Genomic DNA, 72,089 nt, shown 5'->3' with positions numbered 1-72,089 from the left:
ATTCCCTATCAGTAGGGTTTAGTTACTCACACAGTATGAACTTACTTATTCCCTCTCAGTAGGGTTTAGTTACTCACACAGTATGAACTTACTTATTCCCTCTCAGTAGGTTTTAGTTACTTACACAGTATGAACTTACTTATTCCCTCTCAGTAGGGTTTAGTTACTCACACAGTATGAACTTATTCCCTCTCAGTAGGGTTTAGTTACTCACACAGTATGGACTTGCTTATTCCCTTTCAGTAGGGTTTAGTTATTTGCACACTATGAACTTGCTTATTCCCTCTCAGTAGGGTTTAGTTACTTACACAGTATGAACTTACTTATTCCCTCTCAGTAGGGTTTAGTTACTCACACAGTATGAACTTATTCCCTATCAGTAGGGTTTAGTTACTCACACAGTATGGACTTGCTTATTCCCTTTCAGTAGGGTTTAGTTATTTGCACACTATGAACTTGCTTATTCCCTCTCAGTAGGGTTTAGTTACTTACACAGTATGAACTTATTCCCTATCAGTAGGGTTTAGTTACTCACACAGTATGAACTTACTTATTCCCTCTCAGTAGGTTTTAATTACTTACACAGTATGAACTTACTTATTCCCTCTCAGTAGGGTTTAGTTACTCACACAGTATGAACTTATTCCCTCTCAGTAGGGTTTAGTTACTCACACAGTATGGACTTGCTTATTCCCTTTCAGTAGGGTTTAGTTATTTGCACACTATGAACTTGCTTATTCCCTCTCAGTAGGGTTTAGTTACTTACACAGTATGAACTTACTTATTCCCTCTCAGTAGGGTTTAGTTACTCACACAGTATGAACTTATTCCCTATCAGTAGGGTTTAGTTACTCACACAGTATGGACTTGCTTATTCCCTTTCAGTAGGGTTTAGTTATTTGCACACTATGAACTTGCTTATTCCCTCTCAGTAGGGTTTAGTTACTCACACAGTATGAACTTATTCCCTATCAGTAGGGTTTAGTTACTTACACAGTATGAACTTACTTATTCCCTCTCAGTAGGGTTTAGTTACTCACACAGTATGAACTTATTCCCTCTCAGTAGGGTTTAGTTACTTACACAGTATGAACTTACTTATTCCCTCTCAGTAGGGTTTAGTCATTTGCACACTATGAACTTGCTTATTCCCTCTCAGTAGGGTTTAGTTACTCACACAGTATGAACTTAGTTATTCCCTCTCAGTAGGTTTTAGTTACTTACACAGTATGAACTTACTTATTCCCTCTCAGTAGGGTTTAGTTACTCACACAGTATGAACTTATTCCCTATCAGTAGGGTTTAGTTACCCACACAGTATGAACTTGCTTATTCCCTTTCAGTAGGGTTTAGTTATTTGCACACTATGAACTTGCTTATTCCCTCTCAGTAGGGTTTAGTTACTTACACAATATGAACTTACTTATTCCATATCAGTAGGGTTTAGTTACTCACACAGTATGAACTTACTTATTCCCTCTCAGTAGGGTTTAGTTACTCACACAGTATGAACTTACTTATTCCCTATCAGTAGGGTTTAGTTACTCACACAGTATGAACTTACTTATTCCCTATCAGTAGGGTTTAGTTACTCACACAGTATGAACTTACTTATTCCCTCTCAGTAGGGTTTAGTTACTCACACAGTATGAACTTACTTATTCCCTCTCAGTAGGGTTTAGTTACTCACACAGTATGAACTTACTTATTCCCTCTCAGTAGGGTTTAGTTACTCACACAGTATGAACTTACTTATTCCCTCTCAGTAGGGTTTAGTTACTCACACAGCATTAACTTACTTATTCCCTCTCAGTAGGGTTTAGTTACTTACACAGTATGAACTTACTTATTCCCTATCAGTAGGGTTTAGTTACTCACACAGTATAAACTTACTTATTCCCTCTCAATAGGGTTTAGTCATTTGCACACTATGAACTTGCTTATTCCCTCTCAGTAGGGTTTAGTTACTCACACAGTATGAACTTACTTATTCCCTCTCAGTAGGTTTTAGTTACTCACACAGTATGAACTTACTTATTCCCTCTCAGTAGGGTTTAGTTACTCACACAGTATGAACTTATTCCCTATCAGTAGGGTTTAGTTACTCACACAGTATGAACTTGCTTATTCCCTTTCAGTAGGGTTTAGTTATTTGCACACTATGAACTTGCTTATTCCCTCTCAGTAGGGTTTAGTTACTTACACAGTATGAACTTACTTATTCCCTATCAGTAGGGTTTAGTTACTCACACAGTATGAACTTACTTATTCCCTCTCAGTAGGGTTTAGTTACTTACACAGTATGAACTTACTTATTCCCTCTCAGTAGGGTTTAGTTACTTACACAGTATGAACTTACTTATTCCCTATCAGTAGGGTATAGTTACTCACACAGTATAAACTTACTTATTCCCTCTCAGTAGGGTTTAGTTATTTGCCCACTATGAACTTGCTTATTCCATCTCAGTAGGGTTTAGTTACTCACACAGTATGAACTTACTTATTCCCTCTCAGTAGGGTTTAGTTATTTGCCCACTATGAACTTGCTTATTCCATCTCAGTAGGGTTTAGTTACTCACACAGTATGAACTTGCTTATTCCATCTCAGTAGGGTTTAGTTACTCACACAGTATGAACTTACTTATTCCCTCTCAGTAGGGTTTAGTTACTTACACAGTATGAACTTACTTATTCCCTCTCAGTAGGGTTTAGTTATTTGCCCACTATGAACTTGCTTATTCCCTCTCAGTAGGGTTTAGTTACTTACACAGTATGAACTTACTTATTCCCTCTCAGTAGGGTTTAGTTACTCACACATTATGAACTTATTCCCTATCAGTAGGGTTTAGTTACTTACACATTATGAACTTACTCTACGGCTTTGGTGATTGCCTCAAAGAAGTCGATCAGGTTCAGGAGGCATGATCTGCCTTTCACAAACCCGAACTGGGTGGGATCCAGAGTTTGGAGGTTACCAATGTCTTTGTTTATTAGTTCCATGGTGATATGTTCCATGGCCTTGCAGACCAGGCTCATCAGGCTAATAGTTAGATAGTTCCTGGGATCAGTGGTGGCTCCCCCTTTGTGGAGTGGGATAACTGTTGCTGTGCACCATTCAGTAGGTGCAAAGCCTGATGCAAGGTTATTATTGAACATGGTGCTTAAGTGGGGAGCCAGTTCATTCTGAAGTTAATGTAAAATGCAGCCTGGAATGTTGTCCAGTCCCATGGATGCTGTGTTTTTGGCTTTAGGGAGTGCAGCTTTTACCGTCATAGTTGTGATTACAGGGACTCCGCATTCTTCCTGTATAGATATGGGCCCTTTAGGGAATGAGAGGGGGGTACAGTTAGCACGGAACCTATCTGCCAGGATGTTGGCAATATCAGTTGGTTCTGTAATTTTTGTGCCTTTGTGCTGTAACTCAGAACAGATCTGGGTGTTGCCTTTGAGATTCTTGACATAGCTATAGAATGCTTTGTGGTTGTCCTTGGAATTAGTGGTGATTTTGTTTTTGTAGCTAGCTTTGGAGGATCTTATAAGGGATCTCAGCTTCTTACTGAGGCTGACCAGGGAGCTCCTTCACTCATGGGATTTTACTCTCTTTTGCAGCAGTTTCTTCCTTTTGTTGTACAGTTTGTTTATGGCAGAAGACCGCCAGATTGGCTTCCTTTTTTTGGAGTATAGCGTCTTGGTTCTGTTTGGGATAGCACGATCCATGCACTTGTGTAAGTGCTTATAGAGTGCATTTGTGTAGGATTCAGCAGTTGTAACTGTATTGTCCATCTGCATGGGTGTCATGAAGTTCACCACTTCTGTCTTAAGAAGCATGAAATTAGCATTGGAGAAATTTTTTACTGTGGTTTCCTTAATGGGGGGTGGGGGTGGGATGTGGATGTCAAGGGTGATTAGCTTATGGTTGGATCGGACCAATGAGAAGTTGACTTCAGGTGTGGAACACCGGTCACTCATGTTGGTAATGACTAGGTCTAGGATATTGTTGCCCCTGGTGGGGGTGTGGATAAGTTGATCCAGGGCATTGGAGTTTATGAATTCCAGAAAGCGTTGAGCTAAGGAGTTGGTTAACGAGTAGTTTTCCCAGTTAATGGTGGGGTAGTTGAAGTCCCCCATTATTAGGGTGTTTGGTTGAGCCCTAATATTTTAAAGTACATCAAGAAAAGAGGAGTGGGAATCCTGGGGCATGGTGGGTGATCTGTAACAAGCTACAATTTGGATTACAGTTTTGTCAAGAGTTAGTTGCACTTGGATAACCTCGGATACATTATACTGAGCAACTAGCCTGGAAGTGTGGATATCCTTAATGAATATGGACACACCTCCACCTTTGGTGTTTAGGTCCAGGTTACATGGCCAAAAAGTGTGGTATGAGTTATAGCCTGGTAGTGCAGGGGTGCTCTCTGGAGCCTTGAACCAGGTCTCAGTCACTGCACAAATATCGATGTTCTCCATTTTAAGGAGTGCCTCGAGTGAGTGCATTTTGAGATTTAGACTTCTAGCATTGAGTAGCATTACCCTCAGTTTTTGCTTGCCTGCTCCTGTTATGGTGGTGAATTTGTTATTTGAACCTTGCCTAAAAAAGGCACTATAGGGGCAGCAAGAGCCTTAGCCAGTATCCGGAATCCCAGGGGTGATAGGTGCAGGCCATCTGTGGCAAAGCATCGTGGTCTGTCGACCATATCATCCCAAGCAGACAGATTCTGGATCCCCTTAGAATGACACCAGAAGCTTAGCCAATTGTTGAAGTCAATCATTTTGTCCTTGTACTGTGGTATCATTCTGGGTGATTGCAGAATGCTACTCAGGGCTAGGGTCATACCTGCCTGGGTTACAAGATCAGAGAGCTCTTCCATGTCTCTTTTCATGTAGTCTAGGGAGGTACGTCTCAGGTCATTCACACCAACATGGACAATGAAAGAGTCATATTTGTACTTGTTGTTATGTGGTGGATCCTGGCAGCTGACAGACAGCTGACAGTAACCTTCTCCTTGTTTAGCCTGGTGAGTGGGACATCAGTGTGCCTGACTATAGAGTCACCTATGACTAGTGTGTTAGGTACGTTGTTTTGCCTGTTGGCTGTGGTTGAGTGCACACTGAGACTGTGGGCTATGTGTCATTTGGGTTGTGTTGGGGGATGGAGGTTGCTTGCATTTCTGCTTTGGAGGTCTCTGTTACTTAGACTGATTATTACTGAGAGCGTCCGCAAATGTTTTTGTGTTACTGTGTGTGGATTTTGGTGGTGTAGATTTAGTGAGACTATGTGATGAATGTGGTGTGGTGCAAAAGTTTACCTTCTCCTCATGACTGTCAAGTTCAGTCAACTTATTTTATTATGAATTCCAAATGGAAGATGTCTAGACTTAGGTTCATAGATTTTTACTAGGCTAATGACCACAAGGGCCTTTGTAAGCCTAGCCATGCATTCCACATCTCTGACAAGTTCTATTACCCTTGATAAGTGTAAACATGGGCTTGGGAGATGAATCATTTACAGGCTGCCTGTATCCATCACAGACATAGGTGCCAAACCAGGGACAGATTTCCTAATTCCCATCCAATTGTCCAAGTTACTCTTGAATTCAGTTAGGGAGGAACTCTGCTTCACATGGAGCCTGTTCCAGAGAAGGAGTAGTCTCTGGGATACATACCTGTCTGTCCAGCAGGTCCTATTTGTATCACAAGCAAGGTTTAAGTCTTTAGAAGGGGTAATTCTGGTGCTGTTTGTTTTACAGATATGCAGGATGTCCATCAGAATGGGTTTTGATAATGCCTCGTATGCCAGTCCTAGACCACCCCTCAAAAGCCTGTAGGAGACAGAATACATGGATAGGGCCTTGAGGTGGTCTGCATAGGACATTTTACTTATGCCCTGTATTCCTTTAGTTAGGAACCTCTGTGGGAATTCCAGTTGTTGGATATGCCTGGTTATGCCCAAAGGGGGCATTGTACTCAGTGATAGGTCTGATGAATGCTGAGTCCAGTGGAAGTATGACTTCTTTGGACATAGATGCCATACCTTTGTTTATAAGTTGCATAACACAGAATGATTTCCTGATTACTGTACACATGTGATGGTCGAAGGTTAAATTATTATCTATGTATGTCTCCAAGTCCCTGACTACTAGGTCAACTCTTAGAGGTGTCTTGTCAACATGGTAGTTACCGGGGATGAATGACTTCACAAAGGATGCTGTTTTGCATTTCTTGGCATTTAGTTTTAGTCCATAGCTCTGGCATCAGTTGTTTGTCTGCGTCAGCACTTCCTGGAGAACATTTGTGTTGGTGGGTGATTCAATGCCAGCTCCTAATTTGCAATCATCTGCAAATTTAGTCAGCCAGAGGCCACTGACATTGGCCTTGACTTCAGTGAAGTAAATGCCAAAACGGAGTGGTCCCAGGACTGATCCCTGAGAGACTCTGCTTGTGACTGGCCTGTTTGTAGAGGTGAACTCCTCAATTCTAACTTCCTGGGTCCTGTCTGTGAGACAGTTGGTTATCCACAGGGTGACATAAGTGATTATGCCTAACCTTTTAAGTTTGTCAACAATACCTGAGTTGGGAATTGTGTCAAATGCCTTGGCCAGGTCAAGGTATGCAGTGTGAACCATTTTGCCTTTTGTGACCCTCTGAAAGAAGTCCACCAGGATAAGTAGGCATGACCTGTACTTGATATATCTAAATGTGGTTGTTTCCAGTGTCTGCAGATTTCCTATGTCATTATTGATCATTTTTATAATAATTCTTTCCATGACTTTGTATACGAGACCAGTGAGACTTATGGGTCTGTAGTTTCCAGGGTCTGTAGATGGCCCAGCATTGCACAGAGGGATGACTGCTGCTGTTCCCCATTCATGAGGCATGAAGTCTGTTTGGAGGCTACAATTAAATAGCAATTCCAGAGGGCCTGATATATCATGTTTAATGCTATTTAGAAGGCATCCTGAGATATTATCTAGGCCCATTGATGCAGTGTCTTTGGCCTTAGGCAGAGCATTAAGAACCTTTTCACTAATAATAGCAGGGAGAGTTATATTTGATGGTATTTCCTGAGCAAAGATTGATGAGGAGAGAGGGGTAAAGTTGGAGCTGATTTTGCTGGCCAGTAGGTTTGCTACATATCTGTCATAGTATAGGCCAATCCAATTACAATGAGCTCTGCACACAATTGTGTATTGCCTTTGAGGTTGTGGACATAGCTAAAGAATGCCTTATGGTTGTCCTTGGCCTCACATTTGACTTTGATAGACGTTATTTGTCTTTTGAGTTGTTTTGTTCAGTTTGATGAGAGTGCTTTTATCGTGTTGTACCTCCTAATTTTTGCCATGATTTTCCTCCTTCTGTTATACAACCTACTGATGTTGTCATTCCACTAAGGTGGCATATTTATTTAGTTAGTTCTGTACTTTCTCCTGATTGGTACAACTGCCTCTATGCAGCTATTAGCATGCTTGTATAGGGTTTCTGCATAGGCAGCAGTGTTCTCAGGGTTTATGGAGGCTTGACATTTTGCCAGGTTATCTCTTAATAGCAAGGGGAGTCACAAGGCAAACAGCTAGCCTAAAATGCAAAATGAAACAGGCAGATAGATGTATGAAGAATAAGGGGAGGAGGAGATGGAGAATATTTAGAAAAGGGCAATATACTCAGGGAAAGATTCAAGAAATACTTCATGGAGATTTACAATCAACAGGAAGGGACATAAATACTGGAATGGAACTGGGAAAATAATGTAGAGGGACAAGCAAAGAAAAATACTGAATGCTGAGGTGACAAAAAGTGCTATAATAAAAGCAATATACAAGATGAAAGAGGAAAACAAACAGCAGGCCAGATGGATTTCCCCTAGAGTTCTACAAATGGGGAGGGGAGGAAGTGTGGAAGGTTCAACAGGAATAATACTAGAGAATACAGGTCTTGGGCAAAATATCTAAAAGTATGAGGAGAGCCAGGGCAACCATGATGCCTAAAGGGGGAGAAAGGGAGACATGGGACATTTTAGGCCTATGTCTTTGATTAATATGAATAACAAGATTTTGGCAAAGGAAACAGGAATATTGGAAGAATTATTGCTAAAAATAATGCAAACAGGAGAAAATACTATGGGAAATAGAATGGTGCGGGGCAAAAATAGAGAAGAAAAATAAAATCTGGTGGAAAGAAGGAACAGCCAAAGGGGAAATTTTGCTGTGTAGAGAAAGAAATATTTAAAACAGTGGAGGAGTTAATATAGAATAGCAGAGGCCTAATGGAAGAGCCACTTGGTGCTCAGGGAGACATGAAAAAGAATACAGAGAGGACAACAGGAGAAAGGAAGAGGCAGGAAGGGTGGGCAAAACAAGACTAGAGGGCACCCTTTAGGAAATGTAAAAGCTAGGAAGACAAAGGACCAATAGATCTATGAAGAGGGACATGATTAAAAGAAGAAAGAATGATGAAGAATTGGACAAGGGTGTAGCTATGGAATGAATTTGCAGGCAGGATACTGTCAGAAGACAATTCAGATGGTGGTTTCTAACTCAAATGAGCTGGTACAGGATGGCAGAAGTGAGGACAGTAGAGGCTGGAGGTGTCAGGAGGAAGATGCAGGAATGATGCACATGTACTGGGACTGTGGGAGGAAGATGAAGTCTAAAAGTGGGTACAAAATATTTAGAGAAATATATCTCAAAAGGAAGCAGAGCATACTTGGGAATTCTGTATATCAGGCATAAATAAATAGGACAGCATCTGAAATGAAAGAGAGATGCACATTATCATACTGCTAAATACTGAGGGTAGAACCATTATCACTCAAAATTGGAAGGGGCAAAATCAGTACAGGAGCATAACTTACACAAGATTGTCCTAGGTACAAGGAGAAGATGGCAAAGAATGAGGAAAGGAGGAGTGGAAAAATGCAAAGGCAATGAAGAGAGATATTAGAATACTACAACAGTAAAGTTCATACTAGTAAAAAGGAGAGGGATAATGCAGAGAGAAAATAAGGGGGTTGGGAAAATAGGGATAGGGTAGGAAATGAAGCAGCCAACAGCTGAAGAGAGAAGTTACACCATGCAGGAGGATTACATATGAATCTAATACAATGTATGGAGTTAAAGTCAAAATACTGTATTTTACAACAGTTGCTATTATTTGTTTTTTTATTTCAGTTTTACAACATTTTGTCACAATACTGTGCAAGAACCACCACAGTATGTTACATTCAATCCCCCAGCTTGAAAGCCCTGCTTTAAGAGCCTCTAGAGTGGCTGTGAGACCCAGACAGGCCATCTAAATTGTGATGTAGGCCGGGCCTGATTAATCTTTTAGAGTGAAAATGACCAATTGTAAGAAATGTACCCATCTACAAAGTGTGATATTTGCGTTCTGCTCCTTACTTATCCACATGTATTGTTTGTTTGTTTCATGGGGTAAAGCTCTGATCTGAGAAGACCACTCTGAGATACAGCCCAGGTGAATACGGTCACAATCACAAAGAAAGAAACATCACAGTCAGAATAAAATAACCATGTAACAATAACTCCATGAAAATATACAAGTCAGCCAATGATAAATAGTTAAATGTAAAGAGAACTATAAACTAACTTTATGTACAATATTCACAATGATTTCACTTACCAGCCCAGTGATATAACAAATACTGAAGAGAGTGCAAATATATTTTGGTATAAATTAATGCAACAAAGACTACCAGTCCGTAAATAATGTATTTTTATTTTACTTAAGATAAAATTCTTGTGCACTCTCTTCACATATAAACAGGTGAAGCAAAGAAAAAAATAAAGAAAGGTTTCTTTTAGTTTCACACACACACACACACACACACACACACACACACACACACACACACACACACACACACACACACACACACACACACGTATCCAATTTAACACAATCCAAAGATACCTCAGATCCCATTAAGTCAGTCAACAAGAAACTTGGGACCTCAAGAAAATTAAAGCCTTCCCAGTCACAAAGCCAGCACACCTGCCACCCGCTCATATGCTCAGCCCTCTACCACCCTCACCTCCTCTCTCCACCTCACTCCACCTCTCCTGTCCTACTCTCCCCTCATCCAAATCCTGCTACAGGGTTCTCCCAGGTGCAGGTTACAGGCATTGCCAGGTAAGTTACAGGCCTACCCTACAGAACACACCACTGTAACACACCTCAAAAAACTTAAATAGAATGGGCTCCTAGAGGCCCTCAAAAATCCTTAAACAACCTGAGAAGCCTTAAACAACCTGAAAAAACCTAAAAACTCCCCCACTTCCCCAATCTAAAACAGACTCAGCAAACAAACAACCTTTGTCCAAACAACTAAATTCAACCAATCTGTCACTGGTGGTAATCTCTAGGCACCACACTGTAAAATATGGAAAAATATGGAACTCTCTCCTCTCCCTTTGCAACTTCAAAAAGTCAATTAAAAAAACAAAAAAAACCACAAAAGTCACACCACTGTCCAAGTCACACTAGCTTGCTCTTACTCTTGTGCCATAAACTAAATTATAAAAAACTAGCAAAGATGATATAGATGATAAATACTGTGATAAAGAAATATGTATCCTGTTTAATTTATGTCATTATATGTCATTACTGCCTATATAATATTAATATGTTATTAATGTTACATTTGTAGTAATCTCAGAAATAGTCAGTGCAGTCTTGTCTTTGTATGTAAATAGCCTATGTTATGTTTTAAGTTCTTTCAGCTCATTTACTGTACCTAATTATCAATGTACTCTGTTGGAGCTTTTTCTCCCAGGACTCGCTGAAAAAAAAACATGTATCCAGTTGGACCATCCCGGTTAACAAATGTAAAATAAATAAATAAATAAATACCTACTGGTAACTTCCTCCTTTCTAGTGAAAAATGTCCAGTCTTATTCAGGTTGTTATGGAATGTTTTCTTCTTTGCCTCAGCACACTACCCAAAACAACTGCCCCATGCACAAACTACCCTGCCTCAAAATGCCAATATATCTCTGTAGCCTTCCTTTTATACACATCTTCATGTGGAAGTCTCTCTAGCTAATACAGCAATGTTAACAGAACAGAAGTCTTAAAGTAACAATACTATTCACTCTATTCACAACAATACTCTATTTATATGAATATATATGTTATTGTGATTATTTATCTTCAGTTTTACAGCATTTTTAGACATCATATAAAATCTAAACTATTAGGCATCACCATAGACAATAAACTAACATTCAAGCAACATACACATAATGTCATAAGAAAGACGCATCAAATTAGGAACATTATATAGACATAACCATTTTATGGATACCCACACCAAATGAGCACTTGCTAATGCCTTCTTGCTCCCCTCTCTTTTATCCAGTGCACCCATTTTCACCAATCTGCACACATCACTAAAGAACAAGCTTCATTTCAAAATTTGCCACAGATTCACCATAACATTCACACCACTGTTATGCCCTTAATAAACTCAACAGACCTTGACTTTCTACAGTTATTTATAGTGTTGCTCGTTGGGTCAGGATAAAACAGATGAACATTCATGGGTTCAGTTCAAGCAGCTTTATTACACACAAACACATCAGAAATGAGACTTTGTAACAAACTTAAACTTATAAACAGACTGACTACTGCACTCATACATGTTAACACTCTGGCTGTTCTCTCAGAATGACACTGCTGCCTGCACATGCTCAGTATTTGTATGCATGTGCTACATCTGTAAATGCTTCTTAAAGGCACATACACACACTCTGATTGATGTCCTCCCTCTTTGAGAAATGGTCCTTATATGAAATGAGAGTACTTAATGACATGCGATTTACAGAAATTATCTTTTGCCATCCAGTTAAACAGAACTAATTCTTTGGCATGTAATCATACAAAATTAGACTTATATGAAACAATCATGTCCAGGTTGTTGTGTATTTTGCACTAGGTCTAGAAATACAACCTGACCATGTAACATAAAAGTCAGAATTGGATCTAGCAACGGGGACTGTCTTCAAGAAAAATTCAACTTTGGGGACATCTGGTACGTCATGAAGAATGGGAATGGATGCTGAGACATGTTCTTTAGTGCGAACATTATCAGGGTTGCTCTGAGATCTAGAGTCTGTATCATAGGTATAATGCTGCGATACTGTTTCTGTTACAGGAAGATGATGTCTGCAGTTTCTCCTGTATTCTACACCCTGAGATTCCATTAAGTAGGATCTTGACTTGGCACATGTACCTCTCACTTGACCAATTTGAGCAAAGCCATTCGCCGTTTGCATTCTCACTGTCTCTCCTTCTTTTAATGGATGAAGAAAGCTGCTCATTTTATTATAGCTGGTCTTCTGAGAAGAACACTTCTTCAAAAGTTTGGCTTTGATTGCTCTGTTGTTTTTAGCATTAGGCACCAACAAACTAGAACTGATAAGCAAGGTTGTTCTAGTTTGCCTAGATAGACGTCTCCGAGCAGGCAAGCCATGTAGGTTGTCATGGGGTATATTTCTGAGACTGAGTAAATTCAAGAAGATATCGGTATTGTCACACTTTGACCTCTCTAGTAATTGCTTTGCACTCTGCACTGCATGTTCAGCAAGGCTGTCTGACTGAGAACATTCAGGACTGCTAGTAACATGGATAAAGTCCCACCCTTTAGCAAATCTCTGAAACAACTGGCTGGTAAACTGAGAACTGCTGTCAGAAATAACTTTGTATGGACTACCATGGACTGAGAAATGACATTTCATCTTGCTAATAATAGCACTGGGTGTTAGATTAGGTAGCAAATTGATCTCACATCAGTTGAAATAAGAGTCTAACAACACGAAGTAATGCTGACTGCTCCACTCAAATATGTAATTTGCTACTGTTGACAAAGGTAGTTCAGGAATTTGCTTAGCTGAATTGGCTCTTTTTACAAATGTGACTCAGTACTATTGCATGTTGAAGAAAAAGAAAGCACTCTATCAATGTGTTTTACTAGAGACGGCCAAATTACTTGTCTTCTCACCCTTCGTTTGGTAGAATCGGAACCTGGGTGGCCACAATGCAAAATCCGAATGTATTCACATTGTATGGAAGTAGGAACAATAACTTTTGGACCTTAGAAAATGATACCATCTTCCGTCAGCATCTCATCTCTGTATGAAAAATAAGGTTATACTTTTGGTGGTACAAGGGATTACCCTGACGGCCATCCTACATTGATGAAGTGGTTGAGGTTTAGCAAAATTGGATCAGTCTTTGTATGATCTCTCAGCTCATCAATTCTCGTGGTTATAAAATTATGCAATTCCATGACATCAAAGTCAAAATTCTCTCCATCAAGATGTTCTGGGGTACTTCTGGGTGATCTGGATAAAATATCAGCCAGATAAAGACGTTTACACTTTGTATAGACACTTTTGAAATTATACATTTGCAATTTGAGCATCATTCTTTGTAGTCTTACTGGAGCAGAATGCATAGGCTTCTTGAAAATAGTGACTAGAGGCTGATGGTCAGTGTCTATATCTGGATAGATTGGCCATAAATATACTCATGGAATATCAAACATGCAAACACAATTATCAAAAGTTCCTTCTCAATTTGAGCATACTGCATCTCAGTTTGGGTAAGAGTTCTAGATGCATAGGCAACAGGTTTGCCTTCTTGAAGTATAACTGCACCAAGACTAAACTTTTAAACATCACAGGAAAGGACTACTGGTTTGTGGACATCATAGTATCTTAATGTAGGCAGGTTAGCAGTTTGCTATTTGAGGTTATCAAATGCTCTCTGGTGTTGTTCTAACCAAGACAATGCAACATTTTTGTGTATCACCTCTCTCAAAGGTGCTGACAACTCACTAAAGTCAGGGATTAATTTGCTCAAACAGTGAACCATACCAAGAAAATGCTGGTAGTGCTCTGACATTGCTTGGAGCTGGCATCTCAAGAATGGCTGCTTGTTTAGAAGGATCTGGTCATAAGCCTGTACTGTAAATAAATGATCTACATAAGTAACTTTGGGTAGTCTGAATTTGCATTTCAGAGGATTGATCTTTAAGTTCACTTCACACACTCTGTCCAGAACTTTCCTGAGGTTTCTGTCATGCTCTGCTTCACCATTGCCTCCAACCAGTAAATCGCCAAATATTATTGCACATGAGTAGCCTGAAAAAATGTGCTTCATTGCATGCTGAAAGACTTCAGTGGCAGAATTTATTCCAAAAGGCATCCTGAGGAATCTGTATCCACTAAATGGGGTACTGAATGTAGTCAATAGTGAAGATTAGTGATCAAGCATTACTTGCCAAAATGAACTCTTTGCATCTAAGACAGAAAAAACAGTGGCAGCTGGCATGAGGGCAGCAATCTCCTCGACTGTATGCATAAGATGATGAGGTATCTCTAATGCCTTGTACAAATCTCTTGGGTCAATGCATATTCTGATTTCATCTGAATTTTTTTTATGAGCAGCTACCATGGAAGACAGCCACTTAGTTGGTTCTATGCCTGGACAAATCACACCTTACTACACAATTTTGTCTGAATGGACCTTGACTTTGTTCTGCATAACTATTAGAACTCTGGTCTGACCAGTGGAATGACCCATACCTGGCCTTAGGCATAGACCATCTAGATGGCTGCCTAGGGCACCGCTCTAGCAGGGGCGCTTTTCCAGTAAGTATACTGGATGGTGTAACTAGACCAGGATGGGGGCACCAGGTGGTGTGGAGGGGTGCTGTGGAGCCCTTTTTGCATAGGGCACCACTTGACCTAAGACTGACCCTGGACTGACCTCAGGGTCTATTCTCATGGAAGACACAACTGGAAGTTTGCCTAGCTTGCTGTTGAAAATGAAAAAAACTCTGAGAAAATAGCAATGGTAAAACTGGAACTGGGACATGTGCTTACATGATCAACTTATTTGTTAAAAGAAAGCAGCTTCATTCTTAAACTGTCTCTGAGACCTAATAATGACTGCGCAGGTCTTCGGACTACATAAAATTGCAAACTGTAACTGTTCCCAGCCAAGCAGCATGAAAGTATTACCTGAGCCTTGGGTCTGAATCTCTTCACCTCCATAAGCAACAAGCTTCGCTCAATTGACCAAATTAAGTTGCTCACCAGCCCTCACATTAGCAAATGTTTCTGCTGACATCACATTACACTTTGAACCACTGTCTACTTTGAGCTCGGTGGGTTTACCATTGATCAGGACAGTACAAAACTCTTCATTCTTTGCCAACAAATCTACTGCATCAACCTTTTCACCAACCACTGATGCACCATCTACATAGAAAGTAGGGTTGCAGCTTTCTACATGGTCAGCTTGCTTTTTTGAGTGACCTTTCTTAATAACTGAATGAGGCTTGCTTGATTTACAAAACTTTTGAAAATGGTTCCATTTTTTACACTTGTAGCATTGTTGACCAAATGCTAAGCACTTCTCTCTTTTAGACTCATGGTTGGCTCCACAATTATGACAGTTAACAATAAGAATTGACTTGGGTTTTGCTGACTCTCTCTTATACTGTACTGAGCATGCTTATTTTACTGAGGTAGTCTTGGAACTTGCTAGAAAGCTATGGGTTTTCCTTGCCAAACCTGCAGGGGTTGCTGCTGCCATGTGCTTAGGCCTGGTTCTGCTTGCCACATTTTGCATGCTGTCTATGTTTGCTCTAGGTGCTGCTGAAAACATGCTTTTATCACTTGAAAGTATATTTGTGTGTCTTTATGTGAGCTAATGGATTTGACAAATCTCCATGGCATTGCTTAACGTTAAATCACTGTCACAAAGCAAAATCTTTCTCACTGCAGCAATATTAACACCACACATATGCCTGCCCTTTATTAGCTCATCTTTCAAGTCACCAAATCTTCAACTTTTGGCTTTATTTCTCAAGTCAGTGATATAAGTTGCAAAAGTTTCACCTGGCTTTTGGTCTTTTGTATAATATAAATGCCTCTCTAATGTAACATTTGTCTGGGATTGCACATTTCTTTAAATTTACGTTTTAAACACTCAGGGTTCTCACATGATTCAGCTGGTACCAGAATATGATGATTGTCCTCTCTTCTGTATATACTGTTGGTGCATGCACAAATAAACGCTCTCCTTCAATGGCTTCTGACCCAGCTAAGTTAAGCACAATTAATGCCCTTGTATGTGCGTCTTTGTTAGAAAAAGCTGCTTGTATGAAAATATTGTATTCCTGCTCAAATACTCTCCAATTCTCTGCTATATTAAGATCAAACACAAGTGGATTGCGAAATGCCTCTGCCATATCAACACACAGTAGTGAAGGTGCTTGAAATTATGTAAAAACACACAAATATATATATATATATATATATATATATATATATATATATATATATATATATATATATATACCAGAACTTTATGTCAGTACTTTATGCCCAATAGCACAACACACTCTTGGAAATTACTGCACTTTGCCAAATAAGTCTCTGTTGCACAAGAAAATACTGAAATCAATATACTTTGTGAAACCACTCCTCATCAGTTATGAAATACTTCAAAATGACTGTACTCAGTGAATAAACTGTACACGGCAGAAAAATGTCAGAGTAAGAAACACTTCAAGATGAATGCACTTTTCAAATAAACTGTAGACAGCACAATAACCTTTCAAAACTGCTGTACTTTGCAAAATAACTCTGTACAGTGCAAAAAAAAACTTTGAAATTGTGGCACTGAATAAATGCACACAGCACAAGAAACTACAAAATAGCTGTACTTTGACTGCACTTTGCAATATAACTGTACTTTGCACACAACAATCTCTTTGAAATAATTGTTCCACAATAAAGCACATACTCTGCAAACACTTTGCACATCTCCATTTATGCTTTGAATGGCTTCAGTCAAGGTGAAAAATTAGTTTGTGCCCAAATATGGTCTTTTACTAAAAACATGCAATCGCCTTGCTTTTTAAGCTTAATTTGCCCTTTTATTGTACTCAGTATGCCCTTTTAATCTCTTATTATGCTTATTATACTTTTCTTGTGCCCATTTTACTATAAACATGCTTGTTATGCAAACCAAATGTAATTTTGAGCCCCATATGAATATCTCTGGTAGTTTTATCAAATATGGTTTCAAACATTTAATTTAATTAATAATGCAGTTTGTGCCTTTCGTTTAATTAATAATACATTTTGTGCTACTTGTTTAATTAATAATGCATTTTGTGTCTTATAGATGTGCTGTTTTATTTTCTGTGACAAATAAATCATCTGTGCAGTTTTCTTTATCTTCAGCTTGTTTCTGGCTATTTTTTGTTTGTCTCAACTTTGTTTCAATCCACCAGCTTAATCTGCCTTCACCTTCAACTCTGCATCTCATGGCTTGTAGAAGTTGTTCTTTTAATCCCAGTTCTGACACCATGCCACTTGTCTGGTCAGGATAAAACAGACGAACATTTGTGGGTTCAGTTCGACCAGCTTTATTGCACACAAACACATCAGAAATGAGGCTTTGTAACTTAAACTTAAATAAACTTACAAACAGACTGACTACCACACTTATACATGTTAACACTCTGGCTGTTCTCTCAAAATGGCACTGCTGCCTGCAAGGGCTCACTATTTATATGCACATGCTACATCTGGAAATGCTTCTTAAAGGTACATATACATGCTCTGATCTACATATAGCACACAAAATATTATATAAGCGGGAAAGCCGCTCTGCCTTAAAGCCTATTCTTCACTCGTCCATCAGTATCAGAAGTCTCTGTTCTGAAAATAAACAACTAACAACAGTACACAGACCAAACACTAGAGCTGGCCATAATCCCTACTCCTATGCTACTGTTAAACTATGGAATGTCTTACCTACAAATATCACTATAATTGACTGAAAATTTCAAGATCACACTAAAAAAATACCTTCTTAACTCTCATATGCAACTGTTCCTTGACCAGTAGATGAATCCCTCCTTCTACTTCTAATCTGCCCCATTGCTACTTAGGTTCATAGGTTCATAGGTTAGTACTAGGCTATCAGCCCTAGGGCCTATACAAGCCTAGCCATAACAATTCCCTGAATATTTCTTCCCACATTATTTACTTTCCTGGACCCCTGTCTAGCAGGGCGACTGACGTGATCCCTGGGGTGAATTTCCTTTCTCCCATCCAATCGTCAAGGTTCCTCTTGAAGAGGTCCAAAGAGGCACTCTGCTTGACATGTATGGGCAATCTATTCCAGAGTCTGGGGAGTCTCTGGGTCAGGAACCTATCCCTCCAACATGTTTTGTTTATTGTGATGACAAGGTTTAGATCCCTGGCGTGTAGCTCTGAGGGATTGGGATTTCTTTAAGTGTAGCATGTCCAACAGCTCTGGGTTTGACATGGCCTTGTATGTTAAGCAGAGGTTGCCTCTGAGTAGACAATATGCGACAGAGTATAGCTGGAGTTTAAGGCGGTCAGCATAGGTCATCTGCTTTAGGCCTGTGATTCTTTTAGTGAGGTATTTCTGAGGCCTTTCCAGTTGTTGCAGATGTCTTGAGAGGTACATACCAAATGGGGCATTGTATTCTATAATGGGTCTAATGAGGGATGAGTACAGTGGGACAATGACCTCCTTTTTTCTGGATGAAAAGCCCTTCGTGATGAGGTGTGCCACATAGAAGGATTTCCTGACTGTTGTGGCGATGTGGTTATCGAAGGTGAGACCACTGTCCACCTGTGTCCCTAAGTCTCTTATCACACTTTCTATGTTTAGTGTACTGCCACCTATATGGTATTTCATGGATACATGTTTTTCCCAAAGGGATAACAATACATTTCTTGGCATTGAGCTTGAGCCCATGGCTCTGGCACCAAGCATCTGTTTCTGTAAGGCCCTTTTGTAGAGTATCCACATCATTTGGGGATTCAATAATGGCTCCCAGTTTGCAGTCATCTGCAAACTTTGTTAGCCACAGTCCCTTAGTGTTGACCTGTACTTCAGAGAAGTAGATGCCAAACAAGAGACGCCCCAGGACTGAACCCTGAGGTACTCCACTTGTCACTTGTCTGGAGCTGGATTTGGAGTCGGCTACTTTTACAGTGTGGGTTCTATCAGTAAGCCATTTAGCAACCCATTGGGTGACATAGGGATTAATGCCCAACTTAGTAAGTTTATCTATGATTCCAGAGTGGGGGATGGTGTCAAAGGCCTTGGCAAGGTCTAGATAGGCTGTGTGGACCACCTTACCCTTGTCCATGGCTCTGGAGACTGATTCAAAGAAGTCAATCAGGTTCAGGAGACAAGATCGGCCCTTCACAAACCCAAACTGGGTGGGGTCCAGTGTTTGAAGGTTGCCAATGTCTTTGTTTATAAGTTCCATGATAATACGCTCCATGGCCTTGCAGATAAGGCTTGTTAGACTGATGGGACAGTAGTTTCCGGGATCCAAGGTGGATCCCCCCTTGTGGATTGGGATAACTATAGCTCTGCGCCACTCAGTGGGCATGAAACCTGAGGTGAGGCTATGATTAAACATGACACTTAGGTGAGGTGCCAGTTCATATTGTAGTTCATGTAGTACACAGCCTGGGATGTCATCTGGTCCCATGGATGCTGTATTCTTGGCTTTAGAGAGTTCGTTTTGTACCTGTGTGGCCGTTATTACTGGAATTTGGCAATCTTCTGGTATTGAGATGGGCCATTTAGGGGGTGAGAGTGCGGTGAAGTTGGCACTGAATCGATCTGCCAGGATATTGGCAATATCCTTCGGATCAGTATATTTAATGCCATTCTGTTTTAGCTCAGAGCAGATCTGAGCATTGCCATTTAGATTCTTGACATAATTATAGAATGCTTTGTGGTTGTCTTTGGAATCTTTGGCAATTTTATTTTCGTAACTAGCTTTGGAGGATTTTATGAGGCATCTCAGTTTCTTACTGAGGCTAGTAAGGGAGTTTTTTGCATCCTGGGATTTTCCTCTTTTCTGCAAAAGTTTCTTCCTTTTGTTGTAAAGTTTGTTTATGGCAGGGGACCACCAGATTGGCTTCCTTTTTTTGGATGAGAGCATTTTGGTTCTATTTAGGATGGCACGATTCATGCATGAGTGGATGTGCTCGTACAGTGCCGCAGTGTAGGATTCAGCAGTTGAACTTTCAGTTCCCATCTGCATGGGTGTCATGAAGTTTGTCACTTCTGACTTGAGTAGCATGAAGTTGTCTTTAGAAGTTTTTATGGTGGTTTCTTTACTGGGGGTGGGGTGGGATGTGGATGTTAAGGGTGATTAGCTTATGGTATGACCTGACTAACGAGGGGGTGACCATAGGTATGGAGCATTGATTTCCCATGTTGGTAATGACCAGGTCTAGGATATTGGAGCCCTGGTGGGACTATGGATTAGTTGATCCAGGGCGTTGGAATTTATGAATTCCAAGAACCGCTAAAAGGTGTTGGGACATGAGTAGTTTTCCCAGTTAATGGCAGGGTAGTTAAAATCACCCAGTATTAGGGTGTTTGGTTCTATCTTAATATTTTCCAGTATGTTTAGAAAGGTGTAGTGAGAATCTTGGGGTATGGTGGGGATCTGTAGCAAGCTACAATTTGGATTGCAGTCTTACCTAGTGTTAGTTGCACTTGGAGAATTTCAGACACATTGTGTTGGCCAACTAGCCTGGTGGTGTGAATATCCTTGGTGAATATTGACACTCCTCCACCTTTAGTGTTTCGGTCCTGGTTTGGTGGCGAAAGTGTGGTAAGAGTTGTAGCCTGGTATTGCAGGGTGCTCTCTGGAGCCTTGAACCAGGTCTCAGTTACTGCACAGATATCGATGTTCTCCATTTTAGGAGTGCCTCGAGAGTGCATTTTGAGGTTTAGACTTCTAGCATTGAGTAGCATTGCCTTCAGATTTTGCATGCTTGTACCTGTTATGGTGGTGGTTTTGTCCTTTGAAGTTTGCCTAAAAAGGCACTATAGGGGTGGCAAGAACCTTAGCCAGTAACCTGAATCTAGGGGCGACAGGTGCAGACCATCTCTGGCAAAGCATCGTGGTCTGTCAATCATGTCATCCCAGGCAGACAGATACTGGATCCCCTTTGAATGACACCATACTAGCCAATTGTTGAAGTCATTCATTTTATCCTTATATTGTGGTATCATTCTGGGCGAAGGCAGGATGCTACTTAGGGCTAGGGTCATACCTGCCTGGGCCACATGATCCGAGAGCTCTTCCATGTCTCTTTTCATGTAGTCCAGGGAGGTACGTCTCAAGTCATTCACTCCAACATGGACAATGACAGAGTCATATTTGTACTTGTTGTGGAGTGACTTGAGTGCATGCGTTATGTGGCGGATCCTGGCACCCGACAGGCAGCTGACTGTAACTTTCTCCTTATTCAACTTGGTGAGAGGGACATCAGTGTGCCGGACTATAGAGTCACCTCTGACTAAAGTGTTAGGTACATTGTCTTGCCTTAGGGGCTGTTGCTGGGTGGCACACTTAATTCACTACTTGACTATGTACTCCCTCCTACCATCACAGTCACCATACTTTCATCACCCCCACTTTATATTTATCCCTTATAGGTTCTTACTGTCTGCCTTTCCCCCATATTTTTCCCTTCTTTTCCCGTACCCTATTGTCATCTACCGACTAGTTCTTCATAACACATGACCCTATTGTCTTACCCTAGTACTACCTGATAACTTTTCCTACTATCTTCTCCACTAACTATTCCACTACACAGGCACCTGAGACACCAACCATCCTACCAAATCCTATTTCCTTCTACTTAATTTACTCTATGAACTATAATAACACTTACTACCTCCCTAAAATCATTTTCCAACTTGACCTACTTACTCTTTATTCCCTATTAATTATATTATTGTCACTGTAACTCATGTGCTGATTTTTTTCCTTTTTAAACAATTAGAAATCTGATGTACTTGTAAATTTACTCATAACTTAGATTTGTCTTTCTGCAGTTTTTTTTCTGTATTATACTGCATCGGCTTTTTCCTGATTAGGGGTCACCACATTGGATCACCTGCCTGCTCATGATTGGCAGTGGAGTTTTACAGTATTGAGTTGCCAGATCGGCACCCAACCTTCCACAGAAGGTACACACTCACACCTAGGGCCAATTTAGAGTGTCCAATCCACCTACAGCAGCTCTTTGGGATGTGGGAGGAAACCGGAGCACCCGGAGAAAACCCACACGACCACAGGGAGGACATGCAGACTATACACAGAAGGCACCCCAGCCAAGAATTGAACCAGAGAACCTCTTGCTGTGAGGCAGCAATGCTAACCGCTGCACCACCATGGCCGCCCATACTGTATAATGTATAAATTCTGTTAAATCATTCTGTGGAGTTTTTCTCCCCAGGCCTCTCCTGAAAATGGGCTTTTCCGCTCAGTCAGACTTTCCCAGTAAACAGATGTCAATACATAATTAATTACTTAAATAACAACAAAGGAACTCAAGCTGTGGTAGACAGCAGTTCCCTAACATTAGATAACTAATTTTTAATTAATTTACATTAAGGATTGAGTCCTTTCTCAAAGTGTCTGTAATGTATCAGTTCACCAGGTTAAAAAAAATCTGTTATTTATTTAGTAGTGTAACAATTCTTTCAGGTTTTAGCATCCTTAAAGCTATGTGGGACAGCCTTTCATGAGACAGCTATTGTAACAGAATTTAGGTTAATTCTTTCATTGTTGTATCAAACAATATCTCTCAGGGAGCTTCTGCAGCTTAAGCCAAAGTAAGAAAACAAACATTTCTGAATGCTTTTATGTCTGTGTTTATGTTTTTATAATTATTTTGGCAGAGCAGTTCTAAAGCATTAATCTGCCCTGGTGAGTCATACATTTTAGAATATTCAATATTTCATGGCACTCCGATTTTGTCTTTCAAAGAATTACAATGATCTTTATTTTAAAGAGTTCATGTCTTTACACTTGATTTTCATTCAGATCATACGCACCATTAATATAACTGAACAGTATCATCTTGGATCTTCAAGACTTAAAATCAAAACTCATTTTGCAGCTTTGGGTTTAGAGGTTTTATTAATATGTGCCTGAAAGGTCAGACTGGCTTCAGATATTATTCCTAAAGCTTTATAGTCTGTGGTAATCTGTAGATTTTTTTCCTTTCAAGGTGTATTATTTTAGCTATTTAAATCCTGACAGACTTCATATCGCTTGCATTTTTGCTATCTGAGGAACAGCAGTAAAGGGTAATTCTCTCTGCTTGCCATTTCTCCTAATTTACGTCAAAGTACATAATTAGAAATGCAAAAATGAAATTCAATAAAATTTAACGTGACGCCATACATGTACATATTTTACAAAATAAATCATACTAGTGAAGAGCTGTTTTACTTAGCATGAAGGGATTATAACCTAATGCATGTGACAAGCCAGTGATATTGCAAGCTAAACATGCACAAGCTGTGCATGTGTGTGTGTGTACGTGCATGTGAGTGCATGCATGTGTGTGGGTGTGTGCTTGTGTACATATGTGTGTATAACAGTGTGTGTTGCTATGTTTGGCTGGGCTATAACTTCTCACAGATGACAATGATGCTGGGCTTGAAAACAGGTGCTTATAGGTTCATAGGTGTGTACTAGGCTAATGGCCCAAGCCTAGACCATAGTACTACCCTGGCATCATGTCACCCGACCTTAGTTCCCAGTGCCTTTGTCAAGTAGAGCTTTAATTTTCTATTTCCCATCCACTCATTAAGATTTCTCTTGAAGAAGGCCAGAGAGGTACTATGCTTGAAATATATGGGAAGTCTATTCCATAGCATGGTCAGTCTCTGGGTTATGAACCTGTCCCTCCAGCATGTTCTGTTGATTGTGGTAATGAGGTTGAGGTCAATGGAGCATGTTGTACGGAGGGATTGGGATTTCTTTAAATGCAGCATTTCTAACAAAGCTGGGTCAGACATGGCTATGTAAGTCAAGCAGAGATTGCCTCTAAGAAGGCTACATGAGACAGAGAATAGTTGGAGTTTTTTTTTTAATCTGTCTATATAGGACAAATATTTAAGACCTAGGATCCTCTTTGTAAGCTACTTTTGTGGCATCTCTAGTTGTTGCATGTGTTTAGTGAGGTATATGCCAAGTGGAGCATTGAACTCAATGATTGGCCTAATGAGGGAAGAGTAGAGGGAGACAATGACCTCTTTCTTCCTGGATGCAAAACCATTAGTAATGAGATGTGTGATGACTGTGCCCTGGCTCAGGAATCAAGGAGCCTCAATCCTCACCACTAACACCAGGGGCAGGCATCTCATATAAGAGGAAAGGATAACAAATACACACAGTAAAGTACAATTTCCCTTAAGTGCCCACAGAGATCACAGTCAGTCTGGGGCTGGTTGCTCCCTTGCTCTCCAGGTCCCCAATAAGACACCCCACTGGCACAGCTATAGGGTCCAGATCTCAGCCTAGCTGGCAAGCTAACCTCCAGTGCCCTTTCTGTCCCACCAGTGCTTTGTGTTCCTGCCCAGGTAGCTGGCACACCACACACACTTTGAGATAAGTATTTATACAACTTTACAGACATTCCTGGGAAAGGCTGACACAGATTCTCCAGCTGTGCCCCTTTACCCAGAATATACGGTAGTAATTTCTGCCACTACCAGCTAATACTTATCAGCTGCCCAAAGTACCCTTAAAAGGGTGTTCAATTATTACTGTGCAGTATTATTATCCAATTGGTTATGTGACTATTCAGTCTAAGCCTTATTAGAGTCGCTTATTACAATAAACTCTATAAATATGCAATGTACTCTAGAGCTTACTTAACTCTATACAAACCAGCCACAGGTAAAGGTTTTAAACATATTTAATAATAAATAATTAAAATGCAAGACAATACTACTACACCACAGTGATATCTAAAAGTTCAGAGATCACACAGAAACTTAAAACAATACAGTAGGAAAGTTCTGATATAACAGAAATAACAGAAAAACACTTGTCTAACTTTCTTCTAAGTGCCTAGCTATTACTACAAGAAAACATATTTACATATTTCTAAGACACTACTTACATAAGACAACAGGCAGAGTGCTAATAAGTGAGATATCAAGATCAAAATGCTCTCAGTCTCTCTCTGAACAATAGTTTTTAAACTCAATAACAAACCCTTTCTTAAACCCTCCCAAATTACATCATTTGACACTTAGGTTTTCCCAGTATACACATTACATCATTTTGACACTTAGTCTGGAGTTCCCAGGCCAACAAACTGCATTATTTAGCAATCTAACACCTGTTCAGGAAACTACAACAATAAAAGACATTTCACATGTACACTGTAGCAATTATTCCTTAAGTTAAGACAATAGAAAGAATGTGTTCAGCCAGATGCTTCGGCACCACTATTTAGATAAATTTACTTCAAAGAACATTTGAAATGCTTGGTATAGTTTTCCTTACAGCAGATGGCAATGTTGCTACAATCTTGAAGTTTACATTTTGCAGTGTGTTCTTTCATTTAAGAACACAAACCTGTATTTTACATTTATATTTACAAATGATAGAATTATGTATCAAATTATATTTGACTAGGCTGGCAGCCTTTGCCCATCTTCCCCCAATCTTCACAAGATGTGCCACATAGAAGGACTTTCTGACCACAATGGCAATGTGGTGGTCAAAAGAGAGGTTGCTGTCTGTGATCCCAGATCTCTTATAACGCCTTCTGTGGTCAGTGGACTACCACCAATGTGGTAATTCATAGAAGGTTCATAGTTTCATAGGTTAGTTCCCCTTTGGGAACCAAGTTTTCCCCAAAGGGGATGACAACACATTTTTTGGCATTAAGCTTAAGGCCATGGTTCTATACTTGGGGAGTTAATAATAGCTCCCAACTTGCAATCATCTGCGGACTTTGTCAGCCAGAGTCCTCTTGTGTTGGCCTGGACTTCAGAGAAGTAGATACCAAAGAGGAAAGGACTCAGGACCGAACTCTGTGGGATTCCATTCGTGACTGGTCAGCAGTCTGACTTGGAATCAGCAACTTTCACACTGTGGGTTCTACCTGTGAGCCAGTTTGCAACCCACCTAGTAATATATGGGTTTATACCTAGTTAAGTGAGTTTTTCTATGATTCCTGAGTGGGAAATGATATCAAAGGCCTTGGCCAGATCAAGATAGGCTGTATGAACCACCTTGCCTTCATCCACAGCTCTGGCGACTGACTCAAAGAAGTTGACCAAGTTGAGCAGGCATGATCTACCCTTCACAAAACCAAACTGTGAGGGATCCAGAGTTTGGAGATTCCCTATATCCTTGTTTATTAGGTCCATGATGATGTGTTCCATAGCTTTGCATATCATACTCATCAGGCTAATGGGGTGATAGTTCCCATGGTCTGTAGTCACTCCTCCTTTGTGGAGAGGGATGACAGGAGCAGTGTGCTATTTGGTAGGGATAAAGCCTGAGGTGAGGCTGTGATTGAACAGGGCATACAGATGAGGTGCCAGTTCACTCCGTAGTTCATGTAGAACACAGCCAGGGATATTGTCAGGCCCCATAGAAGCTGTATTCTTGGCCTTGGACAGCGCTGTTTCAACCTGTGCAGCAGTAATACTGAGTGTCTGGCAATCTACTAGTATTGTGACTGGTCCTTTGTGGGGAGGGTAATGTTGGTACTGAACTGTTGGCCAGTATATTGGCAATATCCGTTGGCTTATTTGATATCATAATGCATCTCAAAGCAGTTTGCTTTCATCTGTATAGGGTTTTATGGAAATGTTATCTTTTCAAATTAGACTGCATTGTGTTAAAGGTCTTTTTGTCTTGGGATTGACTAAAAAAATCCATTGGCAAGTTTTGTGAATCTGAGTGAGTCACTTACCTAAACAGTACTCCCGGATTACTTCTGAAAAAAGCAGTAGCATTTTGTAACCTTATTCAATTAACAAATAAGTAAAAATAAAAATAAACTTTTGTATCCCATGGTGCTTTTAGAGTGCAAAGTGCACATGCAGCATTAGAAATTCTGACACATATAAAACTTTGCTAATTCATTGGTTTTACAGGGCACATAAATGTCCTATTTTCAATAGATACTCCAGTATGCATTCTTATTACAGTATGCTGCAGTACTAGGCAATACACACACAGACACACACACACACACACACACACACACACACACACACACACACACATACACACACACACACGCACGCACGTGTGCACACACTCATGCACACACACACACACACACACACACACACACACACACACACACACACACACATGCATACACACACACAGGCACACACATGCATGCACAAACAAAATCTTATTCATTCCCCCCACACACACAAAGATAGTGAAGTACATTTAATACACTTATGCACACATGTATGTATGCACAAAAATGGGTTAGACACTCACATACACACACACAACTGCTGTAATACAAACAACACATATGTAAATGCCTTCAAATTCAAACCATTAGATTACATTTATAAATGTTACAGAAATTATTCCCTGTATTCACTTACAGTGGTAAACATTGACTTCCAAATTACAAGAATTATTTTAGGGACATGGAGACATAGCCCAAAATGTCTGTGTTAGAGTAATCATGAGAGTGCACGCACGTGTGTGTGTATGTGTGTGTGTGTGTGTGTGTGTGTGTGTGTGTGTGTGTGTGTGTGCACGTTTATATTATTAAACATGGCCTCTTAAACCTGGTTGATTTCTTTGAAACAGTCACCAAGGCCATTGACGAGGGGAAGGTGGTCCACACAGCCTACCTGGACCTCGCAAAAGCCTTCGATACAATACCCCACTCGGGCATTATAGATAAGCTCACCAGCTTAAATATAAACCCCTATGTCACTAGATGGATTGCAAACTGGCTCAAGGACAGAATCCACATGGTTAGAATTGCTGGAGCCATGTCAGACTCCAAACCAGTTACAAATGGTGTCCCACAAGGCTCAGTCCTGGGACCTCTCTTGTTCGGTATATATTTCTCGGAGGTACAGGCCAACACGGAAGGACTGTGGCTGACCAAGTTCGCAGATGATTGCAAACTGGGCGCCATAATCGACTCTACAGCCAACACAAGCATCCTCCAAAAGGGCCTCATAGAAACAGACAACTGGTGCCAGAGCCATGGCCTCAAGCTAAATGCCAAAAAGTGTATAGTCATCCCCTTTAGCAAAAACAAAGTGCCCACAAATTACCACATTGGTGGTAATCCATTAAGTACAGAAGAAGTAATTAGGGACCCAAGTTGATAGCAATCTCTCATTTGACAACCATGTGGCCAAAGTTGTTAGAAAAACATTTTATATAGCCCACCTAATCATGAAGGGATTCACATCTAGAACAGGGGAGGTCATCGTGCCTCTTTACTCATCCCTCATCAGGCCCATAATTGAGTACAATGCCCCTTTTGGGATGTACCTTACCAGACACCTGCAGCAACTGGAAAGACCCCAAAAGTACCTCACCAAGAGGATCAAAGGGCTCAAACAGATGCCATATGCTGCCCGGATAAAGAAACTCCAGCTCTACTCAGTGGCATACTGCCTGTTCAGAGGCGATCTGTGCCTGACATATAAAGCCATGTCCAACCCGGAATTAATGGACATGCTGCACCTCAGAAAATCCAAATCCCATCGAGCTATGCTCAGAGACTTGAACCTCAGCACTGAAATAAATAGGACATGCTGGAGGGACAGATTCATAATCCAGAGGCTCCCTTCACTCTGGAATAAAATCCCAGTCCAGGTTAGGCAGAGTCTCTCATTGACTCTCTTCAAGAGGATTCTTGATGAGTGGATGGGAGATCGTAGGTTTACCCCGGGTATCACTTCTGTGTCACTGTTAGACAGAGGCACAGTATACTAACCTCGAAAAAGGGCATAGCAAAATAAATTTAAAATGGGTGGCGAAAGCCAAACACATTCTGGCTAGGTTTATAAATGCCCTAGGGCAGATAGCCTAGTATGAACCTATGAACCTATGAACCTATTATGAATGCATATGTATGCATATATGTGACGCATGTGTGTTTATGCATGAACATGCATGAGTGAGTATTTGTATGTGTATACATCATTTTTTCTGTCTATATGTTGCGTGTGTACTTATGAGTGTGTGTGCATGTATATCTGTGTGTGTATGTTTATGTTTATGTGTGCATGCACATGTGCACTTACTTTTATGTATATACTCAGTGACTGCATGTTGTTTCATATTTATGTGTAATTTAAGTGCGTGGCTTCAATATATGGACTGACAAACTGTTGAGCTCGTCAGACATGATTTTTCCCAGAATGCCTGATTTATTGTTCTGAGGAAGCAGAACTGTATTAGTCAGAATGCTTGTGTGCTAGAAGAAAAAAAGAAAAATGAAATGTCAGGCTGGTCCACTAATAGAAAACACAATAACACTATATTGCTTTAACTCCCAAGGAAACTTGCCTGCTAGCCCAAAAACGTGAATAATTGTAAAACCTATGTTGGACCAAACGTATTACATTACAAATGTGTTCCAGATTCTGTATGCTATATCTCTACTTAGGGCCACATTCACTGAATTGTTATACTCCTACAGGGTCCTTCATAATGAAGAGGCTTGAGCCAAGTCAAAGTGCAAGATTATGGATAAGATGGAAGAAGAAACTATATCAGGTTGCAAGGCAAAGACAGAAAGATAAAGAAGATAGTCAGACACCCTTTATAAGGGATGCTATCAAAAACCTACTCACCAGTCCAAGGGACATCAAAGGCAGATAGAAGGAGTATTTCCAGCAGCTTCTGAATTAAGAAAACCCCACAGAAGTTGTACTGCCCCAGAAACAGCCTACGATGAGAGAAGAAGAGGAGCCCACCCTAGAAGAAGTAAGAACAGCACTAAGGAAAATGAAGTCAGGGAAAGCAGCAGGCTCAGATGAAGTCACAGCAGATATGATAAAGATGCTGGATGAGATGGGGAGAAATGGCTCCTGAGAGTACTCATGGAAGTGTAGAGAGAAAGGCGTATTCCAGATGACTGGAGAGTAAGCATACTCATGCCAGTGTACAAGAAAAAAGGGGACATCCACAACTGTAGGCAGTACAGAGGCATCAAACTCATATCGCATTGCATGAAAGTTCTGGAGAGGATGATTGATAAATGGATATGCAGAATAGTAGAATGTAAGATGGGAGATGACCAGTTCTGATTCAGATCAGGATGTAGTACAATTGACCCGATGTTTGCAGTAAGACAGTTGAGAAGAAGCTAGAGATGAGGAAAGAGTCCAACTGAGCATTCTTAGACTTGGAGAAAGCATATAACAAGGTCCCAAGAAAGCTGATCTGGGCAGTACTGTGGTGGTTTGAAGTCTCAGAAACATTGGTAGAATTAGTGCAGGCTATGTACAAGGACCCAGTGACTCAAGTACGAACAGTGTTCGGCCTCACAAAGGGGTTCCCAGTTGGAGTGGGGGTACACTCTGAGCCCACTGCTGTTCATACTGGTGATGGACTACATTAGCACACAGGTCAGAGGGGAAAGATCAACAAAGTCACTGTATGCAGACAATGTGGTATTACAGGCAGACTCTGAGCAAGAACTTCAGCAAAGTATAGGAGAATGGAATGAAAAACTCAAGGCACATGAGATGAAAGTAAGCACAGATAAGACAGTGGTAATGGCAGCAAATGGGGGAAATCAGAAGAAGCTGAAAATAGAGATAGAAGGGAAGATAGTGGAACAGGTAAACAGCTTCAAGTATCTGGGAGTGGTGGTTGATGAGAAGGGGAGTCTGAATGAAGAGGCCAAAGATAGAATCAGAGGTCTGCAGCCAACTGGCATAGAGTGTTGGGTGTAGTCTATGACAGAAGAATGTCAAAGAAGCTGAAATTAAGGTGTACAGGACAGTGGTGTGACCAGTACTACTGTGTGGTACAGAAACCTGGGCAGCAAAGACAGCACAGATGAAGAAGCTAGAGGTGATGGAAATGAAGTGCCTGAGAGGGGTGGTAGGATGCACACCATGGGACAGTCAAAGAAATGAGGACATAAGAGCAGAAGCCAATGTAGCTCCAATTGCAGAAAAGATCAAAGAGAACAGATTACTGTGGTTTGGGCACATGTGCTGAAAAGCAGAAGACAATCTGGTGAGGAAGACTTGGGACAGAAAGGAAGAAGGTAAGAGGAAGTGAAGATATCCAGCAAAGAGGTGGACGGATTGTGTGCAAGAAGATCTGTGACAGTCAGGCAAGAGTGTTGAGGAAGTCAGGGGTGTGGTACTGAATCGAGAGAGTTGGTGGCAGTTAACACGATACCTCGACCCCATGTAGAAAAATGGGAAAAAGGTTGCTGCTGCTGATGATGATGATGATGGGAGAAGCTCTTAGGATCTCATCACAGTTGAAGGATGCAGGCTGCAGCTGCACATTTCCACTCATCTTAATATATCCTGTCTATTACTAGTATCTAGATTTATCTGGTTACATACTATTATTAATAAGTATTAGTACTGTTATTAGCTATTATTTTACTATTTTATTGCTATTTTTACTATTATTTGTTACTATTAGTACTATTAGTAGTTACCATTTGTACTATTATTAGTTGCTATTTGTATGATTATTAGTTACTATTTGTTCTATTATTAGTTAATAGTTGTACTATTACTAGTTGTTATTTGTGCTATTATTAATTGCTATTAGTATTTTTAGTTGCTGTTAGTACTATTATTAGTTACTATTTGTACTATTATTACTTACTATTAGTATTATTATTAGTTACTATTTGTTCTATTATTAGTTAATAGTTGTACTATTATTAGTTATTTGTGCTATTATTAATTGCTATTAGTATTTTTAGTTGCTGTTAGTACTATTATTAGTTACTATTTGTACTATTATTACTTACTATTAGTATTATTATTAGTTACTATCAGGTGTGCCAGACGCTGCTGAAGGCTGTGAGAGTGGAAGGCAAAAGGTGCACTTAGTAATCTAAAAGGGTAGTTTTCTAATTGTCTGCTACCATAACAGAAGCAGACCCATGAAACAAAATGTATAGTAAAAACATGACTTGCATTTGGAATGGCTGCACAGAAATTTCACAGAAAAATACAAATGTAGCTAAAGTTCCACCTGCATGGTATGTGATCCAGCAGCCATAGATTCAAAAGTTATAGAATAAGTGGTGTTTTAAGACACTTACAGTTGTCACAGAGAGAGTAACCACTACAGAAGAGGGGAGGGAAGCTGTTAAACACACCATTCAGACTGTTAAACACTTCAGCAGGGCTTTAGAAAAAAAGTAATTATCAACTTTTTAACAGCTTCCCACTGCTCTTTTGTGGTGGCTGCTGATTGCTGTTAATGCTCTAGTGTGTGACCAGAGCTTAATAGTAGTAAGAGGTATTTAATAAAAGCTTGTTAAGAACCTTTCCAATGTCAGAATGGTGCTTAGCAAACATGCTTTTTCCCCAAATTCAGAGCATAATCACAGTGATCTATGCACTGCAAGTCATTCAGCAGGATTCACGAAACCTCCGTGTAAGAGTTAGCAAGTCTTACACGGAGGCTGCCATTAAACGGGGTGATGTCAGCATGCCATGCATATTCATTAGGGCATGCTGAATCACACCCTAGGCTAACACGGTCCATGTAGCAAAGTAGGGGGCGTGTCCGCACGGCGAGTCCTGCAAAGGGACATGCCCCACGAAGAATCACAGTCCCGAAAGGGAACTCCCACGAGCGAGTCCGCGGAAATGTTAAGAAACACAACACCACACATGCCCCCACAGACTACAAACCCAACTGTAATGTAAAACGTAAAAATTAACAGTTTATTTTTTTTTTATAATTTCAAAAATGTTTGCCCGTAATTGCACTCGTTTGCGCGGGTGTGCCCTTCGCTCAGCCACAGTTAGCAGTCATTGAAAAAGCATATAAGATCTAAATATGCAAATTAAACCAAGTAGCAATAGCGTAGCTGTAGAGACATCAGCCAAAGAGGAGGCAGTCACGGTTCAAGCCCAAACAACATCATTTTTTTATTTTTAGTGAAATAAGTACGAAACAATCCCCTGACATATATGTACATATATATAACTATAATTTAAGCAAAATGTAATGAAATGGGTCAGTACATAATAGAATGAATGAGGCAGCCACAACCAAACAGTGAAATGTTTGAAATAAAGTACTGAAGCTGGAATGTGTCTGCCCCACAATTTGGATATGTTGCTGTACCCTTGCAATATGGAGATAGTATGGTTGTATGAAATAATGAACATCCACAGTTGTCTAGAGCCATATGTAGCAGGATGCTGTACCTGAACACAGCCAGATATGAGCGTGTATGAATAAAAATGCAATGTATATTAATGTAGCAGTAACAGTCCCATCACCAACATTCCTAAGGTTACATATAGAAAACTGTACTAAGACCTGTAGGATATATATATATCTGCAGCTACTAGAGATGTACAGCATATGTATAGGTAGTTGAAGTTATTAATGAAATATTTCTTCACCCTACCATAAATTCACAAATAATGCCATTCCACACCAAACTGGGTATGTGTATTCACAATTAATTTCTATGGACATTTGTCCTGTTGGTTCAAACATATTTGCACGTACGTTGATGCATGTGCCCTATTCACATATCCAAACCTGATGGCCTGTTGCCATCAATCAACCCTGCATGCTGTTGGATTGTGTACTGTTGTTCAAAATATGCATGTGTTATGCTTGCTGTTCAATGTTTGGAATTCATGGGTGTTTGGTTAATGGGAATACTGATGCATGCTGTTACAACTAATTTTGAATGGTATTGTTTGTTACTAACCCAAAATGTCATAAAATATTGCTAAACATAGGACAACAGGGAAGGCGGGTTCCAGCAGACCCACCTCTCCCACCTCAGCTGGCGAGTGCACCTGGCACTAGTGCCCAGGCCGGAACCTCCTCCGGTGGCCCTGTGCCACCTTTGGGTGGAAGCGCTGCAGGGGATGGGGCTCATCCCCCCTCTGCAAGCGTGGCTGGAGGAGACTGTCCACTCACCCTCCAAAGTGTCCGGTCTGTGGTGCGTAGCAAGATCAGGCATTCTGTGCTTGAACCCCTACACCAGCTTGAGGCTCGGGTGGCACAACTCACGGGTGTGCCTGCTGCCTGTCCTACACAGCCCCCAGCACAGCCCCGTCCTGGGCTGTGAAGGCACAGTGGCAACTGCCCATGGGTGGGGATCTCAGTTCCACTGTTGCCATCTGTGGGCTCATGGGCTCGTGATATCCAAACATCCGTCCCAGTCAATTGTATTTCCTTCCCACATGCGTCATACTCCGCCCCTGTATGTGTCTTGTTTGTCTTGTCTGTTAACCTCCCCTACCTACCTCCCCAAATATACCTACTTCCTGTACCTCACATTCCACTCTCACCTGAAAAAAAAAAAGGGCACTCTGTTCCCGCAAAAAAATTATGCCCCATACATAGCTGCCAATTTTGCAGACATGTCTGCTGGACATGTGAACTGGTAATTACAATTGGCTGTACAACATATTTTGTCCTCACCCCTCTCTCAGGGGTGGAAGGTTTCAAATTTCACACCAAATTACACACATATGCACAGCTGTTGCTGATAAAGAAATGGGCAGCTATGGGCCTTTCCTATATCCTTCCTGAAAATCCCGAGCTTGTTTTCCTACTGTCCTACCCTCTTTGTGCCCCTTTTTTCACCACTTTCCTATCTCCCCATTTTCTTTTCTTTCAAAGAAATTAGCGCAGGTGTGCGCGAGAGTAAGCACTTTTAAGCAGTAGTAAGCGGGTGTGCGCTTGTGTGCGCTTAGCTAAGCGTGTGTGCGTGAAGCTAAGCGACAGTGCACATGCATGAGTTCCACACAAACCAGCGCTAACCCGCTTACAACTGCTTAAAAGTGCCTTAGTCACTCTGAATTACAAGGCCTGTAGTCTGCTCAGCAGCAAAATAAAATTCCTCTGTCAGTCTCAAACCCAGGACCTTGGAACCACTAGTCTGCATGACTTACCACTAAGCCATGACTGATATACAAGAGCGCTGTGCTGAAAGCAATATATCATGAAATAGTAGGACTGAATGTAAAGGGAATATAGGAAGGCTATTACACAAAGCTTTTCTTGTATCTTTACTGGCAATTCTTGTGGATTTGTATAACATTACTGTGAGAAGAGAAACAGCCATGCTAGTCGGTAGCTAGTAGGTAATAATGTGACAGTAGCACCTTGCAAACCACACACACTATCAGAGCAGGATAAACACTGCCATATTTGAATAGGTAAGAGGCCAGACCTCGCAACTGTGACTGATTTACAGGGATGTCCCTGATTTGAAAACAAATGTTAACTGTGCCCCACTGACTCCCTGTGAAATGTACTAACAGTAGGCAGAAAGGTGTTTTATCCCACTTAATGGTAACTGTCAATTACTGAAAGTATGCACTACTTGCATGTCAGAAATGGTGTAGTAATACATATGCTCAAAATACCCCACAGTCACAACTGCAGAATATCTGAAATATATCACGGGTGTATCCCACTGATATGTACCATTCCCTGAGACTGATAAAAGATACATCTGAGAGTATCTGAGGCCTGCAAGTGTCACAAACTCACAGGCATATCATTCTGTCTGCTGTCACACACTCTGTGAATAGCTGTAGAATAGCTTCCACAAGCACACCCACATGTAGGTGTACAACCCACAAATATCAAAGGATGTAGCCAACTAATAAAATAAGGACAGTATAGCAGTTTACAAATGCTGCATGTGCCTGCTATCCATAACTGTTAGTACAAAGTACAAGGCCCCACTACTGCTCAGCAGCAAAATAAAATACCCTTGTAGGTGTCAAGCCCCACACCTTGGCCAGACCAGACTGCATGCAGTACCACCAAACCACAACAAACATATAAGGAATTGCTGCTGAAAGAAATATAGCAAGCATTACAAGGAGTGAATGTAAATGGAAAATAGGAAAGCCATAGCAACACATTCCAGTAAAGACACCTAGCAGGCATACAAGGAGTGAATGTAAAGGCCAAATAGTGAAGCCATAGCAACAAATTGCAAGAGCCACTGCTGTATACTAGTTACTCCACAAGTCCCACAGGAAAGCACATACTCCCATTTAAACAGTATTAGTATTATTAGGTGTCAGTTAACATACACACTGAGAAGAATAAACTGGAGGAAGCAATAGTCAGGTTTCAGTACAACATGCATTTCAGTGCCTACAAGACAGCCTGAAATATGAGAGACATACCAACCTTTACACTCACAGAACAGTGTCCACAGCATACCAGCATGGTCCCCACCTTGAAAATCTGAAAGGGCTACGCCTACCTAACCTAACATTTTATAGCACTGTCCTGAAATCACAGTGAGAACTGCAATTACCACACAGCAGGCTGCATGCAATTAGTAAATGCTGGCTAACAATTGGTGCAGAGGCCATCACATGCACATGTGCATATACCTATGGCTTGCACCTGTCAGCCATGGGCTTTCGGATATTGGCAAAGGCTCTTGCTACCCCCATAGTGCCTTTTTTAGGCAAGGCTCAAAAGACAAAACCACCTCCATAGGTATCACAAGGGATAGAAAACTAATAGTAATGCTACTCAATGCCAGCAGTGTAAACCTCAAGATGCATGCACTGGAAACTGGCCTTAGCATGGAGAACATCAATATCTGTGCAGTAACAGAATTCTGGTTCAAGGCTCCTGAGAGCACCCCAGCACTGCCAGGTTATACCTCATACCATGCTTCTCGGCCCCAAAACATGCACCAAACCAGAACAGGAGGGGGAGTATCAATATTCGTCAAAGATACACACACCTCCAGGTTGGTGGCACAGCACGAAGCATCAGAGACTATCCATGTGCAACTAACAGTGGGTAAAACTGCCTTCTAGTTCATAGCCTGGCACACACCACCCTCCCAAACCCAGGAACCCCACTTGGCCTTCCTGAGAACACTGGAAATATGAAGGTCTCTCCAAACACCATTATATTGGTGGACTGCAACTACCCAAACATAGACTGGGAGCATTACTCTAGCTCCAACACCCTAGCTCAAAGGTTCCTAGCATTTATACACTCAAATGCTATGGAACAACTTGTTACCACTCTCACAAGAGGGGGAAACATACAGGACCTGTTCATCACCAACATGGGGACTATATGCTCCAGACCAGAAGTGTAACCCTCACTGGTAAGATCAGACCATAAACTAATCCCACTGGATATTCACATCCCAACCCCACCCCCTGCCCACAAAACCACAGTGCAAAACTTCTCTACAGCAAATTCCACACCCCTCAAAACTGAGGTGGAATCCTTCAAAGCTACCGGGCCTGTGGAAAATACAGCCCAGACCACAGAATCCTTTATAAACGCATTCTATGAACACCTTCAGGAATGCATGGATCATGCAATCCCAAATAAAAGCAAGACCCAATCCTACAAAGGCAGACGTCCTGTCTGGTTGACTACAGCCATAAACAAACTATACAATAGAAGGAGGAAGCTACTACATGATAGAGGAAAATCCCAAAAAGGGGAGGCATCTCTGTTCAGTGTTAGCAAAATACTACGGGCACTCATAAAATCGTCTAAGGCCAGCTTCGAGAGATTAAATGCACTGGACACTAAGGATAATCACAAGGCTTTCTTTAGTTATGTTAGGAACCTGGGTGGGAATTCCCAGATATGATCAGAATTAGTCCAAAATGACAAAAAACTACACCGAACCCACAGACATTGCCAACATCCTAGCTGACAGGTTCAGCGCAAACCCCCACCAGAAGGGCAAATATCTATCCCAGCAGAGTGCTGCCCCCCTGACATCTCAGATGCTCAGGTTAGAACCACCCTCTCCAAAGCAAATAACACAGCATCAATGGGACCAGACAGTGTCCCGGGCTGCATCCTACATGAACTCCAAGATGAGCTAAACCCAAACATTAAACTACTGTTCAAGCTCAGCCTTACCACAGGTTATGTACCCAAAGAGTGGCGTACAGCAACAGTGGTCCCACTCCACAAAGGTGGTGCCACAACGGATCCTGGAAACTATCGCCCCATAAGCCTGACTAGCTTGGTCTGCAAAGCTATGGAAAGGATCATCATGGACCTCATACATAAAGATATTGGGAACCTACAGACACTGGATCCTACCCAGTTTGACTTTAAGGGCAGATCTTGCCTCTTAATCCTGGTTGATTTCTTTGAAACAGTCACCAAGGCCATTGACAAGGGGAAGGTGGTCCACACAGCCTACCTGGACCTCGCAAAAGGCTTCGATACAATACCATACTCGGGCATTATAGATAAGCTCACCAGCTTAAATATACACCCCTATGTCACTAGATAGGATGCAAACTGGCTCAAGGGCAGAACCCACATTGTTAGAATTGCTGGAGCCATGTCAGACTCCAAACCAGTTGTGGCGTCCCACAAGGCTCAGTCCTGGGAACTCTCCTGTTCGGTATATATGTCTCTGAGGTACAGCCCAATACGGAAGGACTGTGGCTGACCTAGTTCGCGGATGACTGCAAACTAGGTGCTATAATTGACTCTCCAGCCGACACAACTATCCTCCAAAAGGGCCTCATAGAAACAGACAACTGGTGCCAGAGCCATGGCATCAAGCTAAATGCCACAAAGTGTATAGTCATCCCCTTTGGCAAAAACAAAGTGGCCACAAATGACCACATAGGTGGCAATCCATTACGTACGGAAGAAGTAATTAGGGACATGGGGACTGAAGTTGATAGCAATCTCTCATTTGACGACCACGTGGCCAAAGTGGTTAGAAAAACATTTTATATAGCCCACCTAATCATGACAGGATTCACATCTAGATCAGAGGAGGTCATTGTGCCTCTTTACTCATCCCTCATCAGGACCATAATTGAGTACAATGCCCCTTTTGGGATTTACCTTACCAGACACCTGCAGCAACTGGAAAGACCACAAAAGTACCTCACCAAGAGTATCAAAGTGCTCAAACAGATGCCATATGCTGCCCAGTTAACATAACTCCATACTCAGTGGCATACCGCCTGCTCAGAGGCGATCTGTGCCAGACGTATAATGCCATGTCCAACCTGGAAGTAATGGATATGCTGCACCTCAGAAAATCCATCTCCCATCGAGCTTTGCGCTCGAGAGACTTGAACCTCAGCACTGAAATAAATAGGACATGCTGGAGGGACAAATTCATAACCCAGAGGCTCCCTTCACTCTGGAATAAAATCCCAGTCCAGGTTAGGCAGAGTCCCTCATTGACTCTCTTCAAGAGGAATCATGATGAGTGGATGGGAGATCATAGGTGTACCCCGGGTATCACTTCTGTGTCAATGTTAGACAGAGGCACAGTATACTAACCTCAGAAAAGGGCATAGCAACATTAATCTTAAATGGGTGGTGAAAGCCAAACACACTCTGGCTTGGCTTATAAATGCCCTAGGGCAGATAGCCTAGTATGAACCTATGAACCTATGAACCTATGTACCTATACCCACACCCCCAGGTTGTTGCCACAGTGTGATGCATCACAGACTATCCACATGCATCTAACAGTGGGTAAAACTTGACTTCCAGTTCATAGCCTGCTACGGACCACCCTCCTAAACCCTGGTAACCCACTTGGCCTACTTAAGAATACATGAATATCTGCATGTGTCTCCAAACAACAATATATTGGGCAGCTTCATTTACCCACACATAGACTGGGAGCATTACTGTAGCTCCAACAGCCTAGGTGAAAGGTTCCTAGAATCCATACACTCAATTGCTATGGAACAACTTGTTACCACTCCCAAAAGAGAGGGAAACATGCTGCACTTGATCATCACCGACATGTGGACTATATGCTCCAGACCAGAAGTATATCCCTCACTGGTAAGATGACACCATAGACTACTCTCACTGTATACTCCCATACCAAACGCAGCCCCTGCACAGAAACCCACAGTCAAAAAGTTGTGCAATGCAAATTCCATGTATTCACATGAGGCAGGCTTCAGACATGGGAACTATTTAAGGTCACAGGTACATATGTCTATGTGGCATGCACATACCTCGTGTGCATTGATATTACTGATATAATCTATGTCATACAATATTAAGAGCAACACCCCACACACACATGGACAAACTGTGTGACAAAAACACACATGGCATTTGTAGGAGTCAAACCCCCTACCAAACTATGTTATGACACATGAGAGAGACGCATTAGTGGAGCGCGCTATTCACATTACTGGAAGGTTTTCCTTCTCCTGCTATACTTATAGGGTGCTAACATCATCAGTGTTTAGAAAGAGGAATGTGAATCATGTAGTGTGTTCTTTTAGTTGCCAAAAGGGACATTTCTTTCATACAGAATTGCAAACACACTAACTCCCTTCATCCAAGTACACACACTGAGCATTTGCAAGATTCAAATCCCTACCTAACTATGTTGTGACACTTGAGAGAGACGCATTAGCAGAGAACTCTATTTGCATAACTGTGAGGTTTTCTTTCTCCTGCTATACTTATAGGGTGCTGACATCATCAGTGTTTAGAAAGAGGAATGTGCATCATGTAGTGTGTTCTTCTAGTTGCCAAAAGAGACATTTCTTTTACACACACTAACCCCCCTCACCCAAACACACACACTGAACATTTGCATGATTCAAACCCCTACTTAACTATGTTATGACACTTGAGAGAGAAGCATTAGTAGAGCGTGCTATTCACATTACTGGGAGGTAGTCCTTCTCCTGCTATACTTATAGGGTGCTCACATCATCAGTGTTTAGAAAGAGGAATGTGCATCATGTAGTGTGTTCTTCTAATTGCCAAAAGGGACATTTCTTTCACACAGAATTGCACACACACTACCCCCCTCATCCAAAGACACACACTGAGCATTTGCAGGATTCAAACCCCTACCTAACTATATTATAACACTTGAAAGAGACGCATTAGCGGAGCACGCTATTCAAATTTCTGGGCATCTGTTTTTCTCCTGCAGTATTTATAGGGTGCTGACATCATTATTTATAAAGAGGTATGTAAATCTATTGCTATCTGTCAGTTAGGGGGATAGCATATATATGCATTAACATCCGCCTACTTCAGGGTCAGATATGCACATCAGCACTGCCAGGTTATGTTATATACCATGCTTCATGACCACAGGACCTGTAACACACAACCCAACCAGTTCAGACCACCCCTCCCATATCCAGGAAACACACTTTGCTTCCCTGGGAACAGTGTAGGATACGAAGGTGTTCACATACACCATTACAATGGTTAACTTCAAGTACAGGTATATTGTGTGGGGGAACTACTCAGGCCTCAACAACATCACCCAACAGCCACTACAATTTGTGAATCCATGTGCTCTGGCAGGACCATCACCAAGAATGATGCCACAATACAAAGACAAGATGATCAGCTTTAATAATTGGCTCAATTACTGGTGTCATTCTAGGGGGATCCAATGTCTGTCTGCTTGGGATGACATGCTGGACAAGCCACACTGCTTCACAAGGGATGGCTTGCACCTGTCACCATTGGGCTTCCTGATATTGGCTAAGGCTCTTGCCACCCCCATAGTGCCTTTTTTAAGCAAGGCTCAAAAGACGAACCCACCTCTTTAGAAAACAAAAATGGAAAAAAATTAAGGGTAATGCTGCTCAATGCCAGAAGTCTAAATCTCAAGATGCAGGCTCTCGAAGCACTCCTCAGTATGGAGAACATCGATGTCTGTGCAGTAACTGAAACCTGGTTCAAGGCTCCTGAGAGCACCCCAGCAGTACCAGGCTTTACCTCGTATCATGTTTTCGGCCCCAAAACCTGGGCCAAACCACAAAGGGAGGGGGGGTGTCCATATTCATCAAGGATACCCACACCTCCAGGTTAGTGGCAACTCATGAAGCATTGGAGACCATCCAGGTGCAACTAACTGTAGGCAAAACTGCTATACAATTGGTTGCATGTTACAGACCACCCTCCTAATCTCAAGAACCCCATTCAGCCTTCCTGAAGACATTGGAGGATATGAATGTCTCACCAAATACCATCATATTGGGAGACTTCAACTACCCTAACATAGACTGGGTGCACTATTCTAGCCCTAACACCCTATCCCAAAGGTCCCTGGAATTCATAAACTCAAATGCAATGGAACAGCTAGTCTCCTCTCCCACAAGGGGAGATAATATACTAGACCTGATCATCACAAATATGGGGACAAAATGCTCCACACCGAAAGTATTCCTCTCACTAGTGAGATCTGACCACAAACTAATCACCCTGGATATACATATTCCACCTCCACCCCCAGCACAAAAGACTACAGTGAAAAACTTCTTAAAAGATGACTTTACACTTCTTAAGACTGATATGGTATCCTTTAAGCCCACTGGGCCAGTGGAAACCACATCCCACAATGCTGAATCCTTCACAAATGCTTTCTACGGACATCTCCAAGAATGCATGGATCATGCAATTCCAAATAAAACCAAGACCTTCTCCACCAAGGGAAAGCATCCTGTCTGGTGGACCCCAGCCATAAACAAACTGTATAACAAAGGAAGGAAGCTACTGCAAGACAGAGCAAAATCCCATAAAGGGAAGGCATCTCTGATCAGCACTAGTAGAAAGCTACGCTCTCTCATAAAAACATCCAAGGCCAACTTTGAGAGAAAAATCGCCAAGGACACTAAAGATAACCACAAGGCATTCATCAGTTATGTTAGAAACCTGGGCGGAAACCCTCAGATATGCTCAGAGTTAGTACACAATGACAAAAAATTCACCGAACCCACAGATATTGCCAACATTCTGGCAGACAGGTTCAGTGCAAATTTCTCGCCTCCCTCACCCCCAAAAGAAGAAATACTTATCCCAGCTGAATGTAACCTCCCTGTCATCTCAGATGTCCAGGTGAGAGCCGCCCTCAACAAAGCAAAAAACACAGCATCAATGGGACCTGATGGTATCCCCGGTTGCGTGATATGTGAACTCCATGAGAAGCTAAACCTGCATATAAAAATGCTATTTAACCTTAGCCTTACTACAGGATATGTACCTGAACACTGGCATACAGCAACAGTGGTCCCACTCCACAAAGGTGGCACCTCTGCAGACCCTGGGAACTACCACCCCATAAGCTTAACCAGCCTGGTCTGCAAAGCTATGGAAAGAATCATTATGGAACTCATAAACAGCAACATTGGGGACCTACAGACACTTGATCCCACCCAGTTCAGCTTTGTAAAGGGCAGATCCTGCCTTTTGAACCTGGTTGACTTTTTCAAAACAGTCACTAAAGCCATTGATGAGAGCAAAGCAGTTCATACAGCCTACCTGGACTTGGCTAAAGCCTTTGACACAATACCCCACTCAGGCATCATAGACAAGCTCAACAGCTTAAATGTAAATCCATATGTCACAAGATGGGTTGCAAACTGACTAAAGAACAGAACCCATAAAGTAAAAATTGCGGGAGCCATGTCAGACTCAAAGCCAGTCACAAGTGGTGTTCCACAGGGCTCTGTCCTGGGACCGCTCTTGTTTAGCATTTACTTCTCAGATGTGAAAGCAAACATGGGAGGGTTGTGGCTGACAAAGTTCGCAGATGACTGCAAACTAGGCGCCATAGTCGATACACCAGCTGACACATACATCCTACAGAAAGGCCTCACCGAAACGGACAACTGGTGCCGGAATCATGGCCTTAAACTGAATGCCAAGAAATGTATAGTCATCCCCTTTGGGAAAAACAAAGTAACCACAAATTATCACATGGACAGTAACCCACTGAGTACGGAAAAAGTAATCAGAGACCTGGGGACCCAAGATGATAGTGATCTCTCATTTGACACCCACGTTGCCAAAGTGGTTAGAAAGACTTTCTACCTTGCCCACCTTATCATGAAGGGATTCACATCCAGATCAAAGGAGGCTGTTGTACCCCTATACTCTTCCCTTATCAGGCCCATGATTGAGTACAATGCCCCATTTGGTATGTACCTCACCCGGCACTTACAACAGCTGGAGAGACCCCAGAAGTACCTCACCAAGAGGATCAAGGGTCTCCAACATATGTCATATGCTGCCAGGCTAAAGAAACTCCAGCTCTATTCAGTAGCATACCGCCTGCTCAGAGGTGATCTGTGCCTGACGTACAAGGCCATGTCCAATCAGGAATTGATGGACATGCTCCACCTCAAAAAATCCAAATCCATCAGAACCACGAGAGCTAAAGATTTAAACCTCAGCACAAATATGAATAGGACATGCTGGAGGGACAGATTCATAACTCAGAGGCTTCCCATACTCTGGAACAGAATCCCAGTTCATGTTAGGCAGAGCCCCTCACTGACTCTCTTCAAGAGAAATCTTGACGAGTGGATGGGAGATCGTAGGTTTACCCCAGGGAAATCCCTGTGTCACTACTAGACAGAGGCACAGTAAACTAATTTTATTAAGTAAGGGGGTCTTCAATGTGTCACTACTAGACAGAGGCACAGTATTCTAAATGTATTCTGTACACTTTATTACCACTACATGGGGTGGCAAAAGCCACATCACTAGGGCTAGGCTTATAAATGCCCCAGGGCAGATAGCCTAGTACTAAACTATGAAACTATGAAACTATAAACCACTCACCACAGCCACAAGGGGGAATACATATCGGACCTGACCATCTGCAACATGGGGACTCTATGTTCCACATCAGAGGTAGACCACCATTGTTAAATATCTGACCATACCCAACTTTCCCTGGACATCCATATCCCATCCCCACCCCCAGGCAAGGAAGTCACTGCAAACAATGTATTTATCAAAAGCAGACTTTGCACTTGTGAAGACTGGGGTGGAAGACTTCAAAGGACCCATGCTGGGGGATTATACAGGCCACTCTGCATAATCCTTGACAATTGCATTCTATGAGCATCTGGTAGGTTTGCATTGATCATGCTATCCCAAATAAACCCAAGACTCCAACACAACAGGAGACCTGTCTGGTGTACACCAGCCATATATAAGCTGTACAACAGAAGGAGGGAGCTAATACATTACAGAGCAATATCCCACAGAGGGAGGACGTCTCTGAACAGTATTGGCACGATACTTCAATCCCTCAAAATCATGATGTCAAAGTGTTGACAGTGAAATTGTCCAGACACTGCAGATAAGGCTCCCCTCAGTCTGTAATTGAAACCCAATTACTGTTATAAGTCCTCGCCAACCCTCTTCAAGCAAACACCAGCCACATGGATGTGACATTGCAAATTCAACCCCTGGGATCTCCACTGTGTCCCTGCTTGACAGAGGCACAGCACACTAGCCTTAAATGGTGCCTTCTGTGACCTACTTTACAGAGGCACAGTAGCCTACTGTACTGGGAAGGCAGACGCCAAGCACACTCTGGCTAAGCTTGTATTCCCTAGGGCAAACAGCCTAGTATTGACCTCTACACCCATATGTTTAATTTTCAGATGCACAATATTTGTTGCTGATAAACTGTTTGCAGGTCTTTATTGCCATAGCTTTCCCTGTTTCTATGAACAACTTGTGTATCTGTGGAAGATGTTTGAATATGAGAGGGATCCACTATTTAACTTATGTCTCTGTAGTCATTTAACTGTGTGCACTGGGCAGATTGTTGTATTGTGGGAGGTTCCTGGATTAACACATACAAATACCAGATATGTGTGGCCAACTGTTAAACTGAGACATAGCCTAAGTGTGTGAGCATTCCCAGTTCAGGCTTTCCATGGCTTGTTGCCTGACATATGTCTCATTTATCAAAGTGTGCGAGCATTCCCAGTGTGAGCTTTCCATATGTTGAAATCTGCAGTCCACCACATTTGTGGTTGTGTGTGAACTTCAACAATATTTCACATTTATAGTTGTGTGTTGGGAGTCATGTTGTGTACTTACTGCCCATCTGCTTTGTGTCTGAACCCATGGGATAGTTTGCATACAGTTGTCAACATCCTTTCATACTGACCAAACACTGTAATATCGTATAGTGTACTGGTTCAGTACTTTCACTGTGGTGGACAGTATCCTGGGTTTCAGTCCTATCACTACTTTAAATATTCATAGTGAGCACACCAGACTGGTTAAGGGCCAGTTGTGCACATATGACTATGTTGCATTTTGTTCAGATATGGACTACTTAAACCAGGCTTGTCCAACATTGGTAGTGTATTCCACAACTTGGGTGGACATTGACAAACACTAGCTATGTGCCCTAGGCCATTTCTAATGCTAGTCAGAGAGTGTGTTTGTCCTTCAACGCACATTGTAACGGGAGTTTGCCATGACATATTTCAAGGTTAGTATACTGTGCCTCTGTCTACCCATGACATAACAGTGATACCCAGGGTAAACCTAACATCTCCCATCCACTCATCAAGATTCCTCTTGAGGAGAGTCAATGAGGGACTCTCTGGCTAACCTGTACTGGGAGTTTACTCAAGAGTGGAGGGAGCTTCTGGTTTATGGATCAATCACTACAGCATGTCCTATGTATGTCAGTGCTGGGGTTCAGGTCTCTCATGTGTATAGCTCACTGGCATTCAGATTTTACAAGGTGCAGCATGTTCATTGATTCCAGCTTGGACATGACTTTATACATCAGGCACAGATTGCCTCTGGGCAGGCAGTATGGCACTGTGTGGAGCTGCAGTTTGTTTAATCAGGCAACACATGGCATCTGTTCGAGCTCTTTGATCCTCCTGGTGAGGTACTTTTGGGGTCTTTCCAGTTGATGGAGGTGTCTGCTGAGGTACATCCCACAGGGGCCATTGTTCTCAATTTTGAGGCTGATGAAGGATGACTGAAGAGGCATGATGACCTCCCCTGATCTAGATCTGACTACCTTCATGATTAGGTGGGTATATGGTATGTTTCTGTAACCACTACAGCCACATGGTTGTCAAATGCAAGATATCTGTCAACTTGTGTCCCCAGGTCTCATTACTTCTAAAGTACTTAATGGGTTAACACCTATGTGGTAATTGGTGGGCACTTACTGTTTATCCACAGGGGATGACTATACACTTTTCTGCAATTAGCTTGATGACATGGCTCTGGCACCAGTTATCTGTTTCTATGTGGCCCTTTTGTAGGATGCTTGTGTCAGCTGGAGGGTCAGATATGGTGCCCAGTTTGTAGTCCTCTGCAAACTTGTTCAGACACAGTCCTTCCATGTTGGCCTGTACCTATGGGAAATATATACCAAACAAGGGAGGTCCCAGGACCGAGCCTTGTGGGATGCCAGTTGTAGCTGGTTTGTAGTCTGACAGGGCTGCAGCATTTCTGACCATTTCAGTTCTGTCCTTGGGCTGGTTTGCAACCCATCTAATGACATAGGGGTTTATATTTAAGCTGGTGAGCTTATCTATAATGAACTCGTGGGGTATTATATGGAAGGCTTTTGCAAGGTCCAGATAGGCTGTGTGGACCACATTCCCCTCATCAATGGCCTTGATGACTGTTTCAAATGAGTCAAACATGTTTAAGGGGCAGGATCTGCCCTTAAAAAAGCCACGCTGGGTAGGGTCCAGTGTCTGTAGGTCCCCAATATCTTTATTTCTGAGGTCCATGATGATCCTTTCCATAGCTTTGCAGACCAAGCTTGTCAGGATTCTGGGGTGATAGTTTGCAGTATCCGTTCAGGCACCACCTTTGTGAAGAGGGACCACTGTTGCTGTAAACTGCTCTTTGGGTACATATCCTGTGATAAGGCTGAAATTGAGCAGTAGTGTTATTTGGCGTTCCATTCTTCTTGGAGTTCATGTTGGACACAGCCCAGGACACCATCTCGTACCACTTGATGCTGTGTGTTTTGCTTTGAAGATGCTGGCTGTTACCTCAGCATCTGCAATGTCAGGGGGCCAGCACTCTGCTGGGATAGATATTTGGCATTTTGGCGGGGGAGTTTGCACTGAACCTGTCAGGTTGGATGTTGGCAATGTGTGTGGGTTTGGTGTATTGTTTGTAATATTTGAGTAATTCAGAGCATATCTGTGAATTCCCACCAAGGTTCCTACCATCAGTTAAGAAAGCCTTGTGATTATCCTTAGTGTCCTGTACAATTTGTATCTTCATAGGTTCATAGGTTCATACTAGGCTATCTGCCCTAGGGCATTTATAAGCCTAGCCAGAGTGTGTGTGGCTTTTGCCACCCCTTGCTATGTGAATATTATGCCAATTTAGGGTTTACTTTACTGTGCCTCTGTCTAGACGTGACTCAGTGATGACCCCCAGTGTAAATCTATGATCTCCCATCCACTAGGCAAGATTCCTGTTGAAGAGAGTCAGTGAGGGGCTCTGCCTAACATGGACTGGGATTCTATTCCAGAGTGTAGGGAGCCTCTGGGTTATGAATCTGTCCCTCCAACACATCCTATTTATTTATGTATTGAGGTTGACATCTCTCGCTCGCATGGCTCTGATGGATTTGGATTTTCTGAGGTGGAACATGTCCATTAATTCTGTATTGGACATGGCCTTGTACATCGGGCATACATCGCCTCTGAGTAGGCAGTATGTGACTGCATATAGCTGGGGTGTCTTCAGCCAGGCAGCATATGACATATGTTTGAGACCCTTTATCCTCTTGGTGAGGTACTTTTGAGGTCTTTCTAACTGCTGCAGGTGTCGGGTAAAGTACATCCCAAATGGGGCATTGTACTCAATTATGGGCCTGATAAGAGAAGAGAAGAGTATAGGAGCACAATGACCTCTCTTGATGTATATGTGAATCCTTTCATGATAAGGTGGCCAGTATAGAAGGTCTTCCTAGCCACATTAGCAATGTGAGTGTCACATGAGAGGTTACTGTCCACTTGTGTCCCTAGGTCCCTGATTACTTCTTCAATACGTAATGGTAATTTGTGAGTACCTTGTTTGGTATTTATAGAGACATTCATACTCTTCAGTGTCTACAGGAAGGCTGAGTGGGGTTCCTGGGTTTGAGAGTGTGGTCTGTACCATGCTATAAACTGTACAGCAGTTTTGCCTACGGTTAGTTGCACAGGGATGGTCTCCGATGCTTCTTGCATTGTCAGTAACCTGGACATGTGGGTATCTTTGCTGAATATGGATACTCCCCCTCCTTTTGCGGTTTGGTCCAGGTTTTGGGTCCGAAAAGCATGATATGAGGTATAACCTGGCAGTGCTGGGGTGCTCTCAGGATCCTTGATGCAGGTTTCTGTCACTGCACAGACATTGATGTTCTCCATACTGGGGAAGGCCACGAGAGCATGCATCTTGAGGTTTAGACTTCTGGCATTGAGCAGCATTACCCTTATGTTTTTTCTACTTATGTTTTCTAGGGAGGTGGGTTTGTCTTTTCAGCTTTGTCTACAAAAGGCACTATAGAGGTGGCAAGAGCCTTAGCCAATATCCAGATGCCCAGGGGTGACAGGTGCAAGCCATCCCTGGCAAAGCAGCGTGGCTTGTCAAGCATGTCATCCCAAGTAGACAGACATTGGATCCCCTTGGAATGACACCAGTAATTGAGCCAATTGTTAAAGCTGATCATTCTGTGTTTGTACTGTGGCATCATTCTTGGTGAGGGTAGGATGCTGCTCAGGGTCAGAGTCATACCGGCCTGGGCTACATAATCGGAGAGCTCCTCTATGTCTCTTTTCATGTAGTCCAGGGAGGTACATCTCAGGTCATTCACACCAGCATGGACAATGACTGAGTCATATTTGTACTTGCTTTGGAGTGACCTGCATGCTTGTGTTATGTGGCGGATTGTAGCACCCTACAGGCAGCTTACTGTACCCTTTTCCTTGTTCAGTCTGGTGAGAGGGACATCAGGGTGTCTGACTATGGAGTCACCTATTACAAGTGTATCAGGCATGTTGTTTGTCCTTAAGGGCTGTGACTGTTTGGCACACCGACTTTGTGCACTATGTGTTACATGTGCTATGTTTGGAGGTAGTGGTTGCTTGGGTGTCTGCTTTGGAGGCCTCTGTTGATTTGGTGGATTTTTAATTAGAGCCTCCAGGAATGTTTTTGTGTGTTTATGTCTTTGGTTTGCAGTTGTGATAGGTCTATGTGAGACTGGGTTTGTGGTGTGTGTGGTTACCTTCTCCTCCTGACTAGTTTTGACAGTACTGAGTTGAGAGAGCTCAGCCTCCAGTTTGGATACATGGTTGCATCTCTCACATATATTTGTATTTCTTGGGGGGAGAAGGGGTTGTCTGTGTACATGGGGCAGGTGTAACATTGCCTCAAGATTCACAGATTCAACATGTTGTAGCTGGCCTTAGTGGATTTTATGAGTGGCCATATTTTATTGCCATAATACTGATCAGAGATTACTTCCTTTTTGGGTTTGCTCTATCATGTAGTAGCTTCCTCATTCTCTTGCATGGTTTGGTAATGGCTGGGGTCCACCATGCCAGATGCCTGCGTGTATGGAATTGGGTCTTGGTTTTATTTGGGATTGCATAATCCATGCATTCCTGAAAGTGTTCATAGAATGCATTTATAAAGGGTTCTGAGGTGTGGCCCATATTTTCCACAGGCACAGGGCCTTTAATGGATTCCACATCAGTTTGGAGGAGGGCAACATTTGCTTTACACATGTTTTTCACTGTGGTTTTCTGGCCAGGGACTGTGGTCAGGATGTGAATATCCAGTGTGATTACTCTATGGTCTGATCTTACCAGTGAGGGATACACTTCTCATCTTGGGCATAGAGTACCCATGTTGCTGATTATCACATCCAGTATGCTTACCCCTCTTGTGGGAGTGGTAAGTTGTTCCTGAGCATTTTGGTTTATGAATACTAGGAACCTTTGCCCTAGGGTGTTGGAGCTAGAATAATGCTCCCAGTCTATGTTTGAGTATTTTCAGTCACCCAATATAATGTTGTTTGGAGAGCTTGATATTTTCATGTGTTCCAACGTAAGCCAAGTGCAGTTCCTGGCATTAGGAGGGTAATCTGTAGCAGGCTACAAACTGGGAGGCAGTTTTAGCCACTGTTACTTGACCATGGATAGTCCATGCTGCTTCTTGTTGTGGTATCAATTTGGGGGTGTGGGTATCCTTGACAATTATTACTAGTCACCCTCCTTTTGTAGTTTGTTCCATGTTTTGGGGCTGTAAAGCATGGTATGAGGTGTAACCTGGTAGTGTTAGGGTGCTCTTGTGAGCCTTGACCCAGTTTTCTGTTACAGAACAGATATCAACATTCTCCATGCTGAGGGGAGTTTAGACTGCATGCATCTTGCAGTTTAGACTTCTGGCATTGGGTAGCATTACATCTAGGTTCTTATCCCTTGTGATACCTATGGAGGTGGGTTTGTGTTTTGAGCCTTACCTATTCAAGGCACGGTGGGGGTGACAATAGCCTTTGCCAGTATCCAAAAGGCCAGGACTGATAGGTGCACACCATCCCTAGCAGGTGGAGCATCGTGTCTTGCTCAGCATGTCATCCCAGGCTGGCACGCATTGAATCCCCTTTGACTAACAGCAATACTTAAGCCAATTATTGTAATTGATCATCTCATCTTCATATTGTGGCATCATGCTTGGTGAGGGCAGGCTGTTAGTCAGGGTCATCAGGTTTGCATATACTACATGGTGTTACATTGCTTAACACATGGCAGTCATGCCTCAGGTGGTGCTGCAGGGCTGTCTATGTTGGATGCACATACTACACTCCCTGTACATGTTTGAAAGCAGGTTGTGTCAACTTAGGCATCCCTTTTACTATATGTGTGAGTCAGAGAGGTATCATTTCCAGGGTTCCTACTGAGCCAGTGTATGTGCTATGCGTTGCCGCTTTGCCAAGGCCAAGGCATACTGGGCACGCCTCCTTCTGCCTACTGGGGCAGGCTCAGGTTGTTCCTCCTCCGAGTCACGCTCTGCCTGTGATTGGCTTGGCAATGGTGGGGGGCTGTTTGGCCCAGCCCTATGCTGGTCCTGCTGCAGCTGTTTTCACAGACTCATATTATGTAGCATAGCACATACCATGACAATTTGGGTACATGTAGTTGGTGAGTACTGCAAGGCTCCACCAGATGTGTCCAGGCACCGGAACCATGACTTGAGCAGCCCAAACACACGCTCGATTACATTTCGTGTTTGTGCGTGTGCCTCATTATGGCATTCTTGTTCAGGTGTGTGTGCATTTCTGATGGGTGTCATCAGCCATGGCTCCAGTGTGAAGCCAGCATCCCCCACTAAGTGACCATGTGGAATGCCCCCATTGGCAAATGTCTGGTACAGCTGCGTCAGATGCCAGATATGGGAATCATGGTAGCTTCCGGGGCAGCCAGCACACACATTCATTATTATGCCCTGGGCATCACACACGACCTGGCAGTTGATGGAGGGGATGCCCTTGCGGTTAATGTAGGCCCTACCCCACTCACCAGCTGGTGCTTTGATGCGTATATGTGTGCAGTCTATTGCACCCACTACCTCAGGGTATTCCGCTATTTGCTGGAAGAGACGCATATTGCTGGCCAATACCTCACAGGAATTGGGGAAATATACATGATCACCAACATGTGATGACATGGCATCCAGGAACTGGTGCAGTACCCTGGATGCTGATGCCTGTGATATCCCCATCATATCACCAGTTGGTCTCTGGAAGGTACCTGTTGCTAGTATTCTTAGGCCAACACATACCTTGGTTTCCACTGGGATGGGTTCCCCTATGTTGGTTCTGTGTGTGAGGCGTGGCCTGCACAGCTCAACAATTTGCTGCAGGAGGTCTCTGTCCACTCTATAGCGCTCCACTATCTCCAGCTCATGTAACCCCTGATAGGTGACCTGGGCCAGTACACTCTTCTCCGTCTCCTCACTGTGGGTTGTCCAGCAGCATTTGCATAGTCACCACCCTCAGCAAGTTGCATATGTCTCCTTATAACAGCTATGGCAGCCCCTAGTATTTTTGGTCTGAGTGAAGCTTTTTCAGTTTTCATGTCTAATAGCTTACTCCTCTATTGAGTGTCTCTTGACAGAAACATTCTGCACTGTTGTTTGCAGAGTTTTAAGTGCTGGGCTGGGCTACTGTTCTGCCTGTGTAATTGCCTTCTTCTGATTGTTTTCACCTGCTAGCTCTGCCAGTATTCCTTGCTAGCTTCCTACTATTTCTCATGCTTCCTTTTTCCCTTCTGTTTCTTCAGGGGGGAGCGACACGCATACCAGCAAACATACGCTCACAGCGGCTAACACACACGCGGACATGCTTAGACAGACTAGAATCTGCTTATTCGGGTTACAACACGTGCACACCAGCGCAAGCAAGCTTACAGGTGTTTAAACAGGCTCCTTGTTAAATAAAATCAAGAGATCAATACACAGGAGGTTCAGGTTCAAAAGTTTACTAGTGTACACCAGGAGGCAAAAAACGTACAAGTACAGAATTTTGTCTGACATGAAACAGGAAGTACACAATTTTTATAGTTTCTTACATTCAAGTTGTGCCCACCTTACTGACGTGGTCAGTCACAGGGCATCTACATCACTTTAGCTTACAGTATTTTATTCATAAAATAATGCTGATGCAGTGTATTTAAAAAAGTTTTCCTCTGGTAACAATACGGCCTTGCTATCCACCTGGTCAGACATAATTTCTTTCTGTAAAGTTACTTCTTCAAGGTTCTAGGCTGATTCGAATACAATAGCAGATTCAGTCTTTAAATACACTTCTTTGTTCCCCTGTAACACTTTCCCAACAACTGCATGTTATCTAGTAACACATACACAAGGCCAAATCATCCCAGCAGGAAAGAGCAGAAGATTTCATTATTTCACATATTTAATTTCCTGACCCAGCAGATAATCACTTGTGAAAAGCATAAACATTAGAACTTGCTGAGCTAGCAGCTGCCAGGGTCAGAGGCCAACTTGCTACAAGGCACACTGCAGTTTCAAAAACTTCTTGCAATTACATATGAATTCATTCTTTTTGTTATATCATTAAATAGAATAAAATGCATTACATACTACTTTGCTTTTAAACTAGCACTTCACATATATTCAAATAATATTTCTCTAACATTTTCCCTCCTATTAATACTTTTTATTCTATTTTTGAATTATGCACAATGTCATTTCGTCTCCTAACCTCTTCCACTAAGGATTTTCAGCTAGGTGAGTCATTTGATCTATACTTCAGAAAAAGTTTCGTCTGAGATCAATTTTTCAATCTCAATATCTTGGTACAAAGTTTCAGTAACAGATACATCAATAAAATGTTTGATTAATCTTTTCATGCAGGGAATTCCACAACAAACACATGCTCCTAATAGGAGTAAACCCACACAAATAGCAATCAGAATATTCATTAGGATGGAACCCCACCCCCCAAATAGATTCTGGAAGAAGTTCGTCAGTGGGTTTGGGCCTGGTTCAGTCATGGCTGATACCTGCTGAATTACCTCTAGGTGATTATTAATTTCATGCCTGTTGTCCAGAATGAATGCACAGCATTCTTCTTTGATAAGCGTGCACGTGCCACCTCTCGCCGCTAGGGTGAAGTCAAGAGCCATTCGATTGTGTAGCACAACAGTTCTCATTGCATTCAGTTCATCAGTCACCAGTTCTAGGGCAGGGAAAGTTGCATTACTCATTACTTCGAGAAGTTTTGACAGCTTCCTCAATTCCCAGATTGATTTGACTGCTCCATATGCTGGGAATATTCCTGCCCAAGATATAACACTGTCACTCAAGTCCATATGAGTCAATTTGCTTTTATCCTTTACGGTATTATGGTCTTTCCAGCCAGCTTTGATCTGTCCTACTGGATTTACAGGTTTCTCAACTGGACCTTCAGGTTTTCGGACTGCTTCTCTCACGTTTCGTATCTTACCCAAAGGTAATTCTGCAGTATGTCTTATAGCCGGAACCAGATAACCCAAAAAACAACTGCTGGACCAATTCTCAGGTAGCCATTTGTATGCTTTTTTCCCACAAATAAAATAATTTTCTACTTTAGTACTAATACACATTAACCCTGCATGAAACATTTTCTGGTCTATAACTGACAATTGTTTAAATAAAATAGGATTCTTGCGAATTTCATTAATGGTTGTTTTCATTGAGTTCAAATATGAGTCATAATTAGTATTGCAAAAAGTATTGCCATTACTAGTCTTAATATAACACCGATAAGATATTGTTATATTACAATTGCTCCAGCCCACCTGGAGAGTAACATTTTTATAGAAACATACAATTCCCTTTTGTGTGACAGGTAAAAATAAAGCTATTTTGTCCTGTGATCTCACAGTCCCTGTGTCAAAAAGCAAATTTTCCCAAGTCTCATTTATCCCCAAAGGGACAGCGGACATTAACAGTCCTCCATATGATGTTGGTATAGCTGTACAAACCCAGCAATTTGAAATGTTCATAGTCTCTGCATATACACGCTTCATGGCTAGGTATGTGTTAAAATTTGGATGCCAGTCTATAGATGTTTTGTCATGTCTTCCCACTTTTACTTGTGTGGTTGAGTGTAGGAAAAACCACAACAAGAGGAAAATTGTCACAATTATAGTTAATAAATGTATACTCAACAAAATGATTATGCAACATCTCTGGGTTGATCTGCATTTCTATTTGCTTTATTCTTGGCCATTTTGCCCTTGTTGTATATCAGTCACAAAGTTTTTATCAAGTTGAAAGTTCTTTACCGGTTTGCAGTGTGTCAGATGGACCCAGGACGTCCTCTCAGCCACTCTGACTGCAGTAGGTGTTGCCAACAGTACCTGGTATGGTCCTTCCCACTTTGGACTCACCCAATTCTTCCTCTTCGTCACTTTAACCACACCCAAGTTCCCGGAGCCAGAACTGCTTCCACCGGTCTGGCCTGTTCTTTATCTGAAAAAGAGTTAAACTGCAAAACAGATTTATTTGTTAACAGTTTCCTCATATAACTAGCTAATGAACTGTCAGCCTCTTGCTCTGCAGGCATGAGAGCTTTCCACTGAGGCACATAATATGTCTCCCAAAAACCATTTCAAATGGGAGTCAAACCCTTCACATTTGGAACCATTCTCATACTCAGCGGCGCTAAAGGCAAACAGTATATCCAACTCTTCTAGGTCTCATTGATTAACTTCCTAAGCTTGTTCTTCAGGACCCCATTGTACCTTTCCACCAGTCCTGCTGACTGTGGGTGGTAGGCACAATGCTTTTTCAAGTAGATTCCAGAAAATCTTCCAAGTTGCTGGATTGTCTGGTTAACAAAATGTGTGCCTTTGTCACTATAAATCCTTTCCGGTATGCCAAACCTAGGGATTACTTCTTTTATCAGGGCTTTCGCCACTGTTGCTGCATCCGGATTTTTGGTTGGAAAGGCTTCTACCCATTTAGAAAACATATCTACAATGACTAGGCAATATTTTTTCCCTTCACACTTATTCAATTCTATGAAATCCATACAAATAGTATGGAATGGATATGGTGGTATAGGAAAACTTCCTTGTTTAGGTTTAAATGCCCCTTGTGGATGGTGCTTGTTACAAGTATGACTAGCTGCACAAAATTTTTTTGTATAATTTGTGAATCCGTATGTTTGGAATATTCGGTTTACTAACTGTATCATCCCCCTTGTTGAGACATGGCACTTCCCATGGCTCAACAAAGTTGCATATCTAAATAAATTAGATAGCAATATCGGTTTTCTCTCTTTGGAAATGTACAGTCCATTTTCAAGGATTGCGCCTTGTTTTTCCCATTTTGTTTTTCTGCTTTTGTAGTAAGTGTCTGCATTGTTTTTAACATGTCTAAATCTAAAATCTCAGAGGGTTTAATTCCTCATTCAAAAGTAAAGTTTCTGAGTCTAAGGCCGCTTGCTTTGCAGCTGCATCAGCTCTCGCATTGCCTTTCGAAATCTTATCCTGTTGTTTTGTATGAGCTACACATTTGCAAATAGCTACTTTAGTAGGTAACTGGATAGATTCTAATAATTCCAAAATAAATTGCGCATGATTAATTGGTTTTCCACTAGATGTTATCATTCCCCTATTTTTCCATTGTTGCGCCAATACATGTACTGTAGAGAAAGCATACTAACTGTCAGTATATATGTTTACACATTTGTCTTTTGCTAAAGTACATGCTTGTGTTAAAGCTATCAATTCTGCTGCTTGTGCAGACAAGTTATGTGGTAAGGGTCGGGCTTCTAAAGTTTCAGTGTCTGTAACTACTGCATACCCCACTAGATTCTTCCCTGTAGGGCCCCTTCTGCATGAGCCATCCACGTAATATGTCACCTCGGCATCATCCAAGGGCATATCTGTGAGATCTTGTCTAGGCAAGGTTAACTGTTCAATTTCCTGCAGGCAGCTGTACGGTGTGCCATCTGCAGGAGTTGGGAGTAATGTTGATGGATTTAATGTCGTACATCGTTCAATTGTCATATGAGGTTGGCTCAGCAGTACAGTCATACATGAAAGATGTCTAGCAGGAGAAAGATATGCTACTTTTTCTTGCAGTAAAATTATTGCGACTGCATGAGGCACTCTCAATGTGAGAGGGTGGAATAATACCACCGAGGCCGAGGCCTGTACTGCCATTGCAGCTGCAACCACTGCTTGTACACAGTGAGGCAACGATCACGCCACTAGGTCTAACTGTGATGAATAATAGGCTATGGGGCGTTGCTTATCCCCATGTTGTTGCATCAGCACTGACGTCATATATCCTTGCTTGCAATCTACGGTCTGAAAGAACCGTTTATGATAATTTGGGAGTCCTAAAACTTATGAAGAAGCTATCAACTGCTTCAATCTGCAGAAAGCCGTTTCTGCTTTGGGTGTCCATTGTAACAAATCTTGTGCTGCCATTGGTATTTTATATATCAAGTCAGTCAGTGGAGCAGATTCCAAAGCATAGTTTTGTATCCAACTCCGACAAAAATTAGTTGTCCCCAAGAAGGACATAATTTCCTTCTTGGTTGCTGGTTTGGGTGCTTGTAAAATTGCTGTCTTTCTATCCTCGTCTAATATCCTACCTTCAATGGATATCACATATCCTAGGTATCTAACTTGCTTTTTTCAGAGTTGTAACTTACTTTTGTTCACTTTGTGTCCTTGTGTTGCTAAAAATTTTAATAGCGCTACAGTATCTTCCCTGCATTGCTGCTGGGTGGGGGCTGCTAGCAAAATGTAATCTATGTAAAGTAGAATTTGACTACCTCCTGGTGGGGTAAACCCTGCCAGGTTGCTAGCCATTTCCTGTGCAAATATTGTTGGGCTCTCACAATATCCCTGTGGTAGTCGAGTATAGGTATATCTTTTACCCTGAAATGTAAATGCAAACCAGTATTGACTATCAGGATGTATAGGTATTGAAAAGAAAGCATTACTGATATCTACCACAGAGAAATATTTCTGTTTCGGTTTTAAGTCATTTAACACAGTATGTGGGTCTGGTACCGTGGGTGCTCTGGGTATCACTGCATTGTTTACAGCTTGTAAATCTTGAACCATCCGCCATTCCTGTTTGCTTTTTTAACAGGAAATAGGGGTGTATTACATGGTGAATCAAGAGATTCTACCAGTACTCCTTCCCTGAGCAATGCTGCTATTATAGGCTTGATTCCTATTTCTGCATCTTTCCTCAAAGGGTATTGTCTTTTCTGTGGCCTAAATGCTGACTTTGGTGTAATTGTAACTGGTCCTGCTGTTCGAATAAGTCCTACATCTGACTTGCCTGTTGACCAAAGAGTCGTTGGTATCTCACATAAGGCTTTCTCTTCTTCTTCTAATAAAAATACTAATCAGCTGTCCTCACTAGATTGCAAGTGTACAGCCGGGTGCGTCTGCGTCAACCAATTCAAATTTTGTTTCTGTATTCCCTGTTCTGACAATTCTAAGTCAGTCTGTTTTTCCCATCTTGTTGCCTTCTCTCCTAAGTCTGCCCATTTTACGTCTTTGTTCTTTGTCAAGCTGACATGTGGCAATCGATTTGATCTATATAATGCAAGGAATTCTTGAGGTAATGAACAGCTAACTACACTGTTCCCCTCAGTATCCCAATACAAGGTACATAATACTAATCTAGTTGCATGATTTTTGAACAATTCTTGCTCATATTCTCTATCAGGTCCTGGCGTATTACAGTAGTATACAGTACAGTGTAACAAATGCTGTCAATCAGTGTCAAAGGAGGGGGCTTTACTGATAGCTACATTCATCAGTTCCTCAGTTACTGCCCCTGGACCAGTCGTAACTAGGTCCTGGCTGTAAAAATAAAAAGTTTCACCCTCCGATCGCACCACAAAAGTATCCATTTGTCTCTATGCCTCCATACCCTGCACAGTCGGAACTACTGCTATGCCAAATATCTGCATAAGGTCCCTACCCAATAGGTTCACTGGACACTTTGAGTCATACCTGAAACAGGGTCAGTTATTGCTATATCATGGGAGAGCGGTTCTTGGTATAGCTGTCCATTTGCAGCTTTCACTAATATATAATCAGGCGATTCAGAATGTTCTGGTAACTTGGAGGGGTGTATCAAGGTCCGTGACGCTCCTGAGTCACACAGGAATTTGACTTCCCTTCCCTCCACCAGAAGTGTAACTTCTGGTTTTGTGTCTGCTAAGTCGAGCTCTAGGCTCAATAATGCTAAATCCAGAATTTCACTTTCTTCATCCTCCATATCTACTTGCACTTCCCCTATTCCTTCTATCACATTTACATTTGTCCTCTGTTTATTGACTTCTCCTGATGATTTCTGACTTTTGCATGATGTATCTTCACTATCATATAGTCAGTTCTCATCTCCCTTGTCTTCTGTGATTACCTTTTTATTCTGTTTACAATCCCTCGCTAGATGTCCCTTCTTCCCGCACTTAAAGCAGTCACCTCTCTTTTTCCTTTCCTGAAAATCTTCTGACCGTTTGTCAGACTGTTTATTTCCCTGGGCATTTTTCTTTCCCTTTTTGCCTGACTGTAACACAAATACTTCAGCAGCTCCATCTTCAGCAGTGAAGACTTGCGCCTTCTTCTTCTTCTTGCTATTAAAATGTCTTTCAGCATGTCTAGCATATTCAAGTAAGGCTTGTAGCCTACCTGTTCGATGGTCTATCATATGCTTCATAATGAAGCTACTGATAGGTGCAATGCAGCCTTTTAAAAATGCATTTTTCAATTGTTGTTCATACGGGGAATCATTCACTTGATTTTCAGGAACTGTCATACCGCTATGGTTATTAAAACATTCCAATAATCTAGCATAGTACCCATCTACTGTCTCGTTTTCCTGTTGTATGCATTGGTTAATGCAAGTCCAGTCTACTCTAGGCTTCCATTTCTCAGAGATTCGGTCTGTAAGACCTTTCACTCTATTGTCTAGTTCTGCGTCACTATGTGGGTGCGGTTTAAGCTCTTCATTACGAGGATTCCAGGTGCCACAAACCATGTGCCAATCTGGACCTATAATTTGTCTGACTACTTTTTCTACTTCTTCCCCATTCAAGTGGTAACTCAACCTCATGCCTTGCAAATCTTCTAAAAATTTCGTAAAATTAACTTTCGGATGGGGAATTCCCTCAGTAGCTTTCCGGATATTCTCCGGTGTAAATGGTCTGTATACTAAGAGAGTTGGGTCCTGCCCTGCCTGTCCCGCCTGAGGATTTGGGACCTCTAAAAGCGGACACATTTCTTCCTAGTTCTCATCCTGTAGGTTTCTCTCTATTTGATACAATTCTGCGTCCTCATGTATTTTACGTGCTCGGGACCTAGTTTCAATAGTATCTCTAACAAATGGTTGTGGTCTGGCTGAGACCTCAGGATAACGCGGAGGCGGACCACCCTGTCCACCCGTTTAATATCCTGGAAAAGGCAATGGAGGGGGCAGGGAAGGAGGAGGAGCCATTGCTATTACTATGTTATTATCTTCTTTATCTAAAAATAATGCTTTTGAATTTTTAGTCTTCTGCTCCCTACGGTTTGCTTCCTCAATCCACCTGTGTGCCTGAGGAATGTCTAATTGGCTTTGCTTTTTTGCCTGACCTTCCGCATCAGATTTAAGTTGCTTAAGGAGTTTAACCAGTAAAGTTTTATCTAATTTACCATCAAATTCATATTTGTTAACCCACTTCGTATAATAGCTAACATTATCAGAACGTTGTGATTGCATATATTTTGCGTCTTCGGTTAGGGGTGGATCTTGCGATGTTTTAGTGCACTGATTTCCCATGTTAAAAGAAAATGTTATGTAACCCTTCTTATCACGTGGTACCAAAATTTCAGTTCCTTTCACAGTTTATCTAGAATAACTGCCTACCTTATTCTGTTACCCTGATCTATGACCAAATACACAGTAATTCCTCTTGTCCCTGATCTACATAACAAATCTTGACAACAATATTTATTGTAACCTAGTCCCTGATCTAAAACAGAAAAAAAGGCAAAAATCTTCCTACCTGAGCCTCCGGTATTGAGCCGTCCAGGATCCGCTCTTCGGCCACAGATCAGAAAGTGGCCAGCCTCTTTAAATGACAATTCAGTCGGAGGTCTTTTCACCCAAGAAGAACTGTTTCGGTAACTTCTCCTGCGCAGTATTCGACCACCGGTTGACTCTGATCTGCAGCTTTCTGAGGGATTTCCGGCTAAGAAGGACCAAACTGTTAAATGAAATCAAGAGATCAATACACAGGAGGTTCAGGTTCAAAAGTTTACTAGTGTACACCAGGAGGCAAAAAATGTACAAGTACAGAATTTTGTCTGACATGAAACAGGAAGTACACAATTTTTATAGTTTCTTACATTCAAGTTGTGCCCACCTTACTGACGTGGTCAGTCACAGGGCATCTACATCACTTTAGCTTACAGTATTCTATTCATAAAATAATGCTGATGCTGTGTATTTAAAAAAGTTTTTCTCTGGTAACAATACGGCCTTGCTATCCACCTGGTCGGACATAACATTTTTCTGTAAAGTTACTTCTTCAAGGTTCCAGGCTGATTCGAATACAATAGCATATTCAGTCTTTTAATACACTTCTTTGTTCCTCTGTAACACTTTCCCAACAGCTGCGTGTTATCTAGTAACACATACACAAGGCCAAATCATCCCAGCAGGAAAGAGCAGAAGATTTCATTATTTCACATATTTAATTTCCTGACCCAGCAGATAATCATTTGTGAAAAGCATAAACATTAGAACTTGTTGAGCTAGCAGCTGCCAGAGTCAGAGGCCAACTTGCTACAAGACACACTGCAGTTTCAAAAACTTCTTGCAATTACATATGAATTCATTCTTTTTGTTATATCATTAAATAGAATAAAATGCATTACATACTACTTTGCTTTTAAACTAGCACTTCATATTTATTCAAATACATATTTCTCTAACACTCCTACATGCGTATTCTGCCTTAAATCTGCCCCCTCACGCTTACACGCGTGCACTCTAGCTTACTCGTGCATACCAGCGAGCACACTCGCGCATGCACGCCCTGCAAGAAACTTTGGTGTTATCCATAGTGTACACCTTCCATTTCTTGGCTTTCCCATGCCTACTTGTTGACACTCCTCTTTCCATGATGTGTGACTGACATCTTTCACATGCCACTGTGCTCCAATGCGCTGCTTTTCATTCATACATTCCCCCTGTGATGTCACCTATCTCCTACTCTGTTACTCCCCCTTATCCTACTCCTACACTGCATGGAATGTGCTCATTTCCTATGTAACAGTACAATTCACTATCCTACCACTCATTTGCATAGGATTGCCTACTAATGCTTAGTTATATGTCTTACACTCAGCTTTCCCCCTTAGCAACCCCTACTCGGTGGCCATGTTGTTTTAGCCTGCTATTCCCTTCCATTGTAAATTCATGCTTTGCATAAACCCAGTTTGTGGGTTTCATTTTTTTTATTTTTCTGTTTTTTTATAGCGCAGCCTGTTTGCGCGGTGCTGCGCTACGTTTAAACATCGGTGATCGCCGAAAAAAAAAAACATTTTTATTTTATGTTTGCATTGGGGTACGTTGCCAGTGGCCACATATTTGGCCATTGGCATGCTGCCTGGGACATTTGCAACCTTTATTTGGAGCTGACAAGGCTCCATTGTGTTATTTGCAGAACAGTACTCAGTTATCAACTGAGTACATTTCTGCAGATAACACGGCTCTTACACGGGCAGGTTTCTGCTTCCTGGATCATGAAATTACCTCATTTGCATGCCTTTCGGCTGCAAGTGAGGTAATTAGTATATCCACACCCTGTCCGTGTAAGAGCCATTTTAGGTGCTCTCTTACACGCACATACAGGCTGTTCCTGGATTGCAATGGCTGCATGGAGTCTTACACTACTCTTAGACTCCATGCAAGCCTTCATGAATCCTGCCCATTATCTTTCAAAACTAAGGTATAAAACGCATCTCAGAACATCTAGACCCTGGCAGCATCCACAACTCAGGTGGGAGAAGTGGAGTTTGGCCCAGGCTTATTGAGGGTTCTGCCCCGACATAACTGTTGTACAACTGGCCCTACTCAAAGGTGTGCAGAAGGTTACTATAACTTCTTTCTGACTGGGGAAAGTGTGGTCATTATTTCTTAGATTTTCCCTCACAATTAAACCTCAGATGCATAGAAGGTCAATCTGCAATTTGTAGGGCTGTGACAATATGGTCATTATTTCTTTAACATTTCACCCAGTCATGGGGGGGGGTGAAAAGGGGGGTGTAGGGACAGTGTACTGTCTTGGAGAAACTGGCTGGAATACACAACTGTAATATTTAAGTGTATATTTAGGTAGCTAACTTTGGGAGGTAGGAGTAAGGTGGCATATTGTGAATATACAGCTGTGATCAGCAAGTGAAAATATGTTACTATATTCTGGTTGTCAGATGGATAGGAAGATGGTAACTGTCTTTTATAAACAGAGGTAGGGGCGAAGAGCCATGATGTATGATGTGTGACAGCAGCAACCTAAAATATATCACTGAGGCCATTTATTCATTTACTTACATCCCAATCTAACATCAGAAGTTTACACAAAAGGTAACCACCTTTTCTTTTCCTTTGTTTTTTCTTTGGATAAGGAGATAGACAATATTGTAAGATATGATTCATGTACCTTTGCAAGCATTTATCTTCTCAGTTTATTGAGAACTCGTTTTTTGTCAACATTGATCATTAAGCTTTGTGCACAACTTATTTCTTTTGTTAATTATGATTTACTTTCCATGAAATAATTGGAAGAAAAGGCTAAAAAAAAACTATAAAATGTTCCTCATAACATCTGGAATCTCATATCTTCAAAGGCCCAAAAAGCAGCCTCGGGACTATCAGCTTAATTCTGTTGTTTCCTCGTCTGTTTTTCCATTGCAGTTTTGGTCATTTGGGTAGCGGTGAAAGCAGAGAAAGCAGGAAAAAAGAAGAGTAAGAATGAATTTCTTTAGCCACATTTTGTGTTTAGGCCATATTTGTCTCAAAAGGTTTGAAAAAAGAATTCAAATCAGAACATCTAGAACCCAATGTCTTCTACGGGGTGCTGAGGCTTCTGGCCTAATTTGAATATTTCCTCCACATGTATTATGGTGTAATCATTGACAGGATATATTGAAATAATGCAGAAAAATCTGAAGAGTACAACAACGTATGAGATAACAAAGAAAAAATGGTGTGGTATGGCCAGGGTGAAGGGAAACTAGTGGGCAAATTGGGTGGATAGTGGACATAATGGGGCTCATGGAGTCCTTTTCCAAGGGTTTCATTTCATCTAAAGCCAGAGTCAAAATATTCAGTACTGCCAAGGACTGCCCAATTTAAGTATATCACACAGCTTATCAAAAGGTTTGTTACTCTCCATAAAACATTTCATAACACTGTAACATGTGGATAAGAAAAAAAGTATGAAAGATGCTTGGTTTTGTTAGATTTCTAGTACACAACAATCCTTTGATTATGTCTTATTTACTAGTATGTATCATATATCTGGTTGCATAATAGTGCTAAATATGCCCTTGCAGACACTACTCAACCTGTTTAACTTAACTTTAGCTACTGGCTTTGCCTCTGATGAGTAGTACACTGCAGTGGTGATGCCTTACAACTGACCTGGGTAGTTAAAGCTCTATCAGCTTTACAAGCCTCATCTGCAAAACCATTGGGTGTATCATAACTAACTTCATAAACTCAAAAGGTTTGAAAAAAGAATTCAAATCAGAACATCTAGAACCCAATGTCTTCTAGCCTAATTTGAATATTTCCTCCACATGTATTATGGTGTAATCATTGACAGGATATATTGAAATAATGCAGAAAAATCTGAAGAGTACAACAACGTATGAGATAACAAAGAACAACTCTTGTTTGACTTGACCTAAAACAATCCTGTCTAGTTAACCTGTAAAACCTCTTCAAAAGAGATACAGAAGCTGTAGATGGTGGCCATGATGGGGTATCTTCACCCGGTCAACGTTTTCAGCACCATTCTCCATGCTGGCACCATACCCTTGTGTGGTAAGATGGAAAACAAATTGGCTGAAAGCCAGATCCCACACAGTGCAAGTTGCAGAAGCCTTATCAGTAAGTATGAAAGTGACCAGTAGTGTCCCTCAGGGCTCAGTGCTGGGACCACTTATTTTTGGTATTTACTTCTCAGATCTCCAAGTGGAGAGTCAAGGCCTCAAGTACTTAAAGTGTTCAGATGACTGCAAACTGGAGGTTGTTATTAAGTCACACTACAATACCAAACCCCCCCCCCTGAAAAACTCTCTCATGTAAACACTTGGTGTATTAAACATGAGCTCAAACTAAATGCTAAAAAGTGTGGTGTCACTTTTATTTATTTATTTGTTTACTGGGAAAGTCCAACTTGGAACGAAGACAATTTTTAGTGGAGGCCTGGAGAGAAAATGCTCCAGATGTATATCTTTGAAATGTGGGAGGAAATCAGAGCACCCAGAGGAAACTCACACAAATGCAAGGAGGACAAGCAGACTCTGCACAGAAGGCACTCTAGCGAAGAATCAAACTGGGAAACATCTTACTGTGAGGCTTATAAAACAAATATATCCAGGCTGTAGTCCAAGATGGGTTGTTTTTCTATAAAACAGGTTTATTAAGCACTTTCAGCTATGCACAGCATAGCCTTCATCAGAATGCATTACAAAACACATACTACTTCATTAAGTAAAAATCAATGACCAATCACAAACATGGATCAATTAACTAGTTAATCAACTACCACTATACTACTCATTTAGTCATAAATCAATATTATTAATTTATATTCCACACTAGACTGTGACCAGTTCTTCACTAAAATCATGTTCTTTTAAAAAAAATCTAAGATGTGCATTCAGAAATTATCACTAATTTTTCAGTGTATTATTTATTTCTTGTTTACCCTTTCCTGCAAAACTGGGACAATGGAAATACTTTCATTTAAACCAGGGGGAAACATTGCTGCTGTTCTAAATTGCCATTGTGTTTCTTTTTTCTTTAACATGTTCTTCCAGTCACCCCCCTAGGATTTGATTTCACCTGCTCTACAATTCCAAATGTAAATTTAATAAAAGAGGGACATACTTTGGAATGTTTAATAAATGCACTTGTTGTTTTTTTTTTGTTTAATGCCATTAATGTGCTCATGCAGCCTGTTTTTAAGTGCCCACTCTATCTTTCCTAAATAGAATGCTGAGCAGGAATTGCACACAGCTAAGTACACAACACCTTTACTCATGCAATTCCTTTTTACAAATGCCACTCTGCTTTTCATCCTATTATCCAAGACTGCTGATTTCTCTTTATGTATGTAACAGCATTGTTTACACATTCAGCAGGGTCTAGTACCCCTGCTATCTACTATTCTGGGTTCTAACTTGCATTCTCGGAGACTCTTAATATTTTGCCCTGTCTTGTTAACAAATTTAGGACCCTCTCCCAACTTTTTATATATTTCTTGATTGGTTTTGAAAACTGTCCAATTCGTCTTGATTATCTCCCTAAATTCCTTGGTTGTGGAATTGTATTCTAGTACACAAGCTCTTTTATATTTGTAATTTTCCTTACTCTTTTCCGAGTTATTGTTTTGTAATCCTACCCCTAATAGTGGAAGGTAGTCAATGCCCCACTTGTGGTGTACTTCTGAAACAATTTCCTCAACTAACTGTTTGGGATATCCTCTCTCTTCAAACATCAAACATCAACTGTATTTTGTTTAGCTCCACTTCCAAATAACGGGAAGTCATTCGTGCAACCCTCACCGCCTGCCCCTTCACTATACTTCTTATTTTGTGCTGGAGCGTGATTGCTCCCAAAATGTAAATACGTGTTGCAAAATGTTGCTTTCTTATATATACGTGATCAAAATCCATCCACATCCTTGATAATTTGTACATTCAAATAGTTGATACTAGTAAAATCATAATTGAAAGCAAACTCTAAGAAGTCAGTTGTTTCACTTAAATACATCATGAAGACAGAAATCTCATCTTCCGTACCCTTCCATAGGACAAATATGTCGTCCAAAAACGTGGAATATAGTTGTATTTTATCCCAGTAAGGGCTGTTGAATATGTAATTAGATTCCCATCCCAAGAGTACTATACTGGCATAAACAGGGGCACATGCTGCCCCCATTGCTACACCTCTTATCTGCTGATAGTATTCTCCCTCAAAGAAGATGAAATTGTTGTCTAATATCAGACCCATGATTTCACAAATGAAATTAATCTTACTATGGTCTAACTTTGAAAAATTAAATAATGCTTCTTCAAGGAATTCCAAACCTTCCTTTTTAGGTATCATAGTGAATAAATCTTTCACATCAGTAGTGAGAGAAATCAAGTTGTCTTGTCATTTCTCATTTCTGTTACCTAAAAATTCCCATGAATCTTTGACCAAGTGTTCACTATCATTAATTACATGTTTGACCCAGAAATCAACTAATACTGCTAATGGATGAGTTTTAAAATTATTCGCTGCCACAACAGGTTTAAACGGTGGTTTATCAATGTTTTTATGTATTTTAGGGATTCCAAAAAAAGGGGGGATTTTTGGGTTCCTTAAATACAGAAAATCATATAGTTCTTGTTCTATTCTGTTGTTTATTAAATATTCCTCTAAATAGGAATTAATTCGTGCATAGGAAATGTTGATTTGATTAGGAGAAACTAAAGCATATGTTTCTTCATCGAATAGTAAATTTTGCATAACATCTCATTAATCTGTTGACCTGAACAACACCACACCCCCCCTTGTCAGGGGTCATAATCCTGATAGTGTCATCTTTTCTCAATTCCATTCATTTAAATTCTTCCTTGCTTAGATTCCACTTTATTTTCTTAGTTTTGTTTCTCTCTTGAACCTCATGCATTTCTTCCAGTACTATTTTTTCAAAGGTGTCTATTAATGGATGAAGAGGTGGATTGAACACACTCCCCCTATAAGGGATATCCCTATTGTTCATTCCACTATGTATATTGTCTGAAAACAAAATATCAAAATTCAGTTTTCTGGTACACAATTTGAATTCTGTAATATTGTCCACCATATTAGCTCTAGTTTGAGGCACAAATTTAATGCCTTTAGAGAACAATTTAAAGTGGGTTTCCATGATAATCTGCTCTGTATAATTGTAGATGGTGAAACCATCCATTGTATTGACCACGGGCTGTCCATCCACTACCATTGTATTGACCACGGGCTGTCCGTCCACTATCGATGTTGAGCCATTCTTTGGTCCTTGTTTTTCCTCCTGGTTGTATGTTAATACTGGTAATGTCCCCCTGCCTTCATCGGACCCTGTGCTGTTCTTCGTGAGCGGTGAAGTACTGGAAAATCCTGATCCCAAGTGTCTCCATAGTCTCCAGCCTGCATGTATTCTTCCTCATATCCTGTGTTTCCCTAATTGTCACATTTTTATTGCTATTATAGTGGGAATTTACTGAATGTATAATATTTTCTGTTGGGTAAACCCTCGTCTTTATATTGTTGACTATCTCTTTCTAATTTTCTTTTTTTCTTAGAAAATAAATTATTAATTCTTCTGTCCACCCTATCAAACACCTTAAAATACAACTCTATGTATTGTGGAAATAACAAATCTTTTGAAATGTTCTGGTCAAGTTGTTCTACTTCTTTGAAAATACTGTTTCTCTGTTGCTCATAGAAAAATACATTTTTTTTTACAATGTTGATACCCGCTTCATCAAAAATAGTGTAAAATTCATCCAAAACAGAAACATTATATTTAATCCCAAACGGAATCTTGTATACACGTAAACCCTGTGGGACAATCTGTAACCTTAAACATTCATTCAAATAAGCAATATCGATTTCACAAGATTTTAATTTGAACAATCTTTTTTCAAAAAAATATATCATGTCTTTCAGGAAAGAAAAACTTTTTTTGTCACTATTTAAATCCAAAACTTTATGTTGTTCCACAACAGCTTGCCCAGTTTCTGAAAACACATATCTCCTATTTATAAGTGAAGTGTAATGTTCCTTCCTTGAAACATTGTGTACCCTTCTCACTGAAGGATCATTTTGTCCACTGCTAGAAAAACCATTCACATTGTTACGATGATTGTCCGTGAAGTTAGTGTTCTCAGTACTCTCAATTAATTGCCCACTAGTTCCCGGTCTTTCCCCAGAAAGTCTAAGCAAACTATTAAATAGCTGCATAACCCTTCTAGAGTCTTTATGTCCCCCAAAAACTGCTTGACTCATTCCCGGTTCACTCGGGACATTATGTATGTTTAAATTAGCAGTACCTAGGTTTAAAGTTGTGCTTTCATTCCTAGATATAGTCAGAATGCTTTCCTGCATCTGTAGTTTATTTTGAGAGCAAACAATCCCGTCAGAAAGACGTCTTCTCTTAGGTATAGCTCCATATCGTTCGCCTTCTTTTCCTTGTGTACAATTTACTTAGACACTGCTTACGTGGTGTAATCCTCTCTTGCCGTTGGTCAATTCGACTGCCAACAAGCCATGCAGCCCCTCATCAGATTCTGGATGTATGGAATCCTTGGCGGTTGATTTAAAACTACTTGTAGAGCTGGAGAAAGCATTCACTAGCCGCTGAAGTTCACCCTTCCGTTTGCAAACCTCAGGTTTCAGGGTACTCAACTCGGAATTCTCCTCGGGGCTGGTCACACTGTTGACTTGCCCTTGAGTCTCCCCGGTCTGTTCTTCCTGCATCTCCATATCAAGCAAGCCCGGAATAAGTGTGTATAGAAACAAAACCAAAATCTAAAACACCCAAAAATTAAATAACTTATAAAACAAATATATCCAGGCTGTAGTCCAAGATGAGCTGTTTTTCTATAAAACAGGTTTATTAAGCGCTTTCGGCTATGCAAAGCGTAGCCTTCATCAGAATACTGCTGTGAGGTGACAACACTATCACTGCACCACTGTGCCATCCTACTGCTATGCCACTGCTCAGTGCATACTTTTAGTATGTAAAACCTCCTCTCATCATACTGTATAGCTCACACACCACTACAAAATGAAATTCTTTTCAAGGACCTAGAAACGTGGGCTGATAGCTCCCTATCTTTTGACCATCCTGTGACAATTGTTGTCAGGAAATCCTTTTTTTTTTTAGCCCACCTAACTGCCAAGGGAATACCATTACAATCTGAAGAGGCAATCACTCCCTTATTGTCAGCATCGATCAGGCCAGTTATCAAGTTCAACACCTCATTTTGGGATGTATTTCATTAAACATATCAAACAATTAAAAAGACCCCAAAGGCTCCTAAGCAATAAAATCATAGGCCTAAAGTCCTTGAACTACCAAGAGAGGCAGAAAATTCTCTTCCTTTATTCAGTGTCTTACAGACTTTTCAGTGGCGAACTGTCTTGCTTACTGCACCATTATAGACCTAGCTATCGTGGACCTCCTGTTTTTCCACAAGTCCAGTATCTTCACCAATATTTGAACCAGGGACCTAAATCTTCAACAGATAAATACAGCACAGTGGAGAGGCCTGATTATAAGTCAGCACCTCCCAGTCCTTTGGAATAACCTTCCCTAACATGTTAAGCAATGTGATTCACTATCTTACTTTAAACATAAACTAATGACTGAATGGGTATTCACAAATTTACTCTGGATTGTACCACTATGGCCCTCCTGGAAAAAGGAGGTTCTGCCTGAGGGAGGGTACTGGCAAGGTGTGAATGGTCATATGATTCACTGACCTTGGAATATCTATGCATCTAAACTGTTTCCATGGCTTACTCTCTCATAGCTTGTCAGGACTTCTCTGCCTACACTCATAATGATCTGAACAGCATAACATGGGTGGAAGAGAATGAATGAATAATTCAATACAGCAAATGATTACTACCTTATAAGTCAGTATAGCTTCAGCGAAGTGCACCTCTGTGGCAAATTCTGCCTAAAAAGGCTACTAGACGTTAGAGGGAAAGCCTATTCTGGTGCTCAGTAGGTAAAAGGAAATAAACACGCAGGTCTGCACCAACTTATGGAAATTACACTTTACTTGTAGACTATACCTCTCACCTGCATGAAGTATGTACATGGGTTCAATGTCTTATTTTACTTTTATAAAGTGTAATCTTTACTTTGTTGATCTTGGGTTGTGTCTGAAAAGGGTCTATAGAGCATCTCCTTACCTGGTAAACAATCAGCAATCAATCAATAAGCAAATAAATAAACTTTCCCAAATTTTGTAGAACATGCCTGATTTTTGCCTCCTATTTTTGCTATCCCTCTAAAAATATTTGATTTTCTGGTAAATAACTCGGGATCATACCTATCAACTCTCCAAAATTTCACAGAATGTCCAGATTATTGCCTCATGTTTAGGTCTGTTCTTCATAAATCTGCAAACCATTGAGGATTTTGTTCACAAAATAATGAAACATTTGAGTGTGAGACTTCTTATCCTTCAGAAAATGAATGCTACTTTAAAACCTGTTATTCTTGCTGCTTTTTAGTTTATAATAGTTATATTAAAAATCTGTTCCTGATTTTGACCCTTTATCACCCCCATCATTTTTGTCTTTGTCCAATTTTCTTAAGCAAAAGTTGAGAGGTATGCAGAGTCACTAATGCCAGACATTAAAGTTTCATATA

Source organism: Protopterus annectens, chromosome 5.part1 (genome assembly GCF_019279795.1).
Source record: "Protopterus annectens isolate FY-2018-M chromosome 5.part1, PAN1.0, whole genome shotgun sequence".
Taxonomy (NCBI): domain Eukaryota; kingdom Metazoa; phylum Chordata; order Ceratodontiformes; family Protopteridae; genus Protopterus; species Protopterus annectens.
This window is presented reverse-complemented; position numbering follows the sequence as displayed.